This window comes from Urtica dioica, chromosome 4, assembly GCF_054948205.1.
Source record: "Urtica dioica subsp. dioica isolate 48M chromosome 4, U.dioica_male_clone48M_v1_H2, whole genome shotgun sequence".
In the NCBI taxonomy this organism is placed as follows: domain Eukaryota; kingdom Viridiplantae; phylum Streptophyta; class Magnoliopsida; order Rosales; family Urticaceae; genus Urtica; species Urtica dioica.
Genome location: NC_142759.1, coordinates 5,276,737 through 5,343,072, shown reverse-complemented (window position 1 = coordinate 5,343,072; position 66,336 = coordinate 5,276,737). Strand labels below are relative to the sequence as shown.

The 66,336-nt window shown below is 36.5% G+C and overlaps 15 protein-coding genes across 21 annotated transcripts in view; 6 read left to right on the top strand and 9 right to left on the bottom strand.

Annotated features, from left to right (window-relative positions):
* Positions 1-1,027, bottom strand: part of ROT3 (Cytochrome P450 superfamily protein) — a 6,292-nt gene extending 5,265 nt beyond the window's left edge. Inside the window, exon 1 of the mRNA XM_089613108.1 lies at positions 493-1,027. Within this exon, the coding sequence (XP_089469234.1) occupies positions 493-755 (263 nt within the window). The 5' untranslated portion in view covers positions 756-1,027. The remainder of the gene's footprint in view (positions 1-492) is intronic.
* Positions 1,028-5,724: 4,697 nt separating this feature from the next.
* LOC149399628 (Methylthiotransferase) lies at positions 5,725-9,233 on the bottom strand. Its single transcript, XM_089611510.1, has 3 exons — positions 8,653-9,233; positions 7,090-8,153; positions 5,725-6,535 (listed from the first exon to the last, which is right to left on the bottom strand). The coding sequence occupies exons 1-3, from the start codon at positions 8,907-8,909 to the stop codon at positions 6,012-6,014; spliced, it is 1,845 nt and encodes a 614-aa protein (XP_089467636.1). The 5' UTR covers positions 8,910-9,233; the 3' UTR covers positions 5,725-6,011.
* Positions 9,234-9,273: 40 nt separating this feature from the next.
* On the top strand, positions 9,274-14,654 carry D2HGDH (FAD-linked oxidases family protein). Its single transcript, XM_089611511.1, has 16 exons — positions 9,274-9,323; positions 9,414-9,639; positions 10,102-10,469; positions 10,687-10,788; positions 10,974-11,021; positions 11,311-11,381; positions 11,689-11,807; positions 12,181-12,276; positions 12,377-12,486; positions 12,731-12,811; positions 12,978-13,078; positions 13,252-13,360; positions 13,614-13,719; positions 13,831-13,916; positions 14,000-14,125; positions 14,206-14,654. The coding sequence occupies exons 2-16, from the start codon at positions 9,525-9,527 to the stop codon at positions 14,293-14,295; spliced, it is 1,728 nt and encodes a 575-aa protein (XP_089467637.1). The 5' UTR covers positions 9,274-9,323; positions 9,414-9,524; the 3' UTR covers positions 14,296-14,654.
* A 6,119-nt stretch (positions 14,655-20,773) lies between these two features.
* UBC17 (ubiquitin-conjugating enzyme 17) lies at positions 20,774-23,289 on the top strand. Its single transcript, XM_089613134.1, has 6 exons — positions 20,774-20,941; positions 21,061-21,164; positions 21,488-21,590; positions 21,694-21,757; positions 22,583-22,671; positions 22,901-23,289. Exons 1-6 carry the CDS (start codon positions 20,912-20,914, stop codon positions 22,994-22,996), a joined length of 486 nt encoding a protein of 161 aa, XP_089469260.1. The 5' UTR covers positions 20,774-20,911; the 3' UTR covers positions 22,997-23,289.
* A 1,874-nt stretch (positions 23,290-25,163) lies between these two features.
* On the top strand, positions 25,164-27,704 carry LOC149399625 (alpha/beta-Hydrolases superfamily protein). Its single transcript, XM_089613880.1, has 5 exons — positions 25,164-25,240; positions 25,846-26,196; positions 26,302-26,484; positions 26,587-26,822; positions 27,235-27,704. Exons 2-5 carry the CDS (start codon positions 25,912-25,914, stop codon positions 27,482-27,484), a joined length of 954 nt encoding a protein of 317 aa, XP_089470006.1. The 5' UTR covers positions 25,164-25,240; positions 25,846-25,911; the 3' UTR covers positions 27,485-27,704.
* A 971-nt stretch (positions 27,705-28,675) lies between these two features.
* Positions 28,676-31,499, bottom strand: FOLT1 (folate transporter 1). Of its 2 annotated transcripts, none has more exons than XM_089612580.1 (11): positions 31,192-31,499; positions 31,018-31,094; positions 30,856-30,932; positions 30,534-30,627; positions 30,352-30,445; positions 29,912-29,985; positions 29,635-29,739; positions 29,365-29,436; positions 29,249-29,269; positions 29,087-29,154; positions 28,676-28,978 (listed from the first exon to the last, which is right to left on the bottom strand). In XM_089612580.1, the coding sequence occupies exons 1-11, from the start codon at positions 31,307-31,309 to the stop codon at positions 28,846-28,848; spliced, it is 933 nt and encodes a 310-aa protein (XP_089468706.1). In that variant the 5' UTR covers positions 31,310-31,499; the 3' UTR covers positions 28,676-28,845. The 2 variants fall into 2 exon arrangements, with proteins under 2 accessions (XP_089468706.1, XP_089468708.1); XM_089612582.1 differs by having other exon boundaries at positions 29,635-29,736.
* Positions 31,500-32,401: 902 nt separating this feature from the next.
* On the bottom strand, positions 32,402-34,024 carry LOC149399623 (Ribosomal protein L12 family protein). Its single transcript, XM_089613622.1, has 2 exons — positions 33,275-34,024; positions 32,402-32,647 (listed from the first exon to the last, which is right to left on the bottom strand). The coding sequence occupies exon 1, from the start codon at positions 33,891-33,893 to the stop codon at positions 33,276-33,278; it is 618 nt and encodes a 205-aa protein (XP_089469748.1). The 5' UTR covers positions 33,894-34,024; the 3' UTR covers positions 32,402-32,647; position 33,275.
* Positions 34,025-35,551: 1,527 nt separating this feature from the next.
* LOC149399622 (uncharacterized) lies at positions 35,552-37,259 on the top strand. 2 transcript variants are annotated; one of them, XM_089613641.1, is made up of 5 exons: positions 35,552-35,858; positions 36,026-36,179; positions 36,649-36,781; positions 36,893-36,972; positions 37,120-37,259. In XM_089613641.1, exons 1-4 carry the CDS (start codon positions 35,690-35,692, stop codon positions 36,947-36,949), a joined length of 513 nt encoding a protein of 170 aa, XP_089469767.1. In that variant the 5' UTR covers positions 35,552-35,689; the 3' UTR covers positions 36,950-36,972; positions 37,120-37,259. The 2 variants fall into 2 exon arrangements, with proteins under 2 accessions (XP_089469767.1, XP_089469768.1); XM_089613642.1 differs by lacking the exon at positions 35,552-35,858 and having other exon boundaries at positions 36,019-36,179.
* Positions 36,763-39,735, bottom strand: LOC149399621 (uncharacterized). Of its 2 annotated transcripts, none has more exons than XM_089613639.1 (7): positions 39,295-39,735; positions 38,379-38,554; positions 38,201-38,303; positions 38,009-38,125; positions 37,752-37,922; positions 37,211-37,334; positions 36,763-37,162 (listed from the first exon to the last, which is right to left on the bottom strand). In XM_089613639.1, exons 1-7 carry the CDS (start codon positions 39,562-39,564, stop codon positions 36,957-36,959), a joined length of 1,167 nt encoding a protein of 388 aa, XP_089469765.1. In that variant the 5' UTR covers positions 39,565-39,735; the 3' UTR covers positions 36,763-36,956. The 2 variants fall into 2 exon arrangements, with proteins under 2 accessions (XP_089469765.1, XP_089469766.1); XM_089613640.1 differs by having other exon boundaries at positions 36,763-37,146; positions 39,295-39,733.
* Positions 39,736-40,330: 595 nt separating this feature from the next.
* Positions 40,331-42,433, bottom strand: LOC149399620 (peroxidase 72-like). Its single transcript, XM_089612186.1, has 4 exons — positions 42,077-42,433; positions 41,779-41,970; positions 41,517-41,682; positions 40,331-40,964 (listed from the first exon to the last, which is right to left on the bottom strand). The coding sequence occupies exons 1-4, from the start codon at positions 42,293-42,295 to the stop codon at positions 40,555-40,557; spliced, it is 987 nt and encodes a 328-aa protein (XP_089468312.1). The 5' UTR covers positions 42,296-42,433; the 3' UTR covers positions 40,331-40,554.
* Positions 42,434-46,368: 3,935 nt separating this feature from the next.
* On the bottom strand, positions 46,369-50,145 carry LOC149399619 (patatin-like protein 3). The gene is made up of 7 exons (XM_089611910.1): positions 49,941-50,145; positions 49,321-49,502; positions 48,624-48,810; positions 48,246-48,407; positions 47,655-47,957; positions 46,774-46,952; positions 46,369-46,665 (listed from the first exon to the last, which is right to left on the bottom strand). Exons 1-7 carry the CDS (start codon positions 50,058-50,060, stop codon positions 46,602-46,604), a joined length of 1,197 nt encoding a protein of 398 aa, XP_089468036.1. The 5' UTR covers positions 50,061-50,145; the 3' UTR covers positions 46,369-46,601.
* A 4,403-nt stretch (positions 50,146-54,548) lies between these two features.
* LOC149399618 (Pentatricopeptide repeat (PPR) superfamily protein) lies at positions 54,549-57,107 on the bottom strand. The gene has a single exon (XM_089611909.1). The coding sequence runs from the start codon at positions 57,090-57,092 to the stop codon at positions 55,284-55,286; it is 1,809 nt and encodes a 602-aa protein (XP_089468035.1). The 5' UTR covers positions 57,093-57,107; the 3' UTR covers positions 54,549-55,283.
* A 452-nt stretch (positions 57,108-57,559) lies between these two features.
* Positions 57,560-59,773, top strand: LOC149399617 (thiamine-phosphate synthase). 4 transcript variants are annotated; one of them, XM_089612261.1, is made up of 4 exons: positions 57,565-57,583; positions 58,650-58,722; positions 59,150-59,335; positions 59,419-59,773. In XM_089612261.1, exons 3-4 carry the CDS (start codon positions 59,165-59,167, stop codon positions 59,617-59,619), a joined length of 372 nt encoding a protein of 123 aa, XP_089468387.1. In that variant the 5' UTR covers positions 57,565-57,583; positions 58,650-58,722; positions 59,150-59,164; the 3' UTR covers positions 59,620-59,773. The 4 variants fall into 4 exon arrangements, with proteins under 4 accessions (XP_089468388.1, XP_089468387.1, XP_089468386.1 ...); XM_089612260.1 differs by lacking the exon at positions 57,565-57,583 and adding an exon at positions 58,480-58,498; XM_089612262.1 differs by lacking the exon at positions 58,650-58,722 and having other exon boundaries at positions 57,560-57,583.
* LOC149399616 (uncharacterized) lies at positions 59,718-63,181 on the bottom strand. The gene is made up of 7 exons (XM_089612258.1): positions 62,671-63,181; positions 61,917-62,059; positions 61,417-61,688; positions 61,073-61,227; positions 60,509-60,771; positions 60,360-60,422; positions 59,718-60,292 (listed from the first exon to the last, which is right to left on the bottom strand). The coding sequence occupies exons 1-7, from the start codon at positions 62,963-62,965 to the stop codon at positions 60,035-60,037; spliced, it is 1,449 nt and encodes a 482-aa protein (XP_089468384.1). The 5' UTR covers positions 62,966-63,181; the 3' UTR covers positions 59,718-60,034.
* A 722-nt stretch (positions 63,182-63,903) lies between these two features.
* Positions 63,904-64,753, top strand: LOC149399615 (RING-H2 finger protein ATL1-like). Its single transcript, XM_089613194.1, has one exon. The coding sequence runs from the start codon at positions 64,163-64,165 to the stop codon at positions 64,586-64,588; it is 426 nt and encodes a 141-aa protein (XP_089469320.1). The 5' UTR covers positions 63,904-64,162; the 3' UTR covers positions 64,589-64,753.
* The last annotated feature ends 1,583 nt before the right edge of the window (positions 64,754-66,336 follow it).

Genomic DNA, 66,336 nt, shown 5'->3' with positions numbered 1-66,336 from the left:
AATTAAATAATTACTCGGGTATTTATAGTTGATCATAAGCATAAAATTTACAACATTATTTTCCATAAAAAAATTAAAAAAAAAATCAAACATTAAATTTGATTCTTGAGTAGTTGAATTATTTGGGAGATAATAATTCTTAATATGAATATATACATAAATATATATTATAATTAATCTGTGAAATTATTGATACCGACCACGAGAGAAAACATACAAAAATATATAGTATGTACAAGTAGCGAAAGTATATAAATATATATATCTATCTCTCATTTTCTGAGTGGGCACCCAAAAAACAAGTGAAAAAATCATAATATATTTGGAATTTGGATAAACAACGTGATCTTATCAGTGGATAAGATCATACCTTATACATATACAAGGCAAAACAACAAAAATAAGGAGAAAAAAAAGGAACTAGCAAGAGAAAATATTTTATTTAAATGAATTAATATTAACTAATAAGCTGAGATGAATCAGAAAACTCACATAGATCTGCGTTTCTCCATGAAACTCACAGGCTGAGATGTGTAGCCACAAGCGATGAAGTTGATTGTTTCTCCAACAATAGGCCAACCCAAATTCCCTTTAGGAACCCCATAGTGTGGCTCGTCCTCACTAATTCCCATTGACTTCTCATCTATAATTTTCTTCTTATTATTTTGACAATAAAAACAAGACCATGCTGATATTACTGCCAAGATTCCCAAGAAAGAACATGAACCATAATAACTGAAAACTACCCAATCCATATCCTATACGTATGGCGTTTATGATCTCTCTCTCTCTCTCTCTCTCTCTCTCTCTCTCTCTCTCTCTGTTTTCAATGATCACCAACACCCCAATTCTTTGAGCTTTCTAACTTTTGAGAGGGATTTTGTTGCTAGCTAGTTTTTTTTTTTCACTTCATGCAAGGCCTGTGTATTATTGTACTGGAGAGAGAGAGAAACATCTTGTTTGTCCTTGTTAAGAGGTATTGAATGAGAGGGTGCGTGGGAAATAAATAGTCTTGAGTGGCTAGTAAAAAAAATGTAAATATCATATATTTATAGCATAAAATACCAAACTAGATTAAAATAAAAATAACAAAATATTGAATGAGAGAGATTTGGAAGATCTAGGGCATTGCAAGGTATCATTAAATGAGTTGGCCATCGTAATGCCACACGCTTGCTTACTTTGTCTTGACTTGACTTCGTTTGGGATAAAAAAAAAAAGCCAATTCTTCATTTCCATTTTCCAATCCGACACACACACACACAAACACAAGTGTTTTCCATAAAATATTATTCACAATAACATGGTTTTCATAGTTAACTACTCTTTGCTGGTTTACACTGATCCTTTTCCTTTACCTCTCTACTTTTTTTTTGGGGACGTTATTTAAGGTTTTGCCGGCCCCTTCAATTAATATGTACACAAAAGTAACCTCGGGAGAATATACATATTATATATATATATATATATATATATATATACATATATATATATTTAACGTTGTGTGTATGTGGTCCAAAATATAATCGGATTGGAAATAACACCCTCAAAGAGGTCACATATTTTAATCCGAAGATTCCTTATATGATGGCAACAAATGTCCATATATATTCCAATAGTGCCCTTCTCAAAAAAATAAAAAGTGTCCATATATATTATTATATATTTGATTACATTAATACTAGTCTATACTCTATATAATGACTTGGTGTCTGTTATCATGTTACTTGCATTCTATTTGTGTGTTATTTAAGAGCATAAATTAATGGTGCATAAAGAATCATAATCATAAACTTGTTGACCTATGGAGCCCATAATTACATGATTAAATAAATTAACAAATACTACTTAGCGGCAGTGGGTGAGAGATATCCTTGGTTGTGACCTAATCATGATAGATCCTTAGTCCTGAGTCTCATGAGTCATGACCACGGTTTTTCCGACTATTTAAATGCATATGGACTAAAGTGGGTCTTTTCTATTATAATTTTAATTTATACATTACATTGATTGTACACAGCACAAATTATATTAAAAAAAAACTTTCAAATTTAGTCTTTCTTGCTTATATGTTTTTTCTCACTATTCATTTAACTTCACAATAGAAGTAAAAAATAGAGTTATATTGGAGTCAATCAAGCTCCATATCATCTGTTATGCCGTCATTTTCACAAGATAAAAATGATACCCCGAGAGCAAAAACGACAAGAATTGGCAAATTAAGTTTAAAGACCTAATTATCGACGTGTTTAAACCATCGTCATGCAAACCATCGGAAAAGTTCAAGACCAAACTATCGGCGTCCTAAAGCCTTTGGCAAAGCAAGACTATCGACAAAGAGAAGAATCCTTGAACTATCGGCGAAATTCAAGACCAAACTATCGGCGTCCTAAAATCTTCGGCAAAGTAAGACTATCGGCAAAGACAAGAATCTTTAAACTATCGGCGGACAAGACTATCGGCACAAAACAATCGGCGTTAGACCATCGGCGAACTTCATGACCGAGACGATCGGCATAAAACTATCGGCGAGCTTCATGGCTGAGATTATTGGCATGGAACTATTGGCATAGAACTATCGGCATAGAACTATCGGCATCCAAGGCACACCATCGGCCAAAAACGACCTCCAAGGCTCAATTGCCTCCAAAACCCGCTCAAACTCCAAGATGAAAAACTATAAATACCCCCTCTCCATCCACTCTTAAGGTAAGTATTTATCGACTTATAAAATCTCTGTTTCACTCCCGACTCACTATATTTTTCTCTCTCGACACTTGAGACGAGAGATAAACCCCCCACCTCGACTAATGTTAAGCGTCGGAGCGCGCGCCAGGGGAAACCCCTCCGCGTCCCTCTAGTTCACGTTTCATGTCTTTTCAGGCGAAGAACACGACGAACACGAAGAACGCGAAGAACCCGAAGAACGCGAAGAGCCCGAAGAACACGACTAACTAGAAGGACTCGACGAATCCAAAGAACGTGAAGAATCCGACAAACACGACGAACACGAAGGTGTTCAATCACGGGGACGGGAAACCGGAAACATCTTTCTGGTGAGACAAAGACGACGAGAAGAGAAGATTTCACCACACCCAACATACGTGCGGTCATAGGGTCCGGTCCTAGACCGAACCACAGACGGTTCTAAGTGTTGACCCAAAAACGACGTTAACATCATCCAATCTCATTCAATAAAAAAAGTAGGTATAGAGTGAGATTAGAGATAAATTTGGGCAACGAGAATATTGTCATACCCATTCCGACCTTACCAAAAGTTTCAATTCTAAATGGCATGAAATATTCCGGTCCAAAGGGTACCAGAATTTTGACCAAAACAAAATAGTATACTCTATTCAAGTACTGTTCATAAATAAAACAAAATATACTCTAATTTAAATAAAATTGAAACGTGTCAACAAAACGAGTAAATATAATTTTAATACCAATTTTGGGCGGGTGCAAAACAAAATTTTTGTTTTGCTCAATTCCAATTGCACACGATTAGTTGAAAGATGTTCTAAGCTAAGCGACTAAGAAGGGAAGGGATGGTGCAAAATCTATTATGTCGTCTAATTAAAAAAGAAAAAGAAAAAAGAAGTCTACTACGTCGTGTATATTTTGAGACACGGACAGAAATATCTTAATAAAGTTAATTATATGAATTGTCACGTATAGTTGATTTGATTAGCATGACGAAGATGTGCACGTGAGAGGAGCCCAATATTATCAGAAGAAAGATAAAAAGGTCATTGCGTGAGTGATGAAGAGAGCTAAAATTGTCAGCTCTATTTGTTCTTCCCATCCTCAACTCTCATAATTCTACATTTTGGAGACACTCCAAGCCATCGTCTTGTCTTCCATCAATAAACAGTTTCTCTCTATCTCTCTCTTGCACATGCATATATTATAACCTGCCAAATATCATTTTTTTCGAAATTATTTTAGTTATAATTTAGTATAAGCAATGTTTAGAATACCTAAAATTTTCGTGAAAACCTCGTCACACACATTTATATATGATATGTATATTTGAAACTTGGAATTAATTTTTTTTTTTTTTTGCAGTTATTACTATTTTTGTTGGAAATTGACGATATTTTTTTTTTTTAATTTGTTGGAAACTTATGTTTGATTATTAATATGAATATCTGTAATTTATCTTTTGTATTTTTTATGATTTGTTTTTTCTTTTCTTATCTTTCTCTCTATAGCTTGTTCTTTATTGCATTGCATGTGAAAAGTTGCGTGGTGGTTTGTGGTGTTGTGCCGAGCCCAAGACAATGTTGTGATGTTTGATTTGTTTTGACAATTTTTATTTTATTTTAGAATTTAAAATTTTAAGGTCGATAAGAGTTTAGTCACTAGTCATGAGCAGTGTGACATGACCTAATTAGCATGTATTTTGATTGTGATTCTATTATTACAACCACAGTGACTGTGACAGAGACACGTTGCAATTTTTTTTGTTTGTTGTCCGTATCTAGATTCCCAGTTATCACTTGGTACTAGGGTCAATGCCCTTATCATCATGCAATCATGAACTCGTAGATAACGGTAAACGAAGGGAATTACTTTGGTTCACCTTTTCATTCCTTTATTCTAAGAACAAATTTCATTTCAAACACACCTGTTAGGAAAGTTTTTAACAGAGAGGAACATTGTTAGAAAATCTGTTTGGAAAATTTTCTTCAAATTCCTCAATCTTTAATCTTTAATTGAGATTCACATCTAAAAAAATGATTGATTAACTCCGTAGACAGATAATACACAAATTATTTTGTTGGATTTACAATGGTTTGTGATCTAATTTTCATATTTTTTTTGTAAAACAATTTATTTTTTTTGCGCTATTTTTGTAATCTAAATATTTAACTTTTATCAATATATTCATTTGAGTAGTCCTTATTCTAAGAAAAAAAAAATCATCAAATTGTTCTCGACGACATATAAATTTGTACCAAAAAAAAAAAATCAAACCTTACACCGCAACGACATCTCTCATTTCCGTAATAAGGGACACTAGATGAAAAAAAAAAAAACTCATTACAATTATTAATTATTTCGATGCGTAATGGCAAGAATGAATATTTCTCGAATGAAAGTGCCGGATGTTGTACTTAGGAGAGGGACTTATCACTTGTGGATAGGTTCATCACCAAGGTTCGTACTGAGGTCTTAGAGTCGAATTATGTAAATGATGTATTCATAGGCAAGCATCTCTTTTTCGAATTTTTCAAATTGGTTAGAGTATTCTTTGCTTTCGGGATACTTATTATTTTTGTATGCGACAACTAAACTCTATAAACGACTAATCATTTGGGGTCTTGTGAGTTTATTTGATGCGACAAGGCGTCTTGAAGGTACTAGCTAAGGCCGTTGGGATAGACCAAGATCAAAACTACATTGGCGCTACCATCCACCGAAATGTCATTTGACCCTTCTTGAAATGTCCGAAGGCACCAACGACCACAATTGACTGTCGAAAACTTCCCTTTATCACTGAGAATTCAGTTACTAACTTGAGCGTCTGAGTACCTGCACAGGAAACCCTTGGGTTCGTTCGAATCTATAGCTCACAGTAATTGTTTTGCAGAACTCTTAATCTCTAGTTCGTTGCAAAACGAAGCCAAATCGCGTTAAATCAAATTCAAGCATCAAAACTTTACCAAATCCATACATGCACGCATGGATGAACAACTACAAAAAGCTGCACCAACTTCAGATAGCAATACAGCCTATACAATCAGAAACAACGTTTCTGGTTCACTTACAAGATCGTTATGTAATTTGTGCTGAATCATAGGTTCATGAGACGAGGATTTCTAGTGTCAATCTTGTTAGTTGTCGACTCCACTTATACACACTCATGGGAACGATATAGTTTCCATATTCTCATGCATGAACTAGTTTCATAACCATGCCATGGTATGGCAATTTACCCTAAGAATCTAAAACCCTTTTGACAAAAAAGGCAAAAAGAAGCTTTGAAATATTTTTACAAGAGGGCTTCAACTTCTGCTTCCACAGGCAAGAGTCTCTTCTTCACGCTTGGCACGCCCATAAAACGAGCTCAACTTCGTAATGGCGAGAGCTTCTCCGTATAAGGACGCTCTCGTGGATTTCGATATACGAACTTCGACAAAATCACCCACCGCCGGATTTCTCTTCCCATTTGAGGGTTCATCGCAATCTCTTTGTGGGACTGGTTCCTTGACGAACAAGACTCTGTGGCCTCTATCACTCTTGCCCATGAGCTCTGTCTCGGGAGCTCTCTTGTTGGGTCCCTCGACCAGAACGAGCTGAACGCTCCCGATTTGGGAGTCGTAAAACTGACCCGTTGTCTCACGAAAGGCCTCGATGAGCTCCGTGAGCCTTCTCTGCTTCACTTCCTCGGGAACATCATCGGTGTAGTTTCTATTTGCGTGGGTTTTTTCCCTCATGCTATACGCAAACATGTAAGCCATATCGTAACCAACAGTTCTTACCAGACTCAGTGTGTCTTGGTGTTCTTCCTCCGTTTCTCCGCAGAAACCTGGGAAAATAGTGAAAGATTTTACGATAAGCCAGCTCATAATATTCCAGTATTGCTGAGCAAATATATCTAAACATCAAGAACGATAAATTTATATATATAAAAAAAAATTGAATCTAAAATCTTTAGCAGAGGTGATAACACACTGGGTGAGTAAAAGTTCGTATGCAAAAACCTCATTGATAATGCTAGAATCCGAAATTACAGATTGAGGTAAGAACACTCATCATTAGTAATGGGCAAACCTGTTAACCGGTAACTGGAGAAATCGACGTTTTTTCTAAGAGCCTTCAACTGCTATATTTAAATTTTAATTTTATTCTTTGCAAAGCCCGATTATCGGTTATTTTTTAACCAGTAATTTGTTTAGGAAAAAAACATCTCTGCAAGTCATCTAGGAAGAAGACTGACGGTAGCAAGAAAAGATACACATACATGATTAAAACGACATTTCCAAAATGTGATTATTGCAAGATTTCTCTTTCACACAAACAGTTCTAAAGGTTCTGTAATAGACATTGTAAAAAAAAAAAAACAAATAAGAGATTCCGTACCGCATATGAAATCGCTGCTCAGCGACACGTCCGGTACGATTCTCCGTATCTTCTGCACAAGTTCTAAGTAGGCCTCTCGGGTATATCCCCTTCGCATACTCTCCAGAACTCGAGTATTCCCACTCTGTGCCGGCAAATGAATGTAATTGCAAATGTTATGTCTGTCTCTCATCAGGAAAAGAAACTCGTCGGGAAAATCTTTCGGGTGAGGGGACGTGTATCTGAACCTCATCTCGGGAAACTCTTTGGAAAGCCGATCCAACAGGTCGGAGAATCGTAACCCCGTTCTCTTCACCTTCGAGATGCTCGAAAACCCTTGGCTCATAGCCCAATCACCGCCGCTTCCTCCCGAATCCTCTATCCCCGACGTGTCGTTGTAGCTGTTGACGTTCTGGCCGAGGAGAGTCACCTCTCTCACACCCTCCTTCTGGAGCTCGCCCACTTCCCCGACGATCGACTCGACCGGGCGAGACCTCTCTCGGCCTCTGGTGAAGGGAACGATGCAGAACGAGCACATGTTGTTGCAGCCCCTCATGACCGACACGAACGCGGTGACCGAGTTCTTCGAAATCCGGACGGGGCTCACATCCGCGTAAGTCTCCTCGAGCGAGAGCAGAGTGTTGATCCCTCTCTGACCCTCGTCCACTTCCTCAAGCAGCCTCGGCAAGTCTCTGTAAGCGTCGGGCCCGCAGACCACGTCCACCATTTTATCGGAATCGAGGATCTTGTCCTTCAGCCTCTCGGCCATGCAGCCCAGGACCACCACTTTCGGCGGCCTCTTCGACTGAGACCGCCCCGAGGCCACGTTGCTCTTCCACTGCCTCTTCAGGAACCAGAAGTAGTTTAGCCTCTGCCACACTTTCTGCTCCGCGTTGTCTCTTATAGCGCAGGTGTTGATGAAGATGACCTCTGCGCTCTCGGGGACCGGGACCGTCTCGTCGTACCCGGCGTTCTTCATTATCGAGAGAACGATTTCCATATCGTTTATGTTCATTTGGCATCCGTATGTCTCGTGGTAGATACGTCCCTTCAAAGAAACTTCATCACCCGGGGCCGGAACATGACTAGATGTGTAGAGTGAAATGAAAAACGAAACCACCGATTAGATACAAGACAATACTTCATTCTTCAACGTAACTACGCAATTAAAAAAAAATGTTCCTCCTAGAGTAAATTTGCCTTTTTATATTAAGCACCTCTTTTAATTCTCTGTTTACTTTCGACGGATTAGCTTCGCAACAGTCAATTTGCTTTCACAAAAGAAGACTCGAGTTATCCACTATTTTCCGTCCATATATTGTGAAGGTTATTGCTTTATTTGCATGGAATCAAAAGAAGAAACACAATACAAAACAACATAGCAAAAGGCAGAGAAGATTTCTCCAAACTCAACGAAAACAATGTATGTTTTTATTTTTTTTCGACGAGGCAGTGATACACAATGAAGGTCAGGGTTTCGAAGATACTACGCGAAATTGATCACAGACCTAATCCTAGAACAGCATAAACTGTAGGGGAAAAAAAAAGAGCTCAGTGAAAAATGTGAAGCAATTAGAACATTACTCTAGCAGAATGTCGGATGAGGCGAGAGAGGAATTGGCGACAAAGGTTTTGGGAGGAGGAGCGGAAGAGAAGGCTCGTGAGATTCGGAGTGAATGGCTTTTGCGGAGCGACACAGCCGAGAGAGCAGGACTGCACGGCGGTTTCGGCGGCGAGAGGAACCGGAAGGGGAAGCGGCGACGGCATCTTCGTTGGAGCTTCAGCACCTGAGCACATTGAGATGGGATCGTCGAGGATAGCGACGAGACAGAAGACGCCATTGGAGACCAGGGGAGAGAGAGAGAGACTGAGACTGGGATAGAAGAAAGACGTTTCTTTCGATTTCGAACGTCTCTCGATGAAGGAGATGAGTGTGTGTTTAGTTGTCTTAGCAAAAATTGAGAAAATAACAAAACCTCCCCGAGTTTTATCAAAATGACACGGATACCGCTTCCAATTTCAATAATGGCATTATTATACCTTTTATTTTAAATCTGATTACCAACTCTCCCCTAATCGTGCACGTATTCCTCCACTTTATATTTCTGATCTCATCTTGCGGATTTGGAACCTGCTCACCGAGAGCTAATGAAGCTACATTATTTTCGGGGAAAAAAAAAAAAAAAAAACCTTCAAAGTTCAAACCTGTTAGGTAATCCTAATAATTACCACTCCGAACTTGTTCGGTAATCCTAGTAAGTTAAACAGCTTCAATCATTATAATTATTATTATTTTTCAGTCCTTTTTTTAAGGGCTTCGGATTATTTTTCTGTCCTGTTAACAGATAAGTTATACAGCTACATGCTACGTTTGGTGGGCTAATAAGCTGGTCAAATCAACGACCTCTATCCTTAAATAAATACCAATTTCTCCAACGGGATTGCAAACAACGACAATGGAGAAACTCAGAGCCTCTCGTCGTTTTCTCACATACTCTTCTTCTTCATCTACGAAGCTCCTCTTTGACCATCGATCGAAGCCTAAACCAATCTTCGACAACAACAGTTTCGGTACTTTCTCTCTTTCCTCAATTTTCCGTACTTTCCGATTTCGTAAGAATCTCAGAAGACCTTGATGATTTTTTATTTTCAAAAGAATTTTTGGCGCGTGCAATTGGATCACATTGCATTGTTTAGTCTTTTCTACGACTCTTGCCAAAATTTTGCCCCGCTCAATCACACGCATGGTGATTGTATAACATATTTTCGATTCAGCTCGCTGGCGTTGAAGAAAAGAGTAATTTTTCCAACGGAGAAACAAGCATAAAATTATACGTACAAACTTTTTAGTAATGGATTATAATTGAATCGTCTATATTTTCACAGAGACTAGACGCTTTGAATTTGAGTCACCGATTGGCAATCTAGTACAACACTAATTGTTATCAGATTCTTGAAGAAGCTAGTAGAAATTTACTGTTGTCATGGTATAGAGTTGTCATTTTGTATTTTTTTTTTTTTTTTTTGGGATAGGTTATGAAAGGCAATCAAGCAAAAACAATGGAGATTTCAAAGTGAAAAATGAAAGGGAACATTGGAACTTCCATAGTTGTTTTCATTTCTTGAGAGGTGGCAAATGTCCTCTAAAATCCTATGTCGAGACCAGTGTTTCGGATAAATTGAGATTACAATCCCGTTGTTTCGGCTCCGTGGCGACGAAGGTGGAGAGGAATAACTCATTCTCAACATTAAACTCCGATGACATTATATATTTCAAGGGAATATTGGGAGAGAAAAACGTCATACAAGATGAAGAAAGGCTTTCGATCGCGAATACGGATTGGATGAACAAGTACAAGGGTTCGAGCAAGCTTCTATTGCAACCCAGAAGCACCGAGGAGGTTGAATTCCATGATCTTGGTTTAGAATCTTTGTTTATTAATGTATTTTCTTAGATGTTAATATGTCTATATTGAGAGCAACCTTAGATAAAATGATCTTTATTTAGAATCTTTGTTTATTAATGTATTTTCTTAGATGTTGATATGTCTATATTGAGAGCAACCTTAGATAAATAAACTAAGGTCTTGTATGGTGGTGTTCATTTTCTTGTTTCAGGTCTCTCGAATTCTTAAGTACTGCGATTCAAGATGCTTGGCTGTTGTTCCCCAAGGCGGAAATACTGGGCTCGTTGGTGGAAGTATTCCTGTTTTTGATGAAGTAATACAGTGTGTTTGTTTCTTTAATAGTTCTCTTATAAAACAATCATTTCAACATGTAAAAAAAATATGGCATGCTTACACGATACATCATTATGCCTGTACCCATCTGCGCTAGCGACCTAGCACCATCAATGACCTGACTCTTAATTCTTTATGGTGTCTTTTTACGTTGCGATATTTCAGGTGATTATCAATTTTGGTTTGATGAATAAGATCATATCCTTTGATAAGGTACGCAAAATGTACTTTATTTGCTGTTACACGTTGCTTATTAGTTTCTTGTGTGAAACTCCATTTCCATATAAGACTGTGTCTTGGTTATGAATGGATTGTTTTCTACTTTAATTATTTTAGCATTTGCATCAGAAATATGTTATCTGACTCTATTTAATGTATTTTTCTGTAGCTTTATATCGCAAATTCATGTCGTCCCGATATGTATTTTATTTTGTTAAATGTACCGTCAAATTTAATTATTGTTGTATCTTTTTGGTGAAATGGTCCCTTTGTTTATTTTCAGATCAGTGGGATATTGGTATGTGAAGCGGGGTGCATACTGGAAAATCTGATAAATTTCCTAGATGCTGAAGGGTGATTTTCAGTAATCTCCGCATTTCATACTCATAGAATCTCTTAATTACAGTCATGTATGCTAAATATATATAAAAAAAATATATATAGCGGTCCAGGAGTGAGCCAGTGAGTTTGACCAACTCATAGGCAACAGGTTCAAACCTGAACAAATTACTTTCTGGTAATGTTTTCACGAGAGATATTGGTATCTGACTAATGTTTTCACAAAAATCACTGCATTCATCTTAGGCGATAGGTTGTACAGATGTAGTTTGATTATGTGTGTTTGAGATTGTGATTTTAAGTACCATGTCTTTGTATTCAGATTTATTATGCCACTCGACTTGGGTGCAAAAGGTAGTTGCCAGATCGGTGGAAATGTTTCGACTAATGCCGGTGGTTTGCGCCTGGTTCGCTATGGATCTCTTCATGGAACTGTTCTTGGTAAGACTTGTTTAATTCGGAATGTATATTATAGATATATATATATGTGTATATATATATAACTTTGCTATTGTATGTTAATGGATCTCTTCAAGGGACTTACAGCACGAATAAGATCATGAGTCAATTCTTTTGTTTTCAATTGGTTTTGAGATGTAACCCTATGATAGTTGACACTAAAAAATTTCTGGTTCATGCTGGTTATGTTCGATGCATCTGTAATCATTTGGCTTGCACGTGAATTTGCTTCGGTTCAATCTCTCTCTGGAACCTTGAATCACTATACCGTTCAGAGGAAATGAAATATGCTTAGAAATCATTATTTTCCTTGGATGTGCTCTGTAGATAATATAATGTCGGCAACCGCTTGCAGGTGTTGAAGCGGTTTTAGCAAATGGTGATGTTATCGACATGCTTGGTACTTTGCGCAAAGATAATACTGGATATGACTTGAAGCATTTATTTATAGGTAGGTATGTGCTAAATTTATTTATTTTTTTTGTTTTTTGTTACGAAGCCACAAATGGCAGTAATCATGCCATTTTCTTGTTTTGTAATTGTTGGGTTAGGAAGTGAAGGATCTTTGGGAATTGTGACTAAGGTTTCCATACTTACCCCTCCAAAGTTATCTTCGGTTAACGTAGCTTTTCTAGCATGCAACGATTATCTTACTTGCCAGGTATGATTAGTCCGTGCTGAAATTTTCTATATTTTTGTTGTCGACTGTATCTTAAATGAGATACGCAACGATACAAAATGCTTAAAAAAATCATAAGTTGCCAGAAAATGTTATCTTTAAGTTTAGATTATGAATTTCATACTTGAAACCTTTTAAGAGTTCATCTCTATTGTGTCTCTTATCCTTCTTAAAGAATTCACAATCTACAAATGCTAAATCTCACACTTGGAAAATTATCGCTCAGAAACTTCTCATGGAAGCAAAGAGGAAGCTTGGGGAAATTCTGTCTGCTTTTGAGTTTTTGGATGATGTGGCGATGGACTTGGTTAGTCTTCACGGTTTTTATTTTCCAATCCATACCAAATTCTCATTGCTATTAAGCTCTTTCCTACAAGGATTAATATTTGAGAAATGAGAACGGTTAGAAACTGTGGCTGTCTTTTGTGTTTGGCAATCTGAATATGTTTTTTTGATTGTTTTTTACTTGGTAGGTCGTAAATCATTTGGATGGCATTCGGAATCCTTTACCTTCTTCACTGTACAAATTCTACGTTTTGATTGAAACAACAGGAAGTCATGAATCTTCTGACAGGTAACAAGCTCATTGATATGAATTTTACCACATTATGGATTGTCCGTGTCCTCATTGTTTCACGACCTATTCTTCTTTTGCAAGAACATGCAATTTTATTTTTCTTCCTCATGTTCCGTTTCACGTAACGTAGCTATGCTGTAGAACTTTACACCTAGTTTTAATGTTTCCAGAGAAAAGCTTGAAGCATTCCTACTTCATGCAATGGAATCAGGCATAGTAGTTGATGGTGCTTTAGCACAAGACATTAACCAAGCATCAGATTTTTGGCGTATACGTGAGGTATTCATTTGCCTCTCAAACACTTGTCTAGCAAGATAAGGTCTTAACTAACGATGAGTAACCTTCCATTTCCTTGTCTTTAAACATATATTAAGTCAGGGAAGTATTAGTCACCTCTGGTATTAGAACTGTCGATGTATGATTATTTCTCGAGTAGGTTGAGATTCATTAGCTTAAAGTAGTTCTCTCTCTCTCTCTCTCTCTCTCTCTCTCTCTCTCTCTCTCTCTTTTCCTTGTTTTTTTTATTCCACAGGGTTTACCAGAGGCATTGATGAAAGCAGGGGCAGTGTATAAATATGATCTGTCATTACCGCTTGAAAGCATGTACAGTCTTGTTGAGGAAATGCGAATAAGACTCCGTAAGAATAATAATTATTATTAGTAATATTATTATTGTTATTATTTTCAATATTCTCTTGGAATAGTAATTCTGTAAGATATGTTAACATTCTAACAATGAAAACTCTCAGACACATCCGCTAAAGTAGTTGCGTATGGACACCTCGGTGATGGTAATCTGCATCTCAATATTTCCGCTCCTCAATATGATGAGATGGTACTTAAGAAAATATACTCCTTTTGTGAGTCCCTAATGATTCTATTATGTCATATTTTAAGTAATGTTGTATAACCGTGTAGATATTAGCGCAAATTGAGCCCTATGTTTACGAATGGACATCGAAACATCGCGGGAGCATAAGCGCGGAGCATGGTCTCGGGTTGATGAAAGCTAATGAGATTTTCTACAGCAAACCGATGAAAACAGTTGAGTGTCGCAATTTCCGGGTATCACCCTTATTCTTTTTCTTTTTATTCATCGAGGATTTACACTTATATTTTGACAGGTCCAACTAATGGGTTCGATAAAGAAAATGCTCGATCCCAGAGGAATTCTTAATCCGTATAAAGTCCTTCCACACTCTCTCACGGCTTGAAATCGAAGAAAAAACGATTTAACTCATTTGTGTGGAAAATTACCCGTGTCTTGAGGGTTGGAATATAAAGTAAATAAACCCCATGTAGTTGTATTAACTGTAAATTGGGTTAAAAGACAACAGTACAACTGGAAATAAATAAAGGCTCCTGTGTCCTGAAATCTGAATTAATGACTGGATTAAATTTGAATTTATTATTCTTCTTGAGGGATTATTGAGATATTCAGTGATCACTTGATTATATTTTTGGGGTTGATAAAAGAACAGAAAAGAGAGTTTATATCTGCTTGTGATTAAAGACGTTATGGTGTGTTGTATATGAATATATTGTATTTATAATGGAAAGCCCGGATTATGTATATAGGAATTTTGTAAGAGATTTCATGATTTGTCATAATCATGGTAACTTGTAGCTTAACCATTTTTTAATTCAATACTAGAATATGCTAAATGCTGCCTAGAAACTTTTATATTCTGCAACTATAAGCCAACGGAGCCCAAAAAAAAGCTATTAAAAAAGTTCAATAGAAATCACATACAAAAATGAGATTTGTAAGTAACTAGGCCACTTTAAAAATGTGATTTTGGATCTAGCCTATGTTTGACAATTTTTAGGGATATAGCCAAATGGCTTATGTGACAATAATTAAGGTTTGATTTGCCCTTATTTATTAACAAATTCGTCACTTTCTCTCTCCTATTTTTTTCAAATAATTTTTTTTGCATCAAAACTTCAAAAATTCGTATATTTCTCATACGAACTCGAAATTGAGTGATTTCAGATCCTACAAATTCGTGGCGTCGAGATCTTAAAAAATAGACTCATTGTGTTTGATGAAAAATTATGTTTAATGCATCATAGTTACGTTTCCATTTATTTTTTTGATAATTTCAAAAATTTCCAGTTATTTCCATATTTAAGGTAGTAACATGATTTTTCTACATCTATGATATTAAACATGATTTTTCATCAAACACAATGGATCTATTTTTGAAGATCTCGGCGTCACGAATCCGTAGGATTTGGAATCACTCAATTTCGAGTTCATATGAGATAGATATGGTTTTTGAAGTTTTTATGTAAAAAAAAGTGTAGGAAAAAAGTAGGAGAGAGAAAGTGACGAATTTGTTAATAAATAAGGGTAAATCAGACTTTAATTATTGACACATAAGTCTGTTGGCTATTTCCCTAAAAATTGTGAAACATAAGCTAAAAACAAATTTCATAGTTTCATTTTGGCTATTTCTACAGTGCCCTAAAAATGTATGTGGTGGTTGCTTGGTGTATCGGATAAGAAAGAATTGGAACATTGCCCTTTGATAAATCATCCAACTCAAAAAGCATAGACACCAGCACAAAGTTGCCCTCTGTTTTAAATTAAATTCCAACCAATTATTGTGTGCCTTGCATACGCAATGGCTCAATAAATTGCTTATTTTATTTTATCTACGAAAAATATGTTGATTTCTATTATGAACTTGAACATTTTATTTATTTTATTCTCTCCACTTACTATCACCCTTGAACAGAATATATCCAAAATTCAGGCAACTTTCCCAGATGTAAAAAGTAGAAGATTATTTATGCCTACGTACCAATTACGCGGAAAAGACGGAAAGCTATGTATATGTATATGTAATGTAATGTGTTCTTTTGAGCCAAAAGTGGCTGTTTGAGTGATGAAAGGATATGTTAATATAGTAGAAGGGAATCGGTCCAACTCTTTTAAGAATATAAATACAGACAACTGTTTTGGTAATTTTTTTTTAAAACCATGGGCGGCACGGGAAGAATATCATTAAAACCATCACGTATGACGGAGAAAAATCGTGGTTACACTCAAGGACTAATATCTCGGCGGTCGTGCTCGGCCTCTAAAAAAGCACAAGGAGGGACCGACCATCCACCGGGCGCCCGTCTCAAAATTAAGAGCGAAACTAGCAAGGTTATGGGCAACCTTATTACAATCCCAAGAATGAAAACCAAAGTCTAGATAATCAAAATTAGGCCTAAGCATCAAAATATCATCAATAAACGTACCAAGCTCCGATCGGGGAGATACCATGGCGAATGTTCGATATCACCTCGATGCAATCGGATTGGATCACCACATTCTTCCAGCCTAAGTCCAACGCAAATATCATACCTTGGAGAATCGCCGCAGCCTCCGAAAGTTGAGGAGAGAGACCTTGATGCCGGGTGACAATCTCCGAACCGAGAACCACCCCCAAAGAGTCCCACGCGACGCCAATCCCGAACCTCCGAGCGTGAGGGCGAACCGCAGCGTCAACAGAGATCGCAACCGTGCCCTTCTGCGGAGGCCTCCACTTCCGACTTTGTCAAGGAGGGCCAGCTCCACGGGTCCCGGTCGTAGCTTCCCGAAGTCTTGAACGAAGCCCCCCGTCCACTCCACGAGGTCTCCTGGGTTCCACACTTTTTTTTTCCGGCGCAAACATTATTCATGTGGTTCCAAAGTTCCCAAATTAAAGAAATGAAGAGTTCGAGATTACCTACCTTGAGAACTTTCGAGACCTCAAGGAGCAGCCCTATCGAGTCGCCGTCACGGAACAAAGGGAAGAGATCTTTAAAACCACCAATTTTCCAAACTTTTCGGGCCCAAGGACAGCCCCAAAAGGCGTGGAAAAGAGTCTCAACGTTAAACGATCAAATAGGACAAAAAATCTTGGTCACAATCTTTTTCTTAGCAAGATTAGCCCGAACCGGGATCCACCCACGACACACCATCCAAGCAAAACTTTTAACCTTAGGGGAGAGCTTGAGACTCCAAAGGATTTTCCACCACTCAATATTCCCGGAAGGATCCGACGTGCCGGCCAAAGGAGTAAAGGTTTCCATCGCAACCCGGTAACCGCTCTTGACCGAAAACTCGTCGTCCTTCATATAATGCCACCGAAGCACATCCGGGCCACCGCTACGACTCAACGGGATATTAGTAATGATGTCGGCATCTTCGGGGGAAAACATAGCTTCGATCAAGGGAACATTCCAAACCCCCCGTATACAACACAAGCTCCGAGACCCGCATATCACCCGGGATAAAATGGTATCCTCAAAACCAAAAAGAAGGGGGACAAGGAATCCATCTACCACCAATCACCGATACCGATTCCGATTCCCCATCCCCGATTCTCCACCGCGAACCACGCCGAATCACCTCTTTGCCCCAACAAAGGCTCTTCCAAAGAAAGGACCCCGAGGAACCGCAGAACGCCTCAAAGATCCCACCCTCGGAAAGTAGCTCTCACGGAACACGCGCTCAACAAGGCTATCCTGACGCCTAAGGGGACGCCACACATTCTTAGCGAGGAGAGCCTGATTAAATCTCCCAATATCTCGAAAGTCAAGACCACCATTATCCTTATAGACCGTGAGTTCCGTCCATTTACACCAGTTGATTTTCTTCTGACTCATTTGATCCCCCCACCAAAAGCTAGCCATGGCCTTATGCATATCATCAACGAGCCTTTGCGGGATGCGGAAACAACTAGCAACATAGGAGGGAATTGCTTGAAGCACCGCCTTAATGAGAACTTCTTTCCCGGCATTCGAGAAAAAAAGCCCCCGCCACGAGTTGATCTTCTCCCAAACACGCTCACGAAAATAGGCGAAGACATCCTTTTTCAATATGCCCACCGCCGTAGGGAGCCCCAGGTACAGCTGGTGACACGCCGTGACCGACACCTGGAAGATATTCGCAAGCTCCACCCCGGCCGCCTCATCAACATCCGAGCCAAAACACACGTCAGATTTAGCAAAGTTGACCACCTGTCCCGAGGCTCTCGAGTACTCCAGGAGGCAGCGAGCAACCTCTTCACAATCCTCCTTCGTGGCTTGGCAAAACACGAGACTGTCATCCGCAAAGAAGAGGTGGGTGATGAAGAGATCATGACGCCGGAACCGAACCCCCTAATAAGCCGCTGTTCTTCCCGCGTCCGAAGGAGACTCGACAAGCCCTCGGAACAAAAGAGGAAGAGGAAAGACGAGAGAGGGTCCCCTGGCACAGCGACCAGCTTCATTCGTTAATTTGGTCTCCCTGTTTGGTATATACATGAATTAGTACTGTCATTGTAGCATTATAATATCTGTTGCGGAACTAAAAAATAGAATCTTGAAATATGCTCAAAATTTCAAATACAAATTTATTTAAAAAAAAAAAAAAAAAAAATTCCTGTATACACAGCATGGAATTTTTTTTTTTTTTTTTTTTTGTTGTTGTTGTTGTTGTTGTTGTTGTTGGAACCAAGTTTTTTATTCCATGAACTTCCAGTTTTGAACGAAGTACTCTTATTTTCTGTCACATGTAGCTCAACCGTTTGATCAAATATATGCTCAAAGTTGTTTAATTTTTTGTGTTTGGATAAGATAAGTATTTTTCTTGTTTGAATTAATGAAATCTCAAAATCTCAGAAACATAGTCAAATGTGTGTACTACATCCTCGTTTTGAGATTCGGAACAACACACTCAGGCGCCGCTGAAATTTTAATTCTTTAGTATATTTAGTGTAGTGCTAGTTCGACATTGTTGTGCTCTTAGAGTAAGCGTCGTAGAAATTGTTGACGGAAACAACTACTCTAACCGGCAACTAATACCAAAGGCATATTCGGTTAACTGTATTTATAATTACAATTGCTATTAGCACGAAAATTGATAAATTATTATATAAAATTACAAAAATTGACATGTTTTTTATTTAGTATATTTTTTTTATCTATTTAATATATAATATAATAGTAATTTATTATTAACCAGTGAAGTATTTTTATGAAATATTTTGCTGAATAATTTAATATTATTAGTTTTTACAAGAATGCATATTATTAGTTTGGTGAGTAAAAATAAAATACTTTTTAAGAGCTTAAATTAATTTTGCTGTTATGAACTATGATCTTAGTTATATTTAGAAAGAAAAAATATATGTTTCCACTTATATATATGTGTACAGTATAAATAGTTTCACCAAACGTTACTTATAAATGATGATTATCTCATGATATGCCAAGGAAGTTATACTCGTTACTTATAAATGATGATCAAGTCGTTATAAATTGTTTAAAAAAAAAGATCAAGTCGTTATAAACAATCTTCGACAATATGTAGAATAATTGTCTGGTAGTTTTAAGCTCACTCCTCACCAATTGAATAATCTCTATATTTCTTTTCTTATTTTCTTTTGAATCAATTAAATTAGTAAAAAAAAAAAAGTGCGTCATCTTGCACCAGTCAGTAAAGATTTTTTTTTTTTTTTTGTCATAAAATTGATTTTAAAATTACAAGAATTCAAAGTATCGTTCCTTTTATCAAAAACCTCTTTTGTAAATAAAATCATATGGGTTTGAGACAGTGAAAGATTAAACTCATATGTCACACGACTACGTTGATAAAATTAAATTAAAGGGGTTTTTTTACGCTAAATGAGACACTGCTTTTTTTTTTGCTTTTTTTTTTTCGGGATTAAAAGACACTGCTTTATTTGTTTCGTAACAGAACATTATAGTAAATGTCAATATTTAATCTGATGAGTGGAGATTCCAAAGGAAAGACCGAAAATTAGGAGCGAAGGCAATAAATTAAATTAAGGGCCCACAATTCCGATAAAAATACTATTCTTATTTGAGCATATGTATATATATATATATCTTTTTTTTTTTTTTTTTTTTTTTTTTAATATTGAGCGTATTAACTACTGTGTGACGACCAGATTGTGGTAAGAAAGAGACCCTCGTGGGAATGTACAGAGCGTAATTCGGCTTTAAAAAAAAATATATTTGACTAGCAATTCCAACAAACGTTAAAAAAATAAGTGATCGTTATTAATAATAATATTAAAAATAAAATAGCTGATAACTGGTTTCCGACGTTAAAAGAAAATCTTATTTTTTGTTTTGGTTGTCGTCGTTGTTACTTATAATATTTTATCATATTTATAAAAAAAAACTAAAAGATATAGATCTATCCAAATCTGAATAATTGCTTGTTATTTATATTATATAATCATTTCAATATCTGAGTCAATTTTGTTTATTTTTAATATGTCCTAGAATTCATTCGAGACGCGAGTAAAAAAAGTATTGTCATATAATCGTCTGAGTCTCTTTGTTCTCTTTCCGATGACCATCTCATAAATGAGCGAGGTCTTGACGAAATCTCAAAAATTGACACTATAGTGGTTAATCACATAATGATTATTTTTAATTTAGTAAATTTTATTTTACATTTTATTTTAGTGTATTCATGTATATATTAAAACTAATTTGACCAAATAATTTAAAGAATAAAATGCTACATGACCGACATAGAATAATTTTTTTTTATTAATTTGAAATCCATTATAATTTGAATTTTTTTTTTTAAATGTAAGGATTATATCTGAAGGTTTTCAAGTTTAAGGAGCAGAATGAAATAAAGCGTATATTGAAGCACACAAATTGGTCAAATTCCATTATTTAGTGAAAGTGTGAAACCGTGTGGCTTTCTCGGTGTCCCTCTTTGTCCCTTTCGTCAACACCTTCACATTTTCACCTCTCTCTCTCTCTTCTCTCTCTCTCTCTCTCTCCACCATTTTTTTAGCATACTCAAAAACAAGAATCCAAACGATGACAAGCTCTTCGGCCAACTCTCGGAAGGTTCGTCCATGGCTTTCTTTCCCGCATTTCACCTTTTATCCGCCTTGAATTTCTATTTTTTCTTTTCAATTTATGATTTCGCCTTTCTTCGTGATTTTCTGATTCTATATATTTTTCAGACTTTGAGTAAGATTGCTTGCAATCGGCTTCAGAAGGAGCTTCTCGAGTGGCAGGTTAATCCTCCTTCAGGTTTCAAACACAAAGTTACCGACAATCTTCAGAGGTTCGAGTTTTATTTATCCACTTCAATTCGTTTAGGGTTTTGGTAAAAATCAGTGTTGTGTTTTCTATTTTCATTTCAGTTTGTATGATTTTTTTTCGAATAAGCTGGAAATTGACGATCGGTCACTTTGTTGAGTTTTCGGGTGTTTTTATCTGAATTGACTTTCAGCCGTGTTGAAATAACGTGATCATCTTGATTCTTGGCTATCGTCTGAAATTTTTGGTGTATGAATTTATTCATATATTTATTTAGTTACTCAAAAACTGTGTATTTAATATTTTTTTCCCTTTTCTGGGTGTGGGTGAATATTGTCCACAACTTAGGTGGGTGATTGAAGTCAATGGAGCTCAAGGGACTCTTTATACCAATGAGACTTACCAGCTTCAAGTTGATTTTCCTGAGCATTATCCTATGGAAGCCCCACAGGTGAGCTGATTGTATTTTTGTTTTAGTTTTTTACTTTTTTAAATTTGGTATAAATGTCTTAACTCAGATTCTATAAATGTATATACGGCTGTGGATTAAGCAGGTCATATTTCTGCATCCAGCTCCTTTGCATCCTCATATTTACAGCAATGGTCATATTTGTTTAGGTGAGTTTATGGTTCTTTTAGCTTTTATTTTGTTTGCAGAGTGTGCAATAGTGGTAAAGGTTCTTGTCTGTGTTGATTCTGTATAGTTTGTTTTCTGGGAACTTGGTGTCAGTGTTTGTCACAAGCGCTCGTTGATTGAACGTGGCTTTGTTTTTGCTTTAAACCCAAACGGTTCACTCTCTATTCTCTCAAGAGGCTTGCTATGGTTATTTTTTTTGGGGGGGGGGGGGGGGGGGGGGTCAGTGTTGCATGCTTGAATTTTTTTTTTCATATTGTGCTTTCTTTCCATGCAAATGAGTTGTATCCTTCAATAAGAAAGTGAGCTTTCTTTCCGTACACATTGAAATGTAGATGCTGAAAATATATGCATCCTATTAAATGTTACTTATTTCTTAATCTAGACCTTCAAATATCAAAGTCTATGCCAGCTCGTTGTGGATGCTTCTGTTAACCATGGGTGTAGCTTCATTTATTGCATTAATGGGTCACTACTAGATTTGTTAATATATGCTTCCTTGAGTTTTTTTCTCATAAAGATGCACGTTTCTATCATGTTAATATATGAATATCCATGCACTGTACTAACTAAAAACTTGCAACCGTGATGATGTCGAATAAAATGTTCCTCACTGCTATATGGGAAATATGATGGAATATTGAATTTCTTGCGATTACACTGTATCCTTCATTATAGTCCCCATGATTTGCCCAAGTTTAGTATGCAATTCATTTCATTCGCAGTCTCCATGAATAATATTCAATTCGCATAAGCATGTTAAGTTTATTCATTTATGTATCTATGTGTCTGTATGTGGATTTCTTCAGACATTCTGTACGATTCTTGGTCGCCCGCAATGACTGTTAGCTCAATCTGTATTAGCATTCTTTCCATGCTGTCGAGCTCGCCTGCAAAGGTCAGTGTGTCGATTCAATTTAGTTGGTATTATCAACAATCTACAATTTGGAAACTGTATATACTCTAAAGGCAATCCATTTTTTTGGAATCCCACTAGTTCATGACAATCAGTATTTTTTTTCCTTCTCCCTTTTAGGTCAGTGGTAGTGCAATGTAATCTGTTATACGCACTACTGATGGGATTTCAGTGTAAACATTTTTCTGATGAGTGATTTATTTAATTTCAGCAACGCCCCGAAGATAACGATCGGTACGTAAAGAACTGTAGAAATGGAAGGTCTCCGAAAGAGACGAGGTGGTGGTTCCACGACGACAAGGTTTAACGAGGCATGCATTTTGTTGGAAGAAGTTTAGATATAGTTGGCTTTCCTTGTCTTGAGGAATTTGAAAAAAAAAAAAAAAAAAAAAAAACGAAGAAAGAAATATATGATTTCTGAAAAGAAGTGCTGGGTATTCGGTCCTGATTCTCAATAACTCTTTTGTAAATTGGCAAAGAATGCCTGGTACGTGTAAAGGAAGAGACACCAAGTTGTGTAAAACTCTCTTTGTAAGGACTATATTAGGTGAGAAGTACTTGCCGTATAATCTGAAAACAAAATTGAACCCTTTTGATTAATCATCGTATGTTATGGTACTGGTACTGGTACTGGTGGGTGTTTCATTGCACCCCATCTTATTTGTATGCTTTGCAGTCTATATCTACTAGCAATCGGAGATCCCTCGTTTCTATGTTTTTATTTTTATTTTTTATTTTTATTATTGTTCTGCTTTTGTGTAAGGATGTGTTTTAAACCTTGAAAATATACGAGGGAAATAATTACATAAGTAAACAGAACTCCTTTTCTTTTTCTTCGAGTTGATGGGAGAAATGTATAACTAAAGTTCTATTTTCCTTAGAGAGGTGGATGAAAATGAGTTCAATCTAGATTTATACGTGTGAGCCTCACGTTTGTGTCTTTCTTCTCATTACCCGTCTCCCTTTTCCTCGTGCTTTCCGTGAAACACTACAAATTTTGATTTTTCTTTCCATTTTATATTTTATTTTAATTCACTTTCACCCTCACCTTTTGAGCTCCAAACATCGCATAAAGCAAGGAGAGTCAATCTGAACTGCATACGGTTGAGATGACAAACAGAGTTTTGAACCATTTGGTATGGAGAATCTTAGAAGTCTTATGGCTCTAAATTCCCTACGAAAGAGAAGCATTGTTGTGGAATTAGTACCACGACTCGATGAAGAAAACAATTATAAAAGGGTTTTTTTTGCTATATAGCCATTTGACTTATAGCGTTTTGTATAATAGTCAATCTTTTATTAATTTTCTGTAAATAGTCACCTCAACTTATTTACGGCACTAAAAAAGATAAAAAATCCAAAATAAGCAGGAATGTTTTTGGGTATTTTTATCATTAGTGCCGTAAATAAATTGAGGTGGTTATTTACAAAAGGTTGACGATCTAGCAATTCTTAAACTTTCGGTGGTTTATTTGTCTAATTTTTTGTTATAACAATGAGTATCGTGGAGACAAAAAAAATATGTGAACTAGTGTATCCCCATAAGATCATAGAAGGAGACTACAGAAGCTTGATGCTCGCTCTACATTCGGATTATAGAAGAAGACTATAGAAGCTTGATGCTCGCTCTACATACGGATCATAGATGGAGAGTATAGACTCCACTCTTTTTTAAGTTTCGTGTTTTTCTTTTTTGATTTCTATTGGATTCTAAGACAAAGTAGTGTAGTTGCTGATGGGATTAGTAAGTGGGTTCTCAAAAATAAGTTTTTGACATTTGAAAAGCGTCCATATTTGCCTTAAATAAGCCGGTCTTTTGGTGCTGAAAAAAAAAATCATATTATTGTGATAAATGTGTTCTTATATGTTAGTTCACAATCCCATATCGAAAAAGTGAAAAAAGATCTCAATTACTCATATAAAACCATGATTCATTATCTTGAAGGAGTAAGTTAAGGATACTATTTAATGATAAAATCATCGGATTCAACAAAATTTATAAGCTCATAAGTTACTCTACAACCGTGAAAAGGGTTCATATTTGTAATATTTTTGTTGTTTTAATTTATTTTGGTCATTTTAATTTTTGCATACTATATTTTTAAGGTTTCATACAATTTTTATGCTAAAAATGTAGTGTATGACCTGGTTTTGAAAGCTCATTGACCGGTACTCGTTTGCGAATCAACCATCGTTATTTCAATAATTCCCGGACTTCAGCCACATCATTTATAAATAAATAAATAAAAATCTATACTCTGGTTCGAAACTCGTTCACAAGAAACAAAGAAATACTTGGTCTAAAGACTCATTTCAAATCTTTGGTAAGCAAGTCAAACTTCAAAACCTCCAATTAAACAAGTCAAAGTACAACACCTCCTTTTGCTCCATTCTTCAAGTTTCTCAACTTTGACTTTGGAGTCCTACAAAACAAAGGCAACTTTTACCATTTACTCTGTCAATGTCCCAGATAGCTTGCATTTAAGACCAGACCTCTCTCTTTCTAACTTCAACAAAAAGAGAGATTGATGATCAGATTATGACGAGCGAGGTAAGGCACGATTATGAATTGGAAGTTTTATATATTGACTTTAATTTATTTATTTATTTTTTTTTACAAAAAGAACTAATAATAATTCAGAGTGATTTCACTAGAGTGAATAACTTGTATATGTCTTTTATCTCTACTTGTCTGTCGGTATAGAATCTATGCTTTTCACCATCCAATTGTGCCACGACTATTTATTTATTTTTAAAATTTCGTTTCAATTATGCTCTTTAACGAGTCCATGATAAGTTTTAGAAAATCCCAGTCAATCGTTGATCTTTTTTTTTCCCCCAAAATTGTTTTAGGTGAAAAGTTTTTTTAGGGAAATGCCAACAATTGGAGCAGAGTTACCTGCTTTTTTGACAATCTAATATGGCCTATAATTGATTAACCAAAAAGTGATTGCTTTATAGTTTATATACCCCAAAAGTATAGGTCATTCATTGCGATTAAAGGTACACAAAATTCTTGACTACATTAATTTTCATTCCATCGAAAGCTCATATGGAGACAGCTTTCTAAAAGAAATAAAATTAAATAAATAAAGCCTGTTTAAAAAAAATTACAAAACAAAGCAACTTTTACCATTTACTCTATCAATGTCCCAGATAGCTTGCATTTAAGACCAGACCTCTCTCTCTAACTTCAACAAAAGAGAGATTGATGATCAGATTATGACGAGCGAGGTAAGGCACGATAGAGTCAAGAGCAACGGGATATGGATACACGTGGCAGAAAAGGGAAGTGGGCCACTTGTTCTGCTCCTCCACGGGTTCCCGGAAATCTGGTACACGTGGCGTCACCAGATCAGCTTCTTGGCCAGCCATGGCTTCCACGTCGTGGCACCGGACATGAGAGGCTATGGCGACTCTGACTCTCCTCTCAGCCCAAACTCTTACACTCTCTTCCACATAGTTGGTGATCTCGTAGGCCTTATTGACCACTTTGCCCAACAAAAGGTACAATAGTTACAAAGCATATATTTTTTTTATTAGAAGTGAAATTGAACTCCTTGGGGTTTTGGATTTATATACTGAATTGGGTTTTGTTGACCAAAAAAAAAGGCATTTGTTGTGGGGAGTGACTGGGGAGCTGTGGCTGGGTGGTATCTGAGCCTATTTAGGCCTGATAGGGTATTGGGTTTGGTTGCTCTTTCTGTTCCTTACACCCCAAGAAATCCAACTGTCAAAGCCGTTGAGTGTATTAGACAAGCCATTGGAGATGGTTCTCGTGTCGTTCAGTTTCAGGTATGCATTTGAGAGAAAATACAGATAATGAGCACTGCAAATCAACATATAATGTTATGGATTTCTTTTAATCTCTATGTTTCATGTTTCTTGGCGGAGAAGGAACCGGGAAGAGCCGAGAGGGCATTCGCGCGATACGACTATTTAACGGTAATTAAGAAGTTCGTGCTGATGAAGGAAACTGATTTGGTAGCTCCGTCGGATATGGAGATCGTCGATTATTTGAGTACACAGCCATTGCCATCGTGGATAACCGAGGAAGAGCTCCAAGTTTATGCCGACAAGTTTGAGGAATCCGGCTTCACCGGGGCTTTCAACTATTTCCGTGCCATGGACTTGTAAGCTTCTTTTTTTTTCTTTTTTTTTTTCGTAAATGGTTCATGACTACACAAGTGATATTACGGTCACCAAAGTAATTGTGTGAGAAATATGGTTATGAAACTATTATTTTTGAGCATTTTACTTTTAAAAAATTATTATTATTTTTCTAATGAAATTTATCACCTATGAAACTGATTTGGAAACTTAATTAGAGCACAATCTTAATACAATCTAAAAACTGACCATTTTTCTTATAAAATTAGTTTGAATGAGGAAAAAAAACGTCACACATAATGATAAAAGCATAAAAAGCTTGCAACTTCTGCATTGGAAGCGAATAACTTAACGTTTCATTGCAAGGACTTTGAGGATATGATAATAGGTGTTAGATTTTTCAACTGGCATTTATTTTTCCTTTTCTTTTTACAGGAATTGGGAACTTCTTGCTCCGTGGCAAGGATCGAAAATCTCCGTACCGGTGAAGTACATATCGGGCGACAAAGATGTCAGTTTTGAGCCTCTTGGCAGGAAGGAATACGTGCTCGGAGAAGTTTTCGAGGGCTTAGTCCCTGGAGTGGAAGTGGTTATTTTAGATGGCCACCATTTCATCCACGAAGAGAAACCTCGACAAGTCTCCGAAGAAATCCTTTTGTTCCTTCGTAAACACTCTGCCTCTTAGTTTTCAGTATTGTTCCTGGGACAAAGACATTCCTTCCATTTTTATTTTTGGCTTTAAATTTTTTTACTTGGAATGTAAGAAATGCATCTCTTGAGTTTGTGAAACTATAATCTGTGCTTTTTCGTTCTTTTTTCGACTCGAAAACTTAAAGGGTACCCGGAATTTCTGCTGATCAATGTAATATATCATTCATGTGATGGTAAACGGAGGCTTGGAGAAAGAGGGATTTTGTTGGCTTTTCAAGGCCAAAGCACACTATAATACGATTAAAAAACCTATAAGTTAAATGTGTGCATATGGTAGTTTAAAAAAATAGTTATACATAGTAGTAAAAAAATTGTCATTCAGACATATTAAATGCTCATGTTGCTATTAAATGGGAAGAAAAGAGATTACATGGTTGTTAGATAAAGTTAAAGTCCTAACATAACACCATTGAGCTCTAGTCTCTAGAAGCGTAATCAATTTTAATACCATACAAACCATGATATTCGGTCGTATTCACGTCCTATCAAAGATTATAATACCGCAGAAATTCGGCCAAACTCTTAAAATCGTTTTCCTACAGGTACTGACCACCAAAAACAAAACAAAAAAATATTACCGAAAAACGATAATTTACGTTAAAAAAAATGGATATTTTGCCAATTTCTTTTCTTCATAATGTGCCATGGCATGTCAAATTTCTCAAAGAATTTATGTTCCATTGGCGATTGATATTTCTGTAATATCGAATCTTCAAAATTTTGAACCTTGGTCAGACCCAACCACTATGGTCTTTTCCTGGAGCATTTCACTCGGTATTAATAATATTAGTTTCAGGTCTAGTAAATTTGAGATTGACAATCACATTTTCGCTCCAAGTCGCATCGCCTTTTTTTTTTTTTTTTTTGTTATTAAGTTATATCGGTTATAGTGAATTGGGATATAGCCCATTAACAGATTAATAAAAAACTTATTTAATCCAGCTAAACATGTAAAAAAGTACTTAATAGGCTGCCACGTATGCAAGTTGGTTATTTACAAAGTATTTATCAAAGATTGGCTAATTTACCATTCCTATAGTTTAGTTTAGATGGCTTAAGTAGCCAATTTTTCGTTTTTTTTTAATGGGAAGTAATAAATAAGTAGATACGACAAGAGGGGCTAGCTCAGTAAGCAAGTAGTGACTAAGAAAAGAATGGAGTATGAATAATTTTATTTGGTACGCAGTTTTGACAAATCAATAAATATTGACTATGAACGTTTATTTCATATAACTTACAGTTGACCGGGAAAAAATTAACTGTAACCCTATTTAAACATTGCTAATAAGTTAACTCCAAAAGAATGAGTGATCAGACCTGAATTGGAAAACTGTTTCAGTCCTCTCTCTTCGCCGGCTTAAGCAGTTTTAAGACATTTTCGTAAACAATAAATGTTATTGAAGCAGCGGGGACATTTTTCAGAAGGTTCGGCGTTATGCCCTTATAGAAACCTCGTGGACCCTCGTACCTGAAAATCCCGAAAAAGGAAAATTAGCTACCCAAACTCGCAGAGAAAAAAAAAATTCACTTTGATTAATGCGTAGATAAATTTTATGACTGGACACTGTTCACACACCGTGCAGTTTCTTTCATGACATGAAAACTGTCCATATATCTCGGAATTCCTTCATTACTCGGTCGTTGCTGCAAAAAAGTACAAAAGCAAAATTCATGGACACTGTATATGAATGCCAAACATAGGATGTAACTTAGAAACAGTCGTGATTAATTGGCTAACCTGCAATCGGGCTCTTATGACCTGGAAAGACAAACGAAGGAAACAGCGTGTGAATGGATGATTAAATAATAAATTAAGTGAAAAATATATCCAATTTTAGAATTGAAAATACCAACCTGAAAAGGATACGATACGAGCATGGCAGCAATCTTGGAGGATGCTCCAAGAGCAGCATAGTCAAATGAATTCTGTTAAAAATAAAAAACGATAGTGTCAGGAATTTTTCGACATAAAACTTAAAAGCTCGACGGTTTTTCTTATGATTTAAAAGTGATAAAGGCATAAAATGATCAAGTGATTAGCTGAATTTCATTGATACTCGTCTCTATATGGAAGAAAAAAATCTGTTAAAAATGGATGCAGAATAGCCTAGACAAGCAACTTGCCAAAGTTGTATCAGAAGATCCGATTCTTCTTCTAGACTTGAAGTCACTAATAACTTTACGAAGCTCCTCGTATACTGTAAATTGTATGGCGCCATGAGAAACCTGCTGAAACAACACGAACGATCAATTAGCAGAAAGATTTGCGAGCAATGTCTAACATGTCATTCAACAAACTAAATATTGACATAAGAATTAATGATAAGAGTGGTCACATACATATGTTCTGAGTTGTATGATAAGTGTAAACACGCTAACTTTTCAATTGATATTGACATACCAGAAAAAGCCCGGGAACAAATCCCTTATAAAGCGCAATCCATCCTTCCTCTCTCATAATAGTTCTTAAAGCATCTGCAATAATATTATCAAATATTAAAGAGTCATGAAGACAAAACAATCGCATAAAGACTAAAACATGAACATATAATAACTGACCAATAGTCCTGGAAATATAAATGTTCACTAATAAAATTCTTCCCATACCTTTTTTTTTTTAAACCAATTCGAATTCCTGAAGTACAAATCTATGCATATACTTACAGCCAATAATTAAGTAAACATATGGGTCAATACGTGATATCATCTTAATTTGTTTATGTTCTTGATCTTTAAGCTTAATTTGATAAGTTTTGGGATCAAATTTTTTTCACGACTCACTAGGATAAGGAATATCTGAGTGCACACAACTAGCAACTTAATGTAAGATGCGAAGCAGACCGTAAAACCCCGAATACGGCCGAGATTGATGTAGAGGATTCTGAAGCTGCAACCGCGTTTTGACCAGCCAGATAGGATTTGTGCACAAACAAACCTAGCGTGCAAAACAACACACATCGATAAGACCCGTGTCATCTATAGCAGCCAAATAGTGTGTTTTTCTTTTTTTCAAGAAGACTTACTAATCCTCCGGCTTCAGCAGCAGAGGCAAGATGAAGAGCGGGACTTAACGTCTCATTCCCGTCTCTTGAATACCTTTGTTTTGCTCTATCATAGCTACAAATTATTCAGTTAAATCTTAGGATTTAGATTCTAGACCGAGGTAGATTAAAAGAGAAGAGTTACTTAATCAACTAACAAAAAACATATTTTGCAGCTCACAGGGTCAAGCCAGGAAAGAAAGCATGGCAACAGAGTTGGATCAAATAAAAATAAAAAAAGGTCAAATTTTCAAAGACACAAATGTAAAGCTCAATTTAAATAACCACCATTGTTGATACTCACAAGAAAAAATACAATCCCCATGAAACTGTCGACCCAAGAACAGCTGGAGTGAAGCCAGCGTACAGTCCTCTCAATCTCTGCTCAATATCCATAAAAGTAATTAAGAAAATATGTTAATAACAACATTAATATAAAATAATCCCGCGAAGAAGCAGAACTTGCCTCGGAGCGTGCAATTGTGAAAACGGCGTGAACCGTGTTCTTATAAGTCGGAAGATTCGAAACTCTCCCGTCGTTGACTGTCCAATAATAGAATCCGAGTGTCCGAATCGAATCAGAACCCTAATTTCAACAGAACTATAAGACTAAAATGCGAAGGAAAAAAAAAACTGTGACCTTGGAACCTTGTACGGACGACGTCGAGAGGGTGCATGGCGGCGACGGTTGCGAATCCAGCGGTCGCCCCGGCGGCGGCGTTTTCCCACCGCCATTGATGCTTCGGCGACGATGACATTCTGGGTTCAGTTCGAAAGCTCAATCATTTTGGGAGGGAATTCTGGGAACAAAAAGTCAAAGGCATGAGTGAGTGGGTCAATGCTAGATTCGGGAAGAGAGATAGAGATTTATATGGAGTGCCACGTCGTCGTTTGGTGGGGACGTCTTGGGCTTTCTTCACAGCTTTAGAAGTCTGTTTCTTCAGCTAGACCATTATATATGTGTGTTTTTCTTGCTTACTACAATTTGTGTGTGTGTTTAATGTAGATGTTTTAAAAAAAAAAAAAAAAATTAGAGATCTACATCTTTAAATTAGAAGGAAGATGTCACAAGGAGAGGATTTTAATTTAAGTTTTGTATTCGTGCAAAAAATTTGAGGATATGACTTTTTGAGACCAATCTTTACCATCTTCATCGGCTAGGAAAATTTCAAATTTTGTCGTAGGAGTTGTGTGATCAGAGTGTCGAGAGTGGTTTTAAAATGTGCTTGGTTATCGTCGTAGTCACTAGAACCAATGGATGGAACATCGTTGTAGCCATCAAAAATTTAAGGTTGGTAAACACAGTTCATATCTCTTGCTCCGTGAAATAAGAATTTGGTCCTTTTCGACTTGTGAGTCTCACTCGAATATTTACAACAAAAAAAGATACCAATTAGTATAAAATGATCATTACTATTCAACAATCTTTAATGTCCAATATTCGAAGATTAGCTCAATTGATAAACACATTTCTCCTCTAACTTCTTAGATGACATTATTTCTTTATTGTTGGGAGTCTCCTATGTATAAGACAAATTTTAAACGATAACGTTTATAGTGTAATATTTTTTATCTTAGCTGGAAATGAAGTTAGACTTGTATGGATGTAAATGATCAAAGCGTGATGACTCATAATCACTCGAAGTGTGAAAAAAAAAATCGTTGGAAGTAATTTCTGCGCTCCAGGTCCACCACACTAGCTCCACAGGATGTAGATCATCAGCTGGAAACAATTATTATTGATGTGATGAGCTTAGTATGGCCTTAGGGTGATAAATAGACTTTCTAATCTAAATAAGAAGCCAGAGCCACATACAAGTATCACCACAACAGAGTTTGAGACCCACGGCAAACAAAAATCAGCTTGGGTGCATTGGGAAAAATTGTTCCCAACCGAAAAAAAAATGTTTCTTTTGATAAGTTACAAAGATGAATAAAAAGAAACAAAGCAAAGCTTTTCTTTTTCTTTCTTTTTGTATTGAATAATGAATGCTCTGCGTTATGAAGAAACCTAACAAAAAAAAATCCTAATCTGCCTCTTCTTGAGTGTAAGAGTATGAGTCGGACCTTTATGTTCATCATTCATTTTTCCCCTCCTGCAAGTCAAAGTCAAACCCAAAATTCAGGAGCAAATTTTTCCAGAACACAAGTTAATAATAAGCAACATTCTTGGGAGACATTGACTACACTCACTCATGAAGCTGTGCTTAATCAATCCCTCGAGTTTAATGAACCACCGATGAAACTTAGCTACAGAGAACTATAATAGGGGTTGCTTAATTGACCACATATAAATAAAAAAAAATTACTTTCCTTCTACCTCAAACTTTTCTTAAAAGAAATGCAATTTACATAAAAGATCAGTGGTCTGAACTGAAGAGCAAGACAAACAGTAACTGACTCCAATTATAGCTACAAACGAACACGAAATTGACATTTTTTTTAGAATTTGCCCACCTAGTACCTACATAAAGAAAAGAAAATTCGATAGTTTCATGATTTTAAATCTAACTCAAGAGTCAGAGAATAACATTGTTTTCCTATAGACTACAGACCACAAACTCAGAGACAATGTGATAGTCAATTTCATCTAGTTGAACCCCGGAAAAACCGAAATAACTAAGAATAATCACACATACCTATCGAGAAATTCACTCGTTTTCCTCTAACTACTCGGACCATGACGATAATGGGACAAGAAAGTTTTCAATTTTCAATTTTACCTCACTCCATGGAAACCTTAGCTCCGACCGCCTTCATCTTCGCGATAATACTCTCAGCCTCCTCTTTCGTCACGCCTTTCTTCAACACCGCCGGAGCTTTCTCAACAAGCTCTTTGGCCTCTTTCAGCCCCAAATCTGTGAACGACCTAACTTCCTTAATCACCTTTATCTTCGACGCCGCATCGAAAGCGTCAAGCTTCAGATCAAACGCCGTCTTCTCCGCCTTCTTCTCCTCTCCCTTCCCAGCTCCGGCGACTCCTCCGCCGCCTCCGCCTCCGCCCATTCCTCTCAAGTCTCCGATTCCCATCCCCGGCATCATCACCGCCATCGCCGGCATCTCCTTCACGCCCAGCCTCTCTCGGAGCGCCTCCGTTAGGTCCGCGATCTCCAAGAGCGTAAGCGCCGCGATCTCCTCGGCTATTGCCGAGGCGCTCTCCGAAGACCGTGATTTTTCCGGTGTAGCGGTGCAGAAATTGGAGATTTGGAATAGTGTCTGAGGATTCCGTCGAGTGGTGGAGGCGAATTCGGAGGCTTTGATCGGTCCGCCATGAAAGCTAGGGTTTCGGTGGATTGCCCTGTGCAATTGAGAGGAAATGGAACGAAGAAGCCTCATCTTCATGTATCCGAGATTACTGTAGTTGAGCTTGATCGATCTCAATCATGGCTAACTTGAACCATTTTGGTCTGTGCCATAAACCCTAGAGTGAGTTGAGGAAAAATGAAAGGTTTCTGTGGATTTAGTGACGTGGAGACGAAGAGTGATTAATGGGCTTTACTCATCTTGTTCCGTCTAGTAATCACAGGCCTACAAATCCAGCCATCTTGGAAATTTTGTTTTTTTTTAATAATTTTTTTTTATTATTAGACTCTAGTAAAATATCACTTAAACTATAAAATTAGTAAAATAGTGAGCATTTTAGTTATAAATTACAAGTATAAATATAAACATGTGCAGTTAAATACTAGTTTTGATTTGACTTTTTCTAAAAGTTTTTGTTGGTGATAAATTATTGAGAAAAGAGTTATATCTATGATTAAATTTTGACAATTTTTTTATGATCAATTTATGATAACACAATGTAATATTTAATTTTGTGACAACAATGTCACAAAATGATTCTAAATGTCATTTTTATAGAAAAATTGTCAAAATATACTCATAATTATGTCCATGAGTGGTTTAAGTTTCTCGCTATTCACATCATAAACTTTAGATGAAGCGAAAATCTCATTCAACTATATGCAAAAAAGAAAAAGAAAAAAAGTCATCTTCTAGATTAATCTCGCATTAAAAAGAAAATAAAAACTAAGATTTATAAGATGATTCATCTCATTTTCAATTAGTTTTTAAAGTAGAAATACTTGAACAAAAAAGAAGTAAAAAACGTCTGCATATACTCCTCCCGTGCAAATCGAGGCATGTAATCTCAATTAACACCAACAACCTCGATCTCTTTTTATGGTGGGAGACACGTGTTGTTTATATTAAGAGAGTGACTCAGGGTCACTAGGATTGCCATATCAGCATCACTCATGACAGCTAGACTGACGTGAGTGTGAGCAGCAATGGAGACAAGTGCTAGTGTGCGCATGAAGGACGATCAGCTTATGTGTATCAGAAGCTACAGTCGGTTAGAATAAACTGCACTAGAGTTAGGTAGTTAGAGTTAATGTAACTAGAGTTAGAAGTTAGTTACAAGTTAGATCTGAGTATTGTAATTCATATAAATCTCTGTTCATTAACACAGAGTTGAGTAATGAAGAAAATCGTCTCAAAACACGTCATCATTCATTCTTCTCTCTGGATTGTTTCTCTATCAATTTAATTCTTGGTTTTGCCCATTTTTGATCGAGATTTAGGTATTTCAAAACTCCAATATTTCTCGGTTAACATATACTTAAAAAGAAAAAGCACGTACCAAACACTTTTTCAGTTTTTTCAATTTATCAAAAACAAAAATGAAAACTGTACCAAACAGCTTTTTGAAAACAACTGCAAAATAATTTTTCAATACAACTACAAAAATTAAAAAATAGAAAACAAAAACTTTTTGAGTTAACTACCAAACAACCCATATAATTTCCGTCTTAAGCATTTCCTCTAACACAAATTTCAACACCTCACCGCTCGACTAACCATGACGGTTCGATACTAAAGTCGTTTTTTTTTCTTCAATATAATTCAAAATAAAAAAGGAATTCGGGTGAGAAAATATAAATATAGCCCCGTCAAAAAAAAAACGTTCCCGCGCATCTTCTCTCCGTCGAGTACGTCCACGGCCGCGAGTCCTCTCGCTCCTCACGGAAACCCCGACATCCGTCAACTTACGGCGCACATAACGGAACTCCCGGGGGTTCAAAATCATATGCTAAGCTCAGTGAGGCAAGCTCGAGAAAAATAATCTCCGCTACATAATGATGAGGCATTTCCGTTTCGTTTTCTCTCAGTTTCATAGAACACCTTCTCAAAACCCTAGAATCCATGGCGGATCAACCAGACCCTTCGAAATCGCCTCTTTTTCTCGACGGAAGCCTCACGTTCTGTTCTCCGTTTCCAATTTCGCCGCGATACCCGATCAGAAGGGTGAGAATGAAATTATAGATTTTTCTTCATTTGAATCCCTATATCGTTAGCAATTGGAACTTGAATGAAATTGTATTTTTTGCTTTTGAGTTTCTTTCCCCCCAATAAATCGGTATATTTCTTATCAAGTCATGTTTTAAAGTTTGAGAGGAAAATCAAAATGGCAGTGTCGTTTCGGTGGATTCTACAGCTTCACAAGGACGTGCCAAAAGCAGCTCGGTTCTATTCCGAAGGACTTGACTTGACTGTGAATGTCTGTACACTACGATGGGCCGAACTTCAGTCCGGTCCTCTTAAACTTGCTCTTATGCAATCTCCAGAGTAAAAAAATCTTTCTCTTTATAGCATTCTCTTTAATGTACAATCTGTTTGTTCATTTGTCTATGATGGTCGAGATGTTTCTGCAACTACATAGCCTGCAATTGTGGATAGGTGTAAACAAGAAATGAGTAACCAAGTTTTCCAATAATGGATTCATGTTGAGAAATGAGTAACCTCTAAGTTTCTTTTCTCTTTTTTCCTCGTTTGATCTCAAGATGGAGAGGATTGCGTTACTAGTGAGCCATTAGTTAAAAAAAGAGTTAATCACAGTATTGTATTTTGGCTCTCTGTAATGATCTCTAGGTCTGATTAAGTCGGGGACTTGTATAGTGCCCTTTAGTTCTGCGTTTTCTAAGAAAGAAAAAAAAAACAAGAGCCTCTTGTCTTGTATAGGGATATTATCTCCAAAAACCTTTTACTGATGAAGTTTTATTTCATCTAAAAATGAAGATGTTAAATGTGATTACAGTGACCATGTTGTTCAGAAGGGATATTCTTCACTCCTATCTTTCACAGTGGCCGACATAAACACTACAGTAACGAGGTTAATGGCATTGGGAGCTGAGCTAGATGGACCCATAAAGCACGAGATCCACGGGAAGGTGAAATCTGAAACTACCCATTTGTTTAATAATGGAAATTGAATCTCAAGAATACAAAACACACTTTCATAAGGACTCTTAGACAAACATTGAAGCTGATCTCTTTAATAGGTTGCGGCGATGAAATGCATCGACGGGCATGTTTTGGGTCTCTATGAACCCGCGTAGGACTTCTCTAACACAAAATTGCCGTAAGTCTCTTAGACCTTTTTTTCTTCTTCTTTGTAACTACTTCATTTTGCAATCTTTTGAAGACATATCGAAGACGTGAGAAACTCGTCCTTTCTGTGGATTCCCATGAATGATTGATAGGGTTTGTTCGTCCATGTCTATTACAGCGGTGCATAGTGTGTAGAGCGTTGGACCTGAACCAAAAGTGAACTGAAGTGAGAGTTCAAAGTCGCATAATTTATTGTTAATAAGAGTTACCTGACATGTAGATCGGGTATTTTTGGTCTTCATAATCTCCGAGAATAGCAAGGAAATCTTCTTTTGTTGATTTTGGCAATATAGCAGCTTTTCTTTGCCTCGTTATTGAGTTTTCATCTTGCACCTTCACAAAACAATGATTATTCCAAACAATAACATGCATTAGTTATCCTAATATCTGTGATTTTGTACTCATTCCGACTCTGAAGTAGCTGCGGGCGTATCTGATTGGAGAATTCTATGTATAACAGCAAATATTAGATACAAAATTATAAACACATGAATATTTTTGTGCTCCGGTATAGTCACATATTCAGCTATTCTACATGCTATGGCCTATAGGCCTATAACTATGAATAGTTGGCGACCATATTTTCTTTTCAAATTTGATATTTCAGATTTTCTTACACAACATGTATGTAGCACTCTATTGGAGTACGTTTTTAAGTGTACAAAATTATACATTTAGTTTGATTTTTTGCAATGCATGGGAGAATAGAGCTATTTATTTTAGTCCCGAAGAAGTAATGATAGTCATTACCTGATTGACTTGGAGATGGAGATACATGTTCGCATGGAAGTATGGCGTAGGTCCTATCTCGTGTACCGACACCCGATTTCTAGATGCCGTTTCAACATTGACGATTCTTCTCGTCCTTGACTCGATTAAATTGTAGCTATGCCCCACAGAAACTTCTGAAGACCGAATCCTCTGAAGGAAAAAAAATCGAAAAACTCGAATGATCAAATCAGAACTGTCGAATATTCTCCAGATATTATGTGTACTGTAACCCTTACACGTAATGCATCTTCGATGCTCGTTGCTTCGAGTAAGTCTCGCGAAATAAAGTTTCGGCCGATTCCTCCGCTGGCTATCTCAGCCTCTACAGGTGGAACCGAATTCAACGTGAACGCCTGTCAACGAGAGACTTCTTTTTAGGACCCCAAATTGAACAGGCAAACAAATGAAACTGCGTGTTTGTTTCTTACGAGTCCATGGCTGTTGAACCCAAAAGCACAGCTTGGTAACTCTCCGGCGTATGTGTAAGCAATGAATGACAACCCATCTAATAGCTGTCCCTTGATCAAATATCTGCATATTCACACCTTTTTTTTACTCAACTTATTGTGGTCTGTAGAAAAAGCTTCCGGAGAAAAAATGCCATACGTGTGATCAAGTAGAGCAACATTAGCGTCCTCGTTATGAGTAGCCAATGCCATAAGATCAGCGACGATGAGAAGAGCAGAACAATCGGCTGAAACTTCAGTGGTACAAGAATAATTTCTTAACTCTGTCTTTGGGACGAATGGGAGAATCTCTTTCCTAAAGTTTATCAGCAGTATCTGCCAAAACAAACAGAAGACTAAACAAAACCACACAAACTTTTTTCCTTGGAATATATTTTATATTCATAGCTTGAATTAATATACCCTTGTTTTAAAAGGCCCATTTTGAAGGAAATTGATGTTTAAATATCACGGAAATAAAATCTTTTTCTTTCCCATGGATTTTTTTTTTTTTTTTTTTTTTTTTTTTACCGAATATCGTAATTTTGGTAATTAAAAAAACAATTATTTAGCTTTAGTTATTCGTACAACCGAGATTTTGGCAAAATTAATCATTCTCTTAGTTCAATGCATGCTTTAAACTAATTGTTACACTTACAAGGTGCGAGTATGTATTCAGGAACAATTAAGTGGAAGTAATTTATATCAATTTTATTATGAGCTCTTGACAGGAAAAGTGTGGTGAATTTGTATAATTTATATTTGATAAATCACATCGCGTGATTTAGTTGCGACAGACCGTCACACCTAATGCTAGAAACTCTACGTTAAAGAAAAACAAACCCAATTCGGTTAACGGTCAGACGGGGCAATGCTTTTATTAATTTATTTGTTTACAGTTCCCTATTATTATAATATTTAATTAGGCGGTATTACTATTAAGATGTTGAAATAGAAACCAAAAAAAATATTTGAATAATAGCATGCTGTCATATGTTAACATAAACTGATTTCTAAGCATTGTACTGAACTAAATGCCAAAAAAAACAAAAAAAAAGGAAAATAGAGAAACCTACATCAAGAAAATCAACGCCACTGCCTTGTGCAAGTCCAAGCATTTCATCCCAATACCTGGGAAACCTGTTTCGGTTGTTACGCTTGAGGGCTTCAATCAACGGCTGAGATTGCTCTGACTCAGCAAACGGCCTGAGCTGATTTTGGAGAACCAGGTCATTGGCTACTCTGCTTTTAATCATGTTTGAGAACTTTTGGCCTATTTGGAACCCCATTTTCCGAGGGTCTATGCACGGACCAACTTGAAATATATCCAAGCTTTTCACTTCCATGGCTCAAAATAATATTACCACAAAACAGAAGTTGAAAAGGCTTGAAGGGTGTTCTTTTTTTATGAAGTGTTCCTCTTCCTCAGACGCTGCTCTGTTTTTAATTATCCAGAAACGAGCTAGCCTTTCTTCTTGGGTGGTGTGGGAAAATAAATTATAAAAAGGAAAAAAAAAAAAAAAAAAGTTTTAGATAGGACTGCCTGCGAGTTAATAATGGGATTCGAACCAAAGACCCCAAGGTTTGGCATCCTTTTTTAATCAATTTTTATATTTTTAACTCAAAATTATATAATTTTTTCATTTATTCCCCACTTGAATAAGGTTTTTTTTTTTTTTTTTTTTTTTTTCAAATTTTCCATCCCGACTGCGATTTTTAACTCCGCCACTAGACACAGTCGAAATAAAGCGACTTTCGCTTTGGATTTTTTGGATGATTTTTTCTTTTTCTTTTTTGTCAAAAGATTTAACCCCAAGTTTCATGTTTTTACTCGAAGCACTCGACCCAAAGCTAAGAGGCTACATAACATGTTATAGGGGAAATCATCAGGCAAGGACATCACTTCAATGAATATGTCGGTAGACATTTTTAAAATAAATAACATGTTTTATTTTGCTTTGCTAAAATATTCATGCTATGTGTATAGTGTCAAATTGGCTAGTGTTTAGTTGCTTTTGGGAGGAGTTGGAATTATATACCATGTTTATTTGTAGAACCACCCAGACCCAGTTAATCAATTGAGCTCTTTTACACATGTAAAATACAGATTAATTTTAGAAGATTGTCCACATTCATTTACTGAAATATAAAGCGCACGTACAGCCGAAGAGCGATCGAGCAAAACAAAATATACTCAACTACACAATCTCAGAAAACAAGATAACGTAGATAACAAGGCAACATAATCCAGCAGCGAAAAGAAACACACAACTTAAAATTTCACACAAAATCACATCTTTTTTTTCTGAGAGTCCATATATGCACACACATTAGTTCTAGTTCATCTGTCTGCAGCGCTTCCTGATCTCTCCCCGGGATCCGGTCAAAGGAGAGATGTTTCCCATCTTGACCATCGACTTGGCGAACTGATCGAAGAAGAGCTCGTTGTTCTCGGCGTACTTCTTCACCAACTCCCTCGAGGCCGAGCTGCTCGTCACGAGGACTTCGTCGGAGCTCAACAAGCCCTTGTGAGCCAACAGGTTCTGGAAGTAGGCATTGTCGAACTTGAAAGGGGTCGCAAAGTCGAGCACGAACAGGTTTTGGTCTCCGCCGGATCTCGGGCAGCCGTTTCTGAGCTGGGCAGCGTACGATTGGTCAAGGGTGGAGTCGGGCTGACCGTTGCCTGTCTGGTTGTACAGCCTCTGCCTGAAGCTCGTGCAACGCGAGTTTCCGATTGTGTGGCTTCCTGATAAGTTCAGGGACCAATTTGTAAATTTTCAAGGCTTTGAGTGAATTAGAAACAATTGTATTTTTTTTATATTTTTTTAGTAAGGTGAGGAACATAAAAAAAAAAAAAAAAAAAGAGTTCCTTGTGTTTAAAGTTACTTAAGAAAGTTAGTCTCCTAACAAAAAAAAAAAGTTTCTTTGGCTGTTCAAAATATAGGGCTTCATGTAATGAAATCTAGTTACCGGGCAAAGATAGTTTACAAATGTAAATTTTAGGTAAATAATAAGTAAAAATTAGGAATAAAAAATCAATATTCAAAAGTTTTTGGGGACATAGCTAAAGAATAATATGAATAATTTTGATGAAAAACTAGACATCTAGGTAAAGTGGAAGTGTGGAACAGCTCATAGTTCTTTTTTTATTTTATTTGTTATCTTTACTTTGAATGAAAATTTCGCATTATTAAAGCAAAACCCTATTCGAGTTGGCATTAAAAAATTCTTATTGATAAATTAAAACATGCAATCAAAACGAAGAGAAATTAGAAAAAGGAGAGATAGCACCACAAACCAGAAAGAGCAACAAGATCAACAATGTCAAGGCCTTGTCTTTTGAACTTGGTGAGAATGGTTTGGAATGTGTTGTTTGGAGCTGGAATGTTGTTGTTTGACCCACTCAAGCTCGCTCCTCTCGAGTCCCTCCTTCCCAGTGGGACCACCCAGCTCGGCCCACCAGTCTATCCATATATTTTTATATTTGGTCATGACTCATGTCACATATATCAAACACAAAACCAATTATATTAATATATCTAAGAAAAAAAAATACTCACAAGAACCGTTGAGTCTCTTGCAGCCAAAGCCAAGATGTCGGCACAAGAGACAGTGCTAGGGCAGCGCTTCTCTAGAGCCGACTTGATCTTCTCGATAAGCTCGAAGCCTCGAGCCGAGTTTCGGTTAGGGTTTGACCTTTTCTCGCTTGCCAACCGCGCCGTGCTGTCCAAGAATATCGACCCGTCGCATCCCTGAATTATATATATATATATATATATATATATAATGTTCAAACCGCGAAAATAATAGGATAGTTGAACATTACTACTAAAAAAATCAATATTTATGTAAGCGAACCTGAACAAAGCAGTCGTGAAAGTGCAATCGGATGAGAGAAGCAGCCATGCGAGGCTCTTTTGCGATGGCCTCGGCGAGAATGGATTGTACGATCTCTTGAGCTTGAGGACAAGAGTGGTCATAAAACTGAGGGTAAGTATAACTATTTCCACACATGCTAAATGGGACAAAGGCAAGTATGCATAGACTTAAAATGAAGGCTACATAAGAATGTGCCATTTTTTTTTGTTTGCTGATAACACTTGAACAAAGACCAAAGAGTAGAAGAGAAGGAGATGAGAGAAGTGTGTCAAGGCTCGTTACTGAATGACTTGAATGGTTTGAAGATCAAAATGGTATACTTATATTAGGACACTCTACGGACAAGTGTAATAAGAGAAACAAATATGAGAGTTAGAGTGGTTGGATACATTTAGCTAACTAATAAACTTTGCATAAGTAATAAGCAAGGTTTGGGATTTGGTAGCTTTCTATGGTCAAAAAGTCTTTTTAGTCCTTAATATGTTACCTTCATTTAAAGCTTTATATTCTACTAGAACATCTATGTTGATTAAGCAAACTTTATTTTGGATAAAGAAACTCCAAGCTAATAAACACTTGTTTAATTAGTCTTGCATCACTACGACGAACTGGTCAAATTCACTTGATTTTATTAGAAGTTGCCTGGAAGTTATATATATTGACGTTAATTTTTTTTATTTTTTATTTTTACAAAAAAGAACTAATAATAATTCAGAGTGATTTCACTAGAGTGAACTTGTATATGTCTTTTATCTCTACTTGTTTGTCGGTATAGAATCTATGCTTTTCACCATCCAATTGTGCCACGGCTATTTATTTATTTTTAAAATTTCATTCAATTATGCTCTTTAACGAGTCTATGATAAAGTTTTAGAAAAACCCAGTCAATCATTGATCTTTTTCTTTTCCCCCAAAATTGTTTTAGGTGAAAAGTTTTTTTAGGGAAATGCCAACAATTGGAGCAGAGTTACCTGCCTTATTGACAATCTAATATGGCCTATAATTGATTAACCAGAAAGTGATTACTTTATAGTTTATATACGCCAAAAGTATAGGTCATTCATTGCGATTAAAGGGACACAAAATTCTTGACCACATTAATTTTTATTCTATCGAAAGCTCATATGGAGACAGCTTTCTAAAAGAAATAAAATTAATTAAATAAAGCCTGTTTAAAAAAAATAAAGCCATATTCGGGGTAAGATAAATATATTGATTTAATACAGGCCATTATAGATTTGCAACAAAAAAATAAGTTATAAAATTAAAATGTACGTTTGCAAACGTTTATAAAAATAGTCAATGACAATTATATTTGACTTAAATATCGTCATTAAACATGCTATAACTAACAAAAAAACGAAAATAATTTAAAAAATAAAAAATTAATGACAATGAGTCTATTTTTGAAGCTCTCATTGCCACGAATCTGTAGGATTTGGAATCACTCAAATTGGTTATTCAAGTGCCACCTCATCTGTTTGACTATTTTTTCTAAAATTTCCAAACGTTTGCGATATCCCAAACGTTAAGTTTATAATGGTTTAGTTAGTTACAAATTTCTTCAATATATATATACTTAATCGTGGCTGAATTTTTAATATCCTTCCAAAACTATAATTTACTTTCAATGTTATGTTCATACTCTTTTGGGGAAATGGTGGCAAAAATACTTAATATTTAAACAAAACACTACTTATATACCCATTCTTTTTTTTTTCATTGGGCAAAAATACTCAAAGCTTCAAATTTAGTTACACGTAAATACTTTGCCGTTAAAATTTCCGTTTGAACTTAACGGTCTGAGTAGTAACGGACCTACTATAACGTAACATGTGGTATATTTTGCCAAAGAAAAAAAACTTCGAGTATATAAGTAATATTTTAACCAAACATTGAGTATTATGACCAAACATTGAGTATTATTAACACCATTTCCCCTACTCTTTTTTGTACATTTTTTAAATGGAATTATCTGTAAAACCATATTCGTGGTAAGATCGCTATGATTGACTTTTAATACTGTCAAGCCAATGGAAAATGAACGTTTTTAAATTAACAAAAACATGTAAATAATTTAATAAATTGAAAATTAATGACAATGGGTCTATTTTTGAAACTCTCATCGCCACGAATCTGTAGGATTTAGAATCACTCAATTTCGAGTTCATATGAGGAATATATGGATTTTTGAAATTTTAATGAAAAAAAACTGTAAGAAAGAGTGTGTATGACGAACTGTAACAAAAAAAAATCTTTAAACAAAAGACAAAATGAAAAATTCAAATTAGTTATTCAAGTGCCACTTTATCTGTTTGACTATTCTTCCAAAAAATTTCAAATGTTGACTATATCTCAAACGTTAAGTTTATAATAGCTTAGTTAGTTACAAATTTCTTTAATATATATACTTAAACGTGGCTGGATTTTTAATATCCTTCCAAAACTTTAATTTACTTTAAATGCTATGTTCATACTCTTTTTTGTACATTTTTTAAACGGAATTATCTGTAAAGCCATATTCGTGGTAAGATCGTTATACTTTACTTTTAATACTGTCAAGCCAATGGAAAATGAACGTTTTTAAATTGTAAATATTTTACATCTATCTTAACTAGTGCTGGTTCCGTTTTTAATAAACAAATGTTTTAATTGGTGAGACAATTTTAAGGCATGCATTGTAACATCAGATTTTCTACGTAATTCTTTGTTTACATAAAAAGCAATGCATAGTTGATGAAAACCTTGTATTTTTTTTTTTTTAAGTTTTAAAAAAAAAATACAAGGTTTTCATCAAATAGCATGTTCATTATGTGCTAAGGTCAATTAAAACAATTTTATTCTTTGTTCACCTAAAAACCAATGCGTAGTTGATGAAAACCTTGTAAGTGATGTCCATTATGTGCTTTGGTCAATGAAAACAATTTTAATTGTGGCCCGTTGTTATTATTAATAATAATATTAAGATTATCATCAGGTAGAAGATTAGGTTAATATATACGATCGATGCACACTTATAATGAATAAGTTATTATTGGCGGGGTTGGATAACAACTCCACGTCACCACGTGTATTGTCTATATTCCTTTATTTGCAAGAAATATCCTATATATAATATATAATTATATATATATATATATATCACGTCATATTTATAAATTAGGTGCTCTAGCTAATTAATAAATTCAATTTAAACATAAAATCTGCAAAATACTCTAAGTTTAGTTTTGTTTATATTATTCTCAAAGGACAAATTTACACTTCATTAATCAAACATGACAACAAAAAAACGTTGGCCTTAAACATAATACATCTCCATAGTATGAAGCATGTCCATGTTATACTATGCTTGTGTCTACGTCTATATCTCCATAGTATGACGCATGCATCTTGCTTTAGTTTAGGCTATTTTATTAATTTTTAGATAGTTCGGTTAAAATTTTAACGTAGGAGGTTTAAATGGGTTACATGACTAACTCTACCTCGTTTAATTTAGCCACTCAATGATTAATAATAACTTTTTTTTAGTTTAGAATTGTTTGAACCGAAACATTGATGCTCTATGTTTTGATAATTTTTATTTGAATTGTTCTGGTGGTTAAATATTTACTTTTTGAGATTTTTGGTTTATCAATAATATAGAACGGAGACTTCTATCGAGCTCGTTTACGCTCATCAAGCCGAATCCTCCTCGAGTCGGGCGTTAGAGAATATGACTCAGCTATACAAGGTGTTCTATCAGTTAATTATGGAGAATTCGTAGAGTCTAACTTCGAGTAACGTTTCGCATACATAAGGACTAGCTTAATTAGATGTTATCATGGTTAACACGGTGATCATAGCCTCTCAGAATGCCTGAAAATCATCTCGAGGACAAATGTTCATAAGTCGCCTCATACTACCGGAGGAATGTTACAACAGCTCACTGACCCCTCCTTTGGTATCACGATCGATCACAACGCGAAGGGTAAAACAATCTATTCTAGCATTTTAAAGCTTCAAAATTATCTTAAAGTAGAATGGGGTTCATCTCGAAACGAATTGACAATGAGACTATAAATGATACATCTCCAGTTGATGTGATATACATGCCTCACACTGATGATGGAATAACTAGCGCGTAAAATTTGTTGAAACGTGCTTGTGACCCAACATAAATAATAACTTTAATAAATAGCGCAAAAATTACATCTCGAATTAATGTGAGACTTCTTAATTCCTAATACAAGTGAATATAGGAAAAAGAGAAGAAAATAGTTCAACAAACCCACTGATTTTATTCCCAAATAGAATACAGTCAAAAGCATAATTTTTTTTAACATAAGTCAAAAGCATAATTAAACAACAATCATACTAGACCACACATAAAGCAGCTTAAATATAATGGACAACAACAGAGATCAAGCGTAGTGAAGACACACACAAATTCATTGATCTTATTTTTTCAACATCATATTAGACACGATCACAAACTTTATTAGACGACTAGCTAGATTGGATTTTATCACTGCTCGACTTTGGCATTGGCTTGTCGAAGCTTTCTTTCATCAGAGAGCAGCTTTGCGAACCTGAGAGAATCAGAAGAGACACAACAACATAAGAGTTTTGATATTTATCATGCATGCCGTGTTTTGGAGGGTGACAATAGGTTAATTACGTATATATTGCTAATTAACCTTTTGAGTTCTTCCTCATTGGTAGTGGAAATATTTGGAACAGGTTCATAGAGACCAGTGATCAAGTTGATGCGCGAAAGGGGTTTCTTCAGTAATTTTTGGCCTGTTTCCACTAGATGGTTCAAGTTCTTTCTCGTAGCTTTGTCCACTGAAGCTAGATCGCCTGTAAGCGTGTCGTCCTGATTTCATTTCATGAAAATATATAGTGATGGTAGTTATATGTACACAAAAGCATTTATTATAAGTCTGCGCTGATCTTATCATGACCATAAGAATTACTGGCATTAAAGTCTTTCTATATAACTAATTAAGCTCTGATTTGGTCTAGACATAATAATTATATGAGCAATACTATTTAGCACGGGTCACGAATTTGAACGATCCACACACTTTTTGACACTTGGCACTTTTTAAAACACATTTTTTGTGTTTAATGCTTTTGGTGGGGACTCGTGTGAAATCGTGACCCGTGCTACAAAGCATTTCCGACGAAATTAAATGTTTATCTCGTTGAATTGAAAAAAAAAGCATAATTCGTAAATTAAATGCCTTATACTTATAGTCAATAACTATTTTGACACCAAAATAAAGATATACTTCTGAAAAATTAGTATAATTTTATTAACTGTGATTAATTAAAAATACATTCGAATTTTAAATAATAAAAAAGGAACTCTAATAAAAATATTAATTTGTTTTGTGGAATAGTAGTAATACTAATACCACGTTATTTCTTCCCGTTCTTCTAGTACCTAAAAATCAAGAACAAAACAAAAGTTGATGATTCATCACATCACCACCTTATCATTTTTCAAACTTCAAGAAGGATCAACGCATTTAAGTGCTATAAATCATTTAATAATGATAATAAGGACACTCACGTCAATTCGAAGATGCTTAGCTTGAGATCCCAAGGCGTGAAAGAGCAAGGAGGTATGGTAGTTGACCATGTCAACGCTGGCTTCGGAGAAGACGTCAATGATTGGGGTCGAGCCATTGAAAAAGATCCAAGACGCCGGTCCCCAAGTGGCCGAGAGCTTCGCGTTGTACTTCTGCTCCGTCTTGTTGGAACCTGTGCCCACTGATATCACCAGAAATCGAGTGTAGTCGATCGACTCACCCGAGTTGAAACTCGGGTTCTTCAATGCCATTTGTTTCGTCACTTCGCTTATGGCCGCAAATGACTGCATGCCCCAACATTGTAAAACATATATGTTAGGAATCATCGTGTCAGAGACAGAGACGGAGCCAGAAACCTAAATTAATTAAAGGGTTAATATGCAAAAAAAAAAGAGAATTATTAATTTGTAAATTTTTAGAGTAAAAGATTAAAATAAAAGATTGGCAAAAAAATGTAAAAAAAGTTTAAATTATATAATAATTGGATAAAATAACTCCGCCTCCGGAGAAGTTTATTTTTTTATTTTTTACTTATGTTGGGCTTAAAAAATAAATATAGGGGTCAAAGTTACCGGATTATTTGCAGCGACGCCACCGTCGATGAGATTAAACTCGGCCGTGTTTCCAGTTTTGTCCTGATTTGTGAAATAATGGGAAGGAAGATATGTTGGCGCTGCTGACGTACCAATACAGATGTCAGCAAGATGAACATCCCTCGCGGTTGTTGGCTCCGCCTTACACCGTCCAAATAATACACAATTATTTTTCTATTGACTTTTTTAGCATTACATATAATTTTGTTACACTAATCAAGTAAATTAATTAAGCATAGTCTAATTATCAAAATATTAAAAAAAAAACATAAATTCATTTTAATAAATGGAACTTGTAAGTGTTGTATTAACATCTTCAAATATTACACCAAAGATATGTAAAATATTAGAGATTACCTGATAAGATGAGAAAATAACAGGCTCAAGCTTTTTGATGTCAAAAGTGGGAATCACAATGTTTGTCAAAGTCTCATGCAACCTTGTCTTTCCTAATAGACCATTGATTAGGTTGTGGAGATACTTCCCATCATACTTTGGTCCAGCTACATCTAGTACTGACCCAACGATCGAACCTAGTATACCACTAAATCCAAGAGCATATAAAAATAATTAAGCATCATCAACTAAATATAAAACATAAATTTAATGAATTAGAATAAGAGGCTTGCAATATAAATTTCTATAGGTTTTTAAGTATAGTTTTGTACAATTATGTGTGATATTTTAACCCCCAAAATTCATTTTATGAACTTCAAATTATTGATTCAATTTGTAACATTTTAATATTCATAAATGCATATCATGATATCCAGCACTTGAACGACTTAAAGATATACATACAAAACTTAAATAATCTCTTCATAATATATATAATAAAACAAAAGAAATATTTCATTTTTTTTAATAAGAAAAGAACTAATTTTGACATTCAATATTATTTTTTTTACTCTAGAAAATGATTATTTACAACGATTAAGTTATCAGCTGCATATAGTTTTTTGAAATTTTTGTATGTTTTAAATTAAAATTTGGAAAAATAGAAACGTTATTAAAAGTCCCTAATAAAAACGATAAATACATAAGAAATACTAACATTGGCTGTGGAAATATTTTGGGAGAGTGGTCAAGGTAAAATGGTACAATGTCTTTGGCAGCAAATAGAGGACGGTTTTGGTTGTTTGGTGCTGATAACATTGCTGATATGAGACCGCCTGTGCTTGTCCCTGTTATCACGTCAAAGTAATCCGCAAGTCTTGCCTCCTTTCCATCAACTGCCTAATCATATCATTTTGAGTTATAAATATTTTTTTGAGAAAATTTCCATGCGCCTCCGATTCTCTCTCTCTCTCTCTCTCTCTCTCTATATATATATATATATATATATATATATATATATATATATATGTGTGTGTGTGTGTGTGTGTGTGTGTGTGGTCATATATTTGCCCTTATTTATAACATTGTTAATGAATTTAAACTCAATTTACCAAAAATCTGTCAAATAATGTATTATAAATAATATAGTAATAGAGAAAAAGACACTATATACATCTGACCGTATAACTGATGTAAAAAAAATCTGACAATATAATACCTTAAATATAAGAACGTAACAATTACATATATTGTAACAAAATCGCACGAACCAGCAATAGCGAAAAAACAAATACATTGGAGGATGTTATATTTGTAAATTATGAAAATCAGTCTTACATGGAGTTGAGATTCAAGGTACTCAAGAAGAACTCCGGGGATTATTCCCCTAATTCCACCGCCATCAATGCTAAGAATTGTGATCAACTTTCCATGCTTAGGAGCCTGAATTCTCTCCATATATTATTTATATTTCAAACTACGGCAAAAATAAATTAATTAGAACTCAATGAAAGAGAAATGATAGAGAGAGGAAGAGTCTTCTGTGTGTGGAATCAACAAAGTTACTAATGCCTATTTATAGAATTAACTTTTTCGTACACGTGGTATATTCAACACCTTCTATCTTTATTATTATTGTTCTTTTTGAGCTTTGTGACTTATCTATACTTTTATTTTGTTAAATATATAAAACCATTATCTTCACATCTTCTCAACTACAGAAATCCCAACATTTATATGCATGGACATAAATGATTAATTCACACCTATAAATAAATGATTACCCACTCAGCTTTTTTTTTTTTTTTTTTTTTTTTTTGGTAAAGACAAATCGCATAAACAGTATTAGAGTTTGGCTCCATTTTCAAATTAGCCCTTAAAGTATAATTTCTTAATTAAGCTTAAATACACATCTTTTTAGGGTATTTAAAGCAGAACAACTTCAAGTGGAGCCAAACGAGACCAAGTTACAATTCCAAAAAAGTTCAAATTAAGAATATCCTAGCAAGTAGATAAGCCGGTTTATTTCTCACTACAAAGATGCATCACCTCTTTCAAAATAAATCCACGCTCGAGGGCAAATATTTAGGAAATATAATTTTATATGGCATATGTTATATTAAAATGTGACAAATGCAAAAAGAGCTATAATTTATGGAAACATAGCCCTCTCAAAAATTGACAAGATCTCAGTGAGTTTTGAGTGAAAACGGGGAAAATAACACATTTATACCATATGTTTTAGTGAAATGTCGAGTTTAACCTTCGGTTTTCAAAAATGTCGAGTTCATACCCTCTGTTTAACTAAAATGACGAAATTATACCATCTGTTTAATTAAAATGACGAAATTATACCCTGAAATAGACAACAGTGTCACGAATATTCTTTTTATTGACTTTTCATTGACGTTGACTATAATATTTATATATAAACACCAATTATCTTTATTCATTCGCGCCATATATGCAATTTATTTAAAAACTAAAAAATAAACAATAGTCTCTTAATCGTGAAGAACACAGAAAGAGGCAAATGGGTAAACATCGATAGTTGATAGTCATCAAAATCGCATATTCGAACAGAGAATCCAGGATTTAGAGTTTCAATTCGAACACGGAATGAAGTCATTTCTTAGGAGGTATGGGTTTTATTATTTAATTTCAATTTAAGGCTATTTATATTTCAAAATTGAGAATTTGTAAGTTAGGGCACTGATTTAGATTTGATTTGGTTTTTCTTATATAAGAGTTAATATCAATGAAAGGGAGATTTGTGACGCTGTTATTCATTTCAGGGTAGAATTTCGTCATTTTAGTTAAACAGAGGGTATGAACTCGACATTTTTGAAAATCGAGGGTTAAACTCGACATTTCACTAAAACACAGGGTATAAATGTGTTATTTTCCCGTGAAAACGGTTCAACGAATAAAACTTAGTGGTCAGCCCTAATGTCAAACCTTTTTGGGCAAGATTATTTTATTTAAGGACCGTCGTGTCAGAAATTGACAAGACCTCGGTGAATTATGAATGAAAACGGTTCAATAAGCAAAACTTAGTGCTCTGCCCTGACTAAAGAAGAAATTTCGGTTAACTGAGGTTAACCTATAACCGAAATATTAGGTTAACGGTTAATTGTTAACCTAAAAAAAATTCTCTCAATTAACCGAAGTTAACCGAAATAGCACTTAACTTGTATTGTAAAAGTCAACAATGACGGCTGTCTTGTAAAACACCGTATAGCTTCACAAAACTGTGTCACAAAGGCTTTATAATTATATCATATTTTTAATAAATTTATGAAAAAATTCGGTTAACCTCAATTAATTGATAATTTACTCGGTTAAAATTAACCGAACGGTTAATTTTAACCGAAAATTCGGTTATAATTAGTTGCTCAATTAATTTTAACCGGTTAATTTCAATTAAAAATTAAATAAAAAATAATTGATTAACCGAAATTTCTTCTTTAGCCCTGACGTAGAGCCTTTTCAGAAAAATTCTCTAATTTATGGCTCCCAAACGGCACTTCTTCAATTTCTGTCCATTTTTTTTCTTGGATATTTTTGGATTTTGCTATTTTATTTTCATATATTTACTTACTTTTATTCGTTCTTTAATTTCGTATAATCGTCATTTTAAAACAAGCATTAACAGGCTTGTTTGAATGGCTTAATGTTTTAAATGTTCATTTTTTATAGCATTTACTTGTCTTCATGTCCGTACATAGTAAACCTTCCATACCTCGGATTTGTGAACCAATATGTAGGCAACGCCAATACTTGACAATATTAGCTATATGTTAGCTAGCCAGTTACTTAGGGACGGAGCAAGACGAGACTCCTAACTTAACGTGGCTAAAATAATTTTTTTTTTCAGAGGTTAATTTATAAATTTTAAGGAATAAGAATGTAAAAAGTATATATATTAAATTTAGGTAAAAAAAATATAAAAAATAATAATTTTGAGGGGGGACTTGAGCCCTGCTAGGTCCAAGCTACCTCCATCCTTGCACTTGCTAAACAAATATTTCAATTCTCAATTAATTAAAAAAAATTGTAAAGTCATATTAAAACGTTTGTAAACGAGCATTAGCGGGCTAGCTTGAATGGATGAACATTTGAAACATAAAAAAAAATCTCGAGCATTAGCTAGTCTGCATGGCCATGAAGAGTGAGATCTTCCATGCCTTAGGTATAAAGGCAGATGATCATACTCTCATTCCCAACTAAAATTAAAACTTCAAACACTCATCTCCTATTCTTGAGTCTTTTTTTTTTTTTTTTTAAATTTATAGTCTCTATATGTCTCGATCGTCGTTATGTCGTATGAAGAACAGCAATATAAGTAACAAAATTGTCATACATGCATCAACATTCCCTTCGAATCTTTCCATGTTTCTAGTTAAGATTTATTCCGGTTTTTCTATTTCTATTTGTCTATTGTTTTCGAAGTCATGAGTCTTCCCAACATATTTGATGTCCTATTATATTTCCTATTTTGTTTAATCTGTTCCCGCGCATTAAGCGTAATATTGCAAACAAATAAGACTTTTACACCGATGAAAATTCACCATTTTTTAATATATATTTTACATCTTGGCATCATTAAAAAAAATTAAATTTCATTGCTTTTATCCAATGATATTGGACGATGAATTTCAGACTTTTCAAAATAAAATTTTCATAGAAATTTTCTAAGAAGCATACAAATCGAAATAGTAGTAATTAAACACATCCAACTATTTATGGTCCGCGATGCAATCATTCAATAAATTATTTAAAGCACGTTGGAATGACGCGCATGAGGTAGATGATACGGTAGATTAGATGATTGTCAGTGGAATAAATATTATACACGTTCTGTAAATTATGTTAGGTGTGGTGTGGATGATTTGCTCCATGGAAATGTATATTTTACAATTGAAAACACGTTGCTTCGCTGTTTAATGAATTAGCTGACTTTAACAGTTTAAAACTGTTAAAGTTCATCCCGGGAATTTATCAGCTGCCATTTGTGACCTTTGTATCACGTGATTGTTATTTGTTTTTGGGAAAATGATATAAGTATTGTGTTTATGAATTGTCCAATTTAACTTTTGATATTTTTAAATGTTGAATTTTTATTTAATTAAAATGACAAAATTATACATGAAAATAGATAATTGTGCTACAAATCATCATTTTATTAATTTTTCATTAATGTTGATTTTGATATTTATATGTAAACTTTATTTTACCGTTATTCATTCGCGTCTTATAGTCCCATATGTAATTTATTTATAAATAAAAATAAAAAACAACCTTCAATCCACAATTTTGAAATCGAACTAATTCAAAATAGACTAATGAAATTCATATATCTCAAACTGCGGCATTGATTCCTGAATTTCACAATCGAATAAGTGATTTTGATGATTTTTTAATGTCGAATTATATAATTTCTTCTATCTGTGTTCTCTATGATATTTCAGATTTCAAAGATCGTTGTTTTTGTTTTTTTTTTTTTTACAATAAATTACATATATGGTTATAAAGAGCGAATCAATAAGGGTAAAATGAAGACATAAAAATATCAGAGTCAACATTAATTAAAAATCAATATAAAGAATATTTGTGGCACAATTATTTATTTTAGAGTATAATTTCGTCATTTTAAGTAAACATAGAGTACAAACTCGACATTTTTAAAAAAATCAAAAGTCAAACTCGACATTTCACTTATATACATGATATATATGTGTCATTTTCCCTTTGTTTTTTTGCATTGGTAATTTTCTGACCTGGTAAAGTTAATTTTTGTTATGTTTTGAATATTAGTATATTATTGATTTCTGTTAATGTTGATTATTTATCAAAATTTTAAGTTTGTAAGTGTGATTAGTTAACTACATAACTTTAATCTATTTTAATCAACCCCTCTGTGATTTTGGATACATTTGTCGGTTACGAAAATTCAAGTACCATGTTGAAACTGAATCTCAAATATGAATAAACATGAAATTCTGGAATGACTGGAATATCTTACTGGTCAAGTAAGACAGAACATAAAAAGAAAAGAGACAGTCTTCTTGTTGGGTCAGCTCAGCCATTGCAAAGCCCAAAACTAAAGATGGACATTTAGGCAACTTATGTGCAACTCTCCTCTTGGGTAGCAATCCTCTGTGACACCCACTGCCTGAGGAGTCTTCGTTGGACATGGCCGAGGGTCCAGAGTGACGCTGCGTATCGTTACTCCACTCATAACGAGATGAAACTTTGCCCTCAAGGTTGTGTTAGGATTTGAGTTCCAAATCCTGCCTAATCAGAGAACAATCAAATGACCGAATAATAAAATATTACGTCTCAATGCGAGAAGGCCGCTGCAGATTTTCACTATCACCCCAAATCGGGAGTTGTGTTTACAATTTTCTCTTGCGTCGACTTACCACTCTTACATTATAATCATCGTAAAGTCTTCATTGTCTTGCCGATGAATTAGGCTCAACAGACTGCAATCGGAAAATTGAAGTCGGGACCAAAGGTGTGGCCTTTAACCTCGTGATTAGTCGTCTCCATCCCGCCTCGCGCTGGAAAATCATCTCGTGTATCATTTCGGACCAAAAACTCATTTCACCACAAAAAAAACTACGGGCGAATCCGAAATGGGTCGTCTCTATTGGGATCGACGGCTCTCTTTCTGAATCACCAATAGTTACCGCAAGAGCACGACCCGTCTCGGAAGCGGTGAAACCTCACGCTGTCTCTGACGACAATCTCTCTCCCCGTGACGCGGGACGCCCCGCACATCACGGCGTGGCAGTCTTCGCACATCCTGAGGCTCTTCATGATCTTGATGGCCTCTCCGGGCCCAGAATTCGCCAGCCCAAACGCCAAAGCCAGCTTCTCGCTGTGACTCCTCAGCCCACCATTCTCGTCCTCCTCGTCGTACCCGCGGCCCAGAAGCTCCGCGAGCGTCCGATCGATCTCCTCCGACACCTCGTCGCCCGAAACGAACGTTCGGATCTCGCCCCTCTTCGCCTCGATCCAGCTGTGCCCGGGGTTCTTCTTGACCCCTCTCTCCCTGGCCGACCTCCTCACCCTCGAGACCCGGTCCCACATCCCGGCCGAGGCGTACACGCCCGAGAGCAGCGCGTAGTTCCCGGCCACTCGCGGCTCGAGCTCGAAGAGCCGATCAGCCGCCACCTCAGCGATCTCGACGTTGTGGTGGGCCCGGCACGCTGCGAGCAAAGCTCCCCAGACCGGCCCGTTCGGCTCCATTGGCATCCTCGCGATCACGCTGAGAGCGTCCTCGAGCTTCCCGTCTCGGCCGAGGAGGTTTACTAGGCAAGCGTAGTGCTCGACCCCCGGGACCACTCCGTGGAGCTTTTCCATGGAGGCGAACAATCCCTTGCTCGGGACTGTCAGACCCGCGTTGCGGAACGCGCCGAGGAGGGCCAGGAACGTTGCGCCGTTGGGCTCGATCCCCGAGCCCAACATCTCGCGGAACGATTGGACGGCCTCGCGGGCTCGGCCGTGGGCCCCGTACCCCGATATCATCGAGCCGTACGTGAACGCGTTTCGATTCTTCATGGAGGCGAAGACCTTCACGGCTTCGTCGAGGTCGCCGCACTTCGAGTACATGTCGACCATCGCGGACCCCACGAAGACGTTCTCTCCTGGCCCGAACCCGGAAGTCTCGGCCACGAGATGGACCCACTTCGCCTGCTTCGACAAGCCGAGGGAAGCGCAAGCGGAGATCACTCCGACGAGGGTGACATCGTCGATCTCCGAGCCCTCGTCTCTCATACGATCGAAGGCGTTCAGCGCGGCTCTGGGCCGTGAGTTTTGGACGTAGCCCGTGATCATGGCGGTCCATGCCACGCTGTCTCTCTCCGTTGACTCGCCGAACAGAGCTTCGGCGGCGTCCATATCCCCGTTCTTCCCACACCAGACGATCATCTGCGTCCAAGAGACGGAGTCTCTCTCAGGAATTTCGTCGAGCAGCTTGCGGGCAGATTCCATCTCGCCGCATTTCACGTACATGTCGGTCAAGCTGTTTCCCACGTGCAAGTCGGAGTCAAACCCGCCGAGCGAAATCGTCTGGCCGTGGAGCGCTCTTCCCAAATCCACGTCACCAGCAACACCACAGGCCTTGAAGAGAGCCGAGAAGGTAAACGACAATGGCGTTTCGCGAGAGCTTCTCATACGACAGTAAATCCCCGCGGAGACGGAAAGTCGACCCTCGAGAGCGTAGCCGCGGATCAAGGCGGTCCACAGAAACGGGTTCGGATCGGTGACCCGGTCGAAGACGGGCTGAGCGTAGCTCTGCGTTGGGACTCCGAGCTCGGTGAGCTTTCGAACCAGCTTGGCCTGGACGACGGAGCATTGGTCGAGGCCAGAGACGACGATCCTGGCGTGGACTCGTTTGACTTGGTCAACGCGGTTGCATTCCGCAATGTCGTTCAGTAGAGCTCCTCGAGGATACGGAAATCTGCGACACACACTTTGCATTCAAGGAAAGACAAGTAGAAGAGAGCGAATTTTCGAACTAAGTCATTAAATTGCTTCACTTTTGCTTTTTCGGGACGTCTGTGACAATTAAAAAGTGCTCATTTAAAAAAAAAAAAAAAAAAAATTGAAGGCTGTGTTTTTAACTAATCATGTTAAATAAAAATTATACCGCGTATCGTATTAGTACATTTTCAGGAGTGTTAAAAATTAAAATATGTCTCCTGGTGACCGGTATTAAATATGTCTAATGTCTGTCTTTGTATTATGTAATTTTTAAAATATAGTGAAGCTAGATAGTAGATATTTATAAAATCTATGACACTATTACTGATTGAATTTTTATTTTTACTTTACAATTTTTTCATTCATACAATTAATATATTTGATTACATAGAATTCATATTACAAATAAATTTAATAAAAATGAAATAATAGAGACAAATGTCTTGAAAGATTGAACTCATGTCATAATAGAGGAGGAGACCTCACAGGTAAAAAGTACTCTCACCAAAACTAGAAGCTTGGAAGATACTAATTGAACTTTTATCCAGATTTTTTCTATTAAAGAATAACATGAAACAAAAAATCAAATGCTATCCTAATTCTATTCGATTTAAATCACCCAAACAAATACGGTACTTTTGTTTATTTTTTTTTAGGGAAAATAACATATTTATACCATGTGTTTTAGTGAAATGTTGAGTTTAACCCTCGGTTTTAAAAAATGTCGAGTTCATACCCTCTGTTTAACTAAAATGACGAAATTATACCATATGTTTAACTAAAATGACAAAATTATACTCTGAAATGAATAATAGCGTCACAAATCCCCCTTTCATTGATATTAACTCTTATATAAGAAAAACCGAATCAAATATAAACCTAACTTCCAAATTCTCAATTTTGAAATAAAAATAGTCTTAAATTGAAATTAAATAATAAAGCTCATACCTTCTAAGAGATGACTTCATTCTGTGTTCGAATTGTAACTCTAAATCCTTGATTCTCTGTTCGAATATGCGATTTTGATAACTATCAACTATCGATGTTTACCCATTCGCCTCTTTCTGTGTTCTTCACGATTAAGAGACTGTTGTTTATTTTTTTAGTTTTTAAATAAATTACATATACGGCGCGAATGACTAAAGATAATTGGTGTTTATATATAAATATTATAGTCAACGTCAATGAAAAGTCAATAAAAAGAATATTCGTGACGTTGTTGATTTCAGGGTATAATTTCGTCATTTTAGTCAAACAGAAGGTATAATTTCTTCATTTTAGTAAAACAGAGGGTATAAACTCGACATTCTTGAAAACCGATGGTTAAACTCGACATTTCACTAAAACACAGAGTATAAATTTGTTATTTTCCCTTTTTTTTATCTCCGCGATAACGATAACATGTAAGCTTTCATTAAATACCACGTATACCAATGAAGGAGTAAATCAGCAAAATAGAAAGCGCCGTGCGATAAGTAGAATAGACCATGCAGTAAACACATATACACTTGCACATTTTGTAGGTCTGATAAAAAAAAATTACACATTTTGTAGGTCTGATGAAAAAAACACGTTGTCTACAGCCGACCGTCTTGCTCTCGCCTCCTGCTAGTTTTTGCTTTAGTTTGTAAGCTTTTATTTTGTTATAAGATATTATATGATTTCATTATGAAAAATTACTCACTTGGGCTTTCGAATAAGTTACGCTGTGCGTTTTCTCGTCCATTTAGTCAGTGCACATAAACTGTTTGGCATAATGCCTGAATGAACTCTTACTTAATTTCTGGTTTTGGGGCGTAAGCCGATATTTTTCTTCTCTCATCTCAACATTCATTGCATATGGCCATGCTCAGATAAGAGATGGGAGTGACGGACATGTTTTCTAAAACTGATCCATCACATGAGGATACATTACCTGCTTTTTCAAATCAAACAGCAAGACTCAATTGTGCAAAGATTTTTTGTTTTTTTTTTTAAAACGAATCTTTTGAATAAAAAGAGTCTTAGAACTTTGAAGGGCTCATCTATTTTCTTCTTTCCTTGTTATACTTCAGCATCCAGAAGCAACAATGGTGTTTGGGACAGCAATAAGGTACATGGCAAAGAAGCCAAAGCCGCCAATGAAGCCGATTTCTCCCAAAACCCCACCTGAGATGACACAGACGATCTCGCGGGCCATTTTCGACGTAGTCAACGAACACGGTCCTCTTACCATAGCAGAAACCTGGGATCACATCAAGGTATGTGGAGACTTGAAAACTCAATAAGATGTTTTTTTTTTTTCCTATTTCTTCTCTGAATTAGTCATTCCCTTGTTTTTTAGGATGTTGGGCTGAGAGGGCTGTCAAGCAAGAGCCACATGAAGATAGTGCTGAGGTGGATGAGGGAGAGGCAAAAGCTGAGGCTGGTGTGTGACCACAATGGTCCATCCAAGCAGTTTCTTTACACCACTTGGTTCGCCAAATCCAAACCCAACCTCGACAAGCCGCGCAAACACCCTCCGAGACCTCCCAAGACGTCTTGAAGATCGTCATTGCTATCTTAACGAGCACTTTGTGATCACTATTTCGTACAGTGTAGTTTCGAATTTCAGATGTTAGTTTGTGGTGGATGGCTTGAGAATTTGTAACTTTTGCTCACATTAAAAGGAACTCACAAGTACTTCACAAGTAAAGAAACATGTTAAGAGGGTCACACTATCGTAATTCTATGTAATCACTCTAGGGAAAGAAAAAAAAAACAAACAAAAACAAATCACACACACACACACACACCTGAAGCTACAACTCTATCAAACAAGTTACTATCTTTCTGCACTTATATTTTTTTGTACATGATGTACAACCTTGGTAGGAAATCTGACACCGCAACTGGAAAAATCGACTTCTCTATCCTATATTTGTGAACTTGGGTACTCTGTGAATACGGGTGATCATGGGTTAAGAGCCCGGGTGGGTCTTTGACCTTCGAAGGACTTCCTTTAGGACGGTTGCGATTCTCTCTGCCATGTGGCGTTCCAAGAACCGATTTTTGACCCTTTCGTAGCCTCTCTTTCCCATTGTGAGCCTCCTTTCCACGTGAGTGGCAAGCTTGACGATGTTCTTCGCAAGAGGTGTAATTCCCTCTTTTCCGGGCTGATGCAAAAAGCCTGTTGTCTCATTCACGACGATCTCTGTGGTTCCTCCGGCCGCGGTTCCCTGAAGATCGTTTTCATTTTAGGGAAGAAAAACGCAAATTTTGTCTGAAGAGAAATAATCACTTTACCAGTACAGGTAGCTGGAATGCCATAGCCTCGATAGTTATCCTGCCAAAGCATTCACCTCGTGCCTGGATAAAGTGTGACCATACATAACACATGATTAGGATTAGAGGGACTGTAATAATAAGTATATATGCGTAGTAAGAAGCATTACCTGGGAGTTCTGAACGAGGACATCGATTGCGGCTAAATAAGGGGCAACTGTCAGGGTTTTGTTCACGAAATGGACACGATCCTGGAGTTTTTTTTGCATTACGTAGTTGCGAAGTTCTGTCTCAAATTTTGTCTGGGCGGTTAGGTCACTCCCGACTATCACAGCGTGCATCGTTGGCACTTGAAGCTTCTTTTCTTGGATTAATTGTAAGCTTTCGTAAAAGGATCGCAAGAATAAGTCCTGACCTTTCCCACGAGAAACACCTGAATATGCAGAAGTTTAGGACATGAACTATAAAAATGCAAAAACTGGGATTCTCAAGTTTCACTGCCAAGCAGAAGATCTCATGTTATTTTCTTGACCATATCAACGTAACTGAGATTCAAAAGATGAGAAAAATAAGGCTGAACATAGGCATTTGGTTTTTCAAGAAAGAGGGCTGATAATCGGTATCATTTCAAGTGTTTGATTAAGTTATCACCAAGTATTTTAAAGAATCCGAGTCCAATTTAAAGGAACAAGGAAGTATCTTGGTTTAATGAATTAATTATTTCGGGCACGTACTGTTTATTATCGCAAATAATATGTCTTCACTTCGTATTCCCAGAGATTCCCGGACATGCTCACGCAAAACTCTTTTTGCTACACTGTCTTCAGCAACTTGCATTAGTTCCTTGCTGTTCCCAAGGTGGACAACATGGGTCTGAGGCATTTTGATCCTGGGATAAGAAATTATCAGCCATTGCTCCGGAATTTGTTTTCCAAAGATAAACAAAGATCTAATAAAAAGTAAAAATAAAACCATGTTGAGAATTCGTCGAAATCTAGGCATTCGACAAAAGGTAAAACAGTGCTTATCATATCTTCAACGATCTGAAACCAACACATTTCATATATTTCGAACGAACCTTAAACGTTCTCGAGTCCGATTCTCCCAATACTCTGCAGTGACGTGTGAATCAATCATAGCACCAGCGACAAAAGGCAGATGCTTTACGTAATCCATTTTGAAGTAGTGTCCTCGCATTTCATGAATCCACCACAAAACTTTCGGAAGAACACGAGGCACATTTTCCTTGAGAACAACATCCAGCCATTTCCCAGAAACTGCGGTGTTTAAAACAACTAGATCAGCTTTGAGAGCCGTATTTATAGCCTCTTGACCTCTTGCAGAGAATACCTACAACACACAACAACGTAACATCTTATACATACCAGGTTGATATCAGAAACACCAAAAGACCACATGGATTTCAAAAAATAAAGTACCATGCTTGACAACAGCTCTTGTTTATCACAAGTTAGATTATAATGGGGAAAAAAAGAGATACAACAGTACAAATGGTTCCAACTTCCAAGAAGACGGATTGAAAATGAATATCACAAGAAAGCATTTAATCCTCGTTACCTTCACTCCCCGGGTCAGCATCTTGTGCTCCAAATTGTATACCACCTCATCTGTATCGGCCGGCTTTTGGATTGTAATCCAAGTAACGTCTGAACCAACACTTCTGAGCAGAAAAGCCAGCTCCATCAGCAACAAAGGCCCACCTGGAGAAGAAAACCAAGGAACATTCCAGATCAAGATTCTTAGACACAGAACCAGTCAGGAAAATATATATCAGCATTAATATGAAGCTATATATATAAACACTAAAAATGACTGAATAGAAACTACAAAAAGTAGAGTAATAACCTTTGGATTTTTTTTTTGGGGCCAGGAGATTGAAAATGCTAGACTGTTACACCCATAAGTAAATACCATTGTTGAGAACATACCATACGCAGACCCCAGAAGCAAAAATGGGTAAACAAGACCAATTATCACACGGTAATAAATAAGCCCGTCGGTTTTCTTGTAGACAATATATGGAGCTTAAAACTGACATCAATGTAGTGACATTCATTATAGCCAGACAAAACAATGATTGGAAAATAAAGGTGTGAACATGTCAATAACTGACTAAACTAAAAACACAAAAATTGGCATCACTGAATGCGAAACAAATCATAAAAATGACAACACTTCAATGGAACATCAGTAATTTGAATTTCGAAGTAAAGACCATAATTTTTTTCCCCTTATCAACACTAAAATACCTACATGCATTAACTCTTAACTTAATTGAATATTAACACAAATATCGAAATCCAGAGAGTACCAGAAAGAGAGAGCTCGTGCGAGACCAAAAGAACAAGCTTCGATCTCATGAAATGTAACGGGTTCGGTTCCGGGATTCCTGCTCCAGCGCCGGCGAGACTCTTCCCGACGATAGCAGATGAGGCGTCGAGGCTCCGATCGCAGGCGGAGCTATCATAGCCGGCTCGGATGAGGAACGCGATCAGAGTGGACGCTGAGAACATTATAAGGAACGCCATGAACCACCGCTTCGTCGTCGACGCCACCGCGCCGGCCGCTGAGTGGTGGTGGTGGTGGTGAAGCTGCTTCGCCATCATCGAGAACGATCGAGCTTGGCGCGACAAGCAGTGATGGCGATCTCAGCCTAGGGTTTCCATTGAATTTGAATCTCTGCTTTCGACTTTCGAGCTTTGGTTGGGTGATTTCTCGGTTACTGCTTTTGGTAGTGGTGATGTTTGTAGGGTAATTAAATATGAAATTTTCGGTTAACTTTTTCTATTATATCTTATTTAGCGGATCAATTAATTTTTATATATAAAAAAAAGCTGTTAGCTACAATTAATTGTTCGATAAATTTTAAGTAATCAAAATCTAGAGTATGTACTTCTGATCTAGTAAGTTGTGTTGTATTGTATAATTAAAACTTAGAAGCATTGTGGCCGTGTTTCGGTCCAACGAGACCTTCAGGTAAGCGGTTTTATTGTCGTTATTTTGGGTGTGGGGCTAAGTGACATTCACGCACGGAGTCATAAATATATATTAGAGAGGACTAATATGTAAAAACAGTTTAGGAGACTAATTTGTACATTTTTAGTGATTTTTTTTTTTTTTTTTCTGAGGGAGCCAATTGGTCATTGGCGAAGAGAGAGGTGCGTGAGTGAGGTGTTTTTGTCTTTAATTACTAGACCAGGTAAGACGTTTACATTAGATTTGTAGCCAAAATATAATATTCCCAACCATAATAATTAATAATTCAGATGGAACTGCTCGGCAATCATAGACAATAAAATAATAAAAACGACAACAAGCACGCAAAAGATACGACAACGCTTTTGCTTGTCATCGTTCAAAGTCGGTTGAAATTGAAAATGCGTGACCCGATAAAAAGAAGTCTGTAACCACACTTATTTCCGCTCACGTCTTCAACGTAAATGGACCAATAGTAAACAAATAGACGTACGGAGAAATATTCAAAATAATAATAATAATAATAATAGAGAGAAGTGAATTAGTATTGTAAATTTGTAATGCTTATCAACAAGTAATATTCAGTCCCCACTCATGAGCTCATGCCTCTATAATCATCGCATAACCACCACGGCTTTTATATAAGGAAATAAATTTACCTACACTACATTTAAAATAAAATAAAATGGATACAACAAAGAAGAAAGAAGAAAAATAAAATAAAAAAACATACCAACCAAACCAAACTCAATTGAAATGAAGGTTCATAAGTCATAACAACCAGACCTTGAAAACGTATACACTTCTCATCATCATCATCTTCTCACATGGCTAGTCCGGAATCTCCATCTCCGCCACTGGAGATGGCCGGAACAAACCTTCCGATGCTGTACTACGGCCTGATCGTGATCGGAACCGCCGCGGCGATTCTCACGCTCTACAACCTGCTCGTCATCCGGTGGTGCGCCGAACGCCATAGCTGGAGGCCGCAGACCCCGGTCCCGTTCGTGGAGATCGCCGCGGCGACAAGGGCGGCGGCGGCGGCGGATATTCCGGCGAGCTTCCGGTACGGCAAGGAGAAGGGAGAGGAGGAGTGCGCGGTGTGTCTGTCGGCGTTGGAGGAAGGGGAAGAGGTGAGGAGGCTGCCGCGATGCCGCCACGCCTTCCACGCCCAATGCGTCGACACGTGGCTCTTTTCGCACATCGATTGCCCTCTCTGCCGGACACCCGTGGCGGTTTCCGGCCGCCAATGACGTGGCTCTTAGTCGTTTTAAATTCAATGGGACTCTAGAGATGATGTCGACTTTTGGTGGGGACACTTTGCTTTGTTGGCGGCTACCCACAATACAAAAACCATAGCTCTTGTATCTTTTGTATATTACAACTTTCTAATATTTATATATATTTTTATTTATTTATTTATATGTGGTTACGTTGAAAAAATATTATATCATAGAAGTCATAATCAAGAAATATGTACCTGTTATTTGAAAATTTATGAAGTTGGATTTTTGTCTCTTGTTTAAACAAGAATACCCGTGAATGTAAAGTTTGGAAAAATGCTCACCAGAGGCTAATTTGAAAAAAAAAAAAAAAATAGTTTTAGGGGTGTAAATTTGTAAATTTTCAAAGTAAAAAAATGTAAATTTTCAAGGTAAAAAATAGCCAAAAAGGGAGGTCAAAAAATAATTTCGACTGAAAAAAGAAAAAAGAAAAAAAAGTTACAATTTTTTTGGCCCAAAAATTTAGGTTGGGAGGTAGGCCTCTAGAGGGCTCCACCTTGGTCCGCCCCTGATCGGAGACCATCGTAAATCATCGAAATAACTCATCTAATTAGGTCATCAGGAATTAGCAAAAAAATTATTTAAAAATTAAGGCTTAAATACTCTCAAAGATATTTTGTCTGAATATAAATTTAAAGTCTAATTCAAAATAATTTTTTAAATAATAAATTGATTTTGATTTTATTAAATATCAAGTCTATTACATAAAATTTCTCTTACGTTATTACTAATAGATCGTAGGGACGTATGTCATTACGTTGGGGGAGTTTTTTTTTTTTTTTGAAAACGTGGTCGGTACCACGGACAAATATCATTAAACACCCTCACATGTGGCGGAGGAAAACCGTGGTTACATCAACAAATTTGATCGTTAATAACCTCTCGCAACGCACATGGCGGGACAACCCCCAACCACCGCGAGCTCGAGTCAAAATTAAGAGCAAAACGGGCCATCTTATGTGCCGCAACATTACTAGAACGGGGAAGATAAGATACCTCACAAGTAGAGAAGTTTAATCGTCTAACCTTGATGTCTTCCAAAAGGGTGCCGAGTTCCGTAGGTGGGACGATCTTATTCCTCACGGCGTTGACCACTTCAAGACAATCGGAATGGATCACAATCCTATCCAAACCAAGATCCTTGGCCAATCGGAGTCCTCCAAGTATGGCATAGGCCTCTGCAAGTGGCGGAGAGAACCCGGCGTTCTTAACTAGGATCTCCGAGGCGAGAACCCAACCTCGGTAGTCCCGTAGAATGCACCCGGTACCGAACTTGCCCCCTCGTGCGTCAATAGCCGCATCCACACACACGTCAATCATCCCGGTAGGTGGGGGCTGCCATGAAGCGGCCGGCGAGGGGCTGCTCGCTGCCGCCGGAGATGGGCAAGCATTGGCCCGGCGATACTCCTCAAGGAAATTCCCCGCCCATTCCACGAGCTCCTCCGGTTTCCACTTGTCTTGTCCGGCCGTGACATTATTCCTGTGATTCCAAATCTCCCACACCAAGACCAAGAAAAAATTCAAAGCGTTTACCTCAACTTTTTCCATTGCGGTGATAAAAAAGGAAGTGGCGTCATCCCCCCGGAACTCATGTACCATCTCTCCAAAGCTCGTGAGGTTCCACACCTTTTGGGCCCACCGGCAACCCCAAATAGCGTGAGTGATAGATTCCGGCCCCCCGAAGCATAAAGGGCAGCGAGAATCACCAATAATTTTCC

Bases quoted from the DNA above. Each gene is read 5' to 3' on its own strand.
- LOC149399628 (XM_089611510.1), bottom strand. From the start codon at position 8,909: ATGGCGTCTTCTGTCTCGTCGCTATCCTCGACGATCCCATCTCAATGT. The intron at 8,154-8,652 runs GTAATGTTCTAA...CTACACATCTAG, and splicing joins TCATCCGACATTCTGCTAGA to TCATGTTCCGGCCCCGGGTG. The intron at 6,536-7,089 runs GTACGGAATCTC...CTATTTTCCCAG, and splicing joins GAGCAGCGATTTCATATGCG to GTTTCTGCGGAGAAACGGAG.
- D2HGDH (XM_089611511.1), top strand. From the start codon at position 9,525: ATGGAGAAACTCAGAGCCTCTCGTCGTTTTCTCACATACTCTTCTTCT. The intron at 11,808-12,180 runs GTAAGACTTGTT...AACCGCTTGCAG, and splicing joins TCTTCATGGAACTGTTCTTG to GTGTTGAAGCGGTTTTAGCA. The intron at 13,917-13,999 runs GTACTTAAGAAA...ATAACCGTGTAG, and splicing joins CTCCTCAATATGATGAGATG to ATATTAGCGCAAATTGAGCC.
- UBC17 (XM_089613134.1), top strand. From the start codon at position 20,912: ATGACAAGCTCTTCGGCCAACTCTCGGAAG. The intron at 20,942-21,060 runs GTTCGTCCATGG...TATATTTTTCAG, and splicing joins CTTCGGCCAACTCTCGGAAG to ACTTTGAGTAAGATTGCTTG. The intron at 21,758-22,582 runs GTGAGTTTATGG...GGATTTCTTCAG, and splicing joins CAATGGTCATATTTGTTTAG to ACATTCTGTACGATTCTTGG.
- LOC149399625 (XM_089613880.1), top strand. From the start codon at position 25,912: ATGACGAGCGAGGTAAGGCACGATAGAGTCAAGAGCAACGGGATATGG. The intron at 26,485-26,586 runs GTATGCATTTGA...TTGGCGGAGAAG, and splicing joins CTCGTGTCGTTCAGTTTCAG to GAACCGGGAAGAGCCGAGAG. The intron at 26,823-27,234 runs GTAAGCTTCTTT...TTCTTTTTACAG, and splicing joins TATTTCCGTGCCATGGACTT to GAATTGGGAACTTCTTGCTC.
- FOLT1 (XM_089612580.1), bottom strand. From the start codon at position 31,309: ATGTCATCGTCGCCGAAGCATCAATGGCGGTGGGAAAACGCCGCCGCC. The intron at 29,437-29,634 runs GCAAGTTGCTTG...TATTTTTAACAG, and splicing joins GATCTTCTGATACAACTTTG to AATTCATTTGACTATGCTGC. The intron at 28,979-29,086 runs GTGTGTGAACAG...CGGGATTTTCAG, and splicing joins GTCATGAAAGAAACTGCACG to GTACGAGGGTCCACGAGGTT.
- LOC149399623 (XM_089613622.1), bottom strand. From the start codon at position 33,893: ATGAAGATGAGGCTTCTTCGTTCCATTTCCTCTCAATTGCACAGGGCA.
- LOC149399622 (XM_089613641.1), top strand. From the start codon at position 35,690: ATGATGAGGCATTTCCGTTTCGTTTTCTCTCAGTTTCATAGAACACCT. The intron at 35,859-36,025 runs GTGAGAATGAAA...TCAAAATGGCAG, and splicing joins CGCGATACCCGATCAGAAGG to TGTCGTTTCGGTGGATTCTA. The intron at 36,782-36,892 runs GTGAAATCTGAA...TCTCTTTAATAG, and splicing joins AGCACGAGATCCACGGGAAG to GTTGCGGCGATGAAATGCAT.
- LOC149399621 (XM_089613639.1), bottom strand. From the start codon at position 39,564: ATGGAAGTGAAAAGCTTGGATATATTTCAAGTTGGTCCGTGCATAGAC. The intron at 38,126-38,200 runs GTAAGAAACAAA...TCTCGTTGACAG, and splicing joins GGTTCAACAGCCATGGACTC to GCGTTCACGTTGAATTCGGT. The intron at 37,163-37,210 runs GTAACTCTTATT...CTCTCACTTCAG, and splicing joins ATACCCGATCTACATGTCAG to TTCACTTTTGGTTCAGGTCC.
- LOC149399620 (XM_089612186.1), bottom strand. From the start codon at position 42,295: ATGGCACATTCTTATGTAGCCTTCATTTTAAGTCTATGCATACTTGCC. The intron at 41,683-41,778 runs GTGAGTATTTTT...ATATATGGATAG, and splicing joins CAAGAGACTCAACGGTTCTT to ACTGGTGGGCCGAGCTGGGT. The intron at 40,965-41,516 runs GTTTGTGGTGCT...TGAACTTATCAG, and splicing joins TGATCTTGTTGCTCTTTCTG to GAAGCCACACAATCGGAAAC.
- LOC149399619 (XM_089611910.1), bottom strand. From the start codon at position 50,060: ATGGAGAGAATTCAGGCTCCTAAGCATGGAAAGTTGATCACAATTCTT. The intron at 47,958-48,245 runs GTAACTTTGACC...TGGGGCATGCAG, and splicing joins GCGTCGCTGCAAATAATCCG to TCATTTGCGGCCATAAGCGA. The intron at 46,666-46,773 runs GTTAATTAGCAA...TGATTCTCTCAG, and splicing joins AATGAGGAAGAACTCAAAAG to GTTCGCAAAGCTGCTCTCTG.
- LOC149399618 (XM_089611909.1), bottom strand. From the start codon at position 57,092: ATGCAAAGTGTGTGTCGCAGATTTCCGTATCCTCGAGGAGCTCTACTG.
- LOC149399617 (XM_089612262.1), top strand. From the start codon at position 59,165: ATGGTGTTTGGGACAGCAATAAGGTACATGGCAAAGAAGCCAAAGCCG. The intron at 59,336-59,418 runs GTATGTGGAGAC...CTTGTTTTTTAG, and splicing joins AAACCTGGGATCACATCAAG to GATGTTGGGCTGAGAGGGCT.
- LOC149399616 (XM_089612258.1), bottom strand. From the start codon at position 62,965: ATGATGGCGAAGCAGCTTCACCACCACCACCACCACTCAGCGGCCGGC. The intron at 62,060-62,670 runs GTACTCTCTGGA...TTTCTTCTCCAG, and splicing joins GCACGAGCTCTCTCTTTCTG to GTGGGCCTTTGTTGCTGATG. The intron at 61,689-61,916 runs GTAACGAGGATT...TGTGTGTTGTAG, and splicing joins TGCTGACCCGGGGAGTGAAG to GTATTCTCTGCAAGAGGTCA.
- LOC149399615 (XM_089613194.1), top strand. From the start codon at position 64,163: ATGGCTAGTCCGGAATCTCCATCTCCGCCACTGGAGATGGCCGGAACA.